Below are 72089 nucleotides of genomic sequence, written 5' to 3' on the forward strand. Positions count from 1 at the left end.
GAACGCATGTACGTATTTTTAATTGTTAGATTTGTGTCAACTTAGTTATAAAAATACTTTTTTATAGACTAGACAAATTGATTTAACTGAAAAAATGGTAAATCAAATCTTGAATTGGTCTAAATTAATATTATTTTTTTTATAAAAAATAACTACAATATCCTTATTATAGAAAATGATTAAAATACTCTTATTTTATATATATATATATATATATATATATATATATATATATATTTTTTTTTTTTTTAAAAATTCTAAATCCTAAACCTACGATAGAAAAATAAAAGACTAAAATTTAGGATTCTTAAAATTAATATATATAATAGAAGTATTTTAGTCTTTTTTATAATAAGGTATTGTAGTCATTTTTCATAAAAAAATAATATTAATTTAGATCAGTTTTGATTCACCATTTTTCAGTCAGATCAATTTGTCTAGCCTAATTTTGACAAAAATAGCACGATTTAATCGATTATATGTGTTAATTTTTAATTATTAAAAAACATCTTTATAAAAAGACGTTTTAAGCGACTTTTATGAGTGGCTCCCTTTAAATATACATATAAAATAATACAAATATTGTTTTTTGGCAAAATATTTAAAAGATCTATTTATCCCCTATCGGTTTTTTATTATGGGATTCTACGGTAAAATGGATTTTTTTTTCAAACCCAAGATAATAATAGAGGATGGAAAAGACATACTAGATTAAGATTTCACTGAGATAAAACATTTTAACTCTTAATTATAAAAACGCTTAAATCCGAGCATTGTCCATATTTAAATGGATTAATTTTTGTATATAAAAAGCAATAATAAATAAATTTTAAAATTAATATTAAATTTATTTTTGTTATTTTATTTGAAAAAGAAATGTATTTAATTAAAGTTACTTGTATATATTAATTAGAAAATTGTTAAGAAATTAATATTTTTAATTTATATTATATTTGAATCAACAGAAGTTAGTTTTTATTTTTTCAATAAAAATGTTAATTCCTAACATTCTCCTATTCATTCTCTTTGCCTTTTCTCATCTAAAATATTGTGAAAGGAAAATTTTTATAGTGATTTATAAAGATAATTATAAAATAGTATATTTATATTATATTTAAATCCTATATACAAGAGGAGAAAAAAGTCATTACATATAATATAAGTATAAATATCTTTTTAGCTCATCTGTATCGGTTAAAAAAATAATATTAACATTAAATATTTAGAGTAATCTAAAGATAAATGAATATCAACAAAAAAATAAAAATGACAAAAGAATCACAAAAGAAAAAATTATATCATTTTCAAAAAAAATAGTTGACAAAATAGAATAATGTTTAATTTAAAAAATTATCGTAAATTTATCTTAATTTTTTAATATATTATAAATATATTTAAATCTACATTAAAATGAAATGTTAACACATATCAAAATAAAATTGATAACCTTTACAATGATTAAAAATAAATATACTTATAAATACTTATAAATGCCAATGAATTATAACTTAATCACATAATCTCTCTATACTCATTTAAGAGGTCGCGGGTTCGAATCTCTCTATCTTTAATAAAAAAAAATATTTATAAATAAAAATATTATATTATATTATACTACTTATTATTTACTTTCCCGACGATATTATTTTAACTCACAATATTATTTCAAATGTGTTTAAAAAGAAAAAAGACAAACAAAGCTCTAAAAAATGAGTAATTCTCATGAACATGCAAATCATTTGAGAACCAAAATTATAATAATATTTTAAAATAAATTAGCTTACATGTATATGTTAGGAAATTATTTGATTTCCTAACTTATTTGTGGGCAATACATATATTAATTATAATCACAAATTATGCTATTTCAAATTAAATGACTTATATAATGGTGATCTCATTTATTGTTATAAATGCTAAATTGAATAAGTCATTATTACTTTTGATTTAGAATTAAATGAGAATAAAACCGGATATTATCTTTTGTTCCTTAGATAATTATCTTTTTTGGATTTTAGATATATTATCTTTTGGACTTTAGATACTATTTTATTTGGGCTTAAAGGTTTAATGGGTGCCATGCTCAAATATAAATAGACCTTCAGGGTTTCGGTCCCCAATATACCAAAGCCGCCTTTGTTACTCTTTCCCCATCAAAAGAGTTGCAGTTCAGCTTCCTAGGAATATAGAAGGCTTTGGTTGAGGAAGATCGAAAGAACCACAAGATCCAAACTCTTCCAATCGTATGATTCATGTTTATGAATTCAGGTACGCTTCCGCATTATGATATATATATTTTTGGTGATTCAATATGAATGATCTGGGATATTGAAATTAATTTATTCCAACAAATGGTATCAGAGCCATCCATAATTTAATCATCGAAAATATTCAGTTTTATTTTTTTTATTACTGAATTGATATATGGATCGATGTATATATGTTTCTCATTACGTTACGATGTTACATATATAAGAATATATGTATATATATTATATTTGTGCGACTGTGTGGGTTAGTGTATATGTATTTAGTATTGTTCCACATATACAACGTAACATATCGCCGTTTTGGTTGCTTTTGAATGTATATGTGTATATATACTATCCATCATTTATATATATATCATTATTTGGTTATACTTTGAGGATATATATGGTTACGTATATATATTTTATGAGAAGGTCTGCCTTTTATTTAGCTTGGCAGATTTTTTTTTTTTATATAATAAACAGTAAATTGATTTTTTTTTTTAATAAAAAAAAATAAAGTATTGTTAAACTTTTATATTTTTGATTAATTATACCCACTAATTTTATAAAGATTAATTTTAATCTTAATGGATCGAGAATTTTTGGCATATGAGTTATAATCATATTTTTTTTTAAGGTCTAAAAGGACACCATTAAGATTTAAATCATTTTGCGATTTAAATATTTTTTTTTATTGTTACATAAGTGAACTAGTAACAATTTGGATCAGTATACCCATCTATTTTATAAAGATTTGGTTTTGAAATAAATTGATTGAACATTATGCTGCCAAAGTAGCCTCTTTTGTGAAAATTGATTTATTTAAAACATTAAGAATATGGTGATATGTAATTCATGCGAATATTGGTCGGCCCAAAGGAAGGTCTATATTTGGCCGAATTACATACGCATATTGATAGTAAATACATGTTTGGGTATAACTAATTAAGAATAAAGTAATACTTATTATATATGCGAACAATAATCGGCCCAAAGGAAGTTTATTGTTTGGCCAAATAATAAGCATCGCACACCTCTGTTTATTTTCTATTAATTATGCGGTCAATAGTCGGCCCAAAGGAAGGTTATTGTTTGGCCAATTAATAGAAAATATATGCGGTAATAAATAGGTTGCGAAGTTTAAGTTTCCATGTGCGCATTAAGTCGGTCCAAAGAAAGGCTTAATGTGTGACAGGAATTTTGACAATATTTGATTACTGCAATGAGAGTATCACTTACAGTTAATTTTTCTATCCAAAGATTGAAAATTAATGTTGTGCTAGATATCTCAATATGGATTTTTTACCCATTAATAACTAATATTTACTGCACGTTCTTTTTATTCTGATCCAGAAACTATGGCTTTAGCTACCAATGTTTCTGCGCAAATTAGCAGTATTCCTATGCTGAATGGTTCAAACTTTAAAGTTTGGAAGGATACCATGGAGATTGTCCTCGATTGTATGGACCTAGATATAGCTCTTCGAGAGGAAAAACCCACTTCCACTCCGGAAAACCTCAATGAGGTTAAAATAGAGAAGTGGGAGAGATCCAATCGAATGAGCATTATGATCATGAAACGCTCAATTCCTGAGGCGTTTCGGGGCTCAATTACTGAGGATAAAGATGCCAAACAGTTCCTAAAGGATGTTGAAAAATTCTTTACTAAGAATGAAAAGGCGGAGGCAAGTAGCCTTTTGAGCAAACTTGTCTCCACGAGGTATAAAGGTAAAGGGAACATAAGGGAGTACATTATGGAAATGTCTCATCTTGCTTCAAAATTGAAAGCACTAAAGTTAGAGTTGTCTGAAGATTTACTCGTGCATTTCATTTTGATTTCCCTTCCTGCACACTTTGGGCAATTCAAAGTGAGTTATAACACTCTGAAGGACACTTGGTCCTTAAAGGAGCTTATATCTCACTGTGTGCAAGAAGAAGAGAGGCTGCAGCAAGATAAGATTGAAAGTGCTCACATGGCTTCATCTTCTCAGTGTAAAAGAAAGCGTGATACTACTGCGGATGTGCCTTCTCAGCAGAAAAAGGCTAAGAAACAAGATCAAGTTTCAACTTGTTTCTTTTGTAAGAAGGTGGGACACATGAAGAAAGATTGTACCAAATATGCCACATGGCGTGAAAAGAAGGGATTGCCTGTGGAGCCGACCGCCAAGTGATGCTGAAAGATACATCTATGTGGCAGACGGCAATATAGTTGCAGTCGAAGCTATAGGAATCTTTAGATTATGTTCCACGAGTGGATTTTACTTGGATTTATTAGAGACATTTTATGTACCGTCATTTAGACGGAATTTGGTTTTTGTTTCTCGTTTGGACAAATCAGGTTATTTTTGTTCGTTCGGAGAAAATAAAGTCAATCTCTTCTATAATTCGAATAATATTTGCTCTGGTCATTTGGTGGATAATCTATATAGGCTTGACTTAAATTCCTATAATAATAAAATACTGCAAATAGGTACAAAACGAAAACTAAATGAGAATTCGGCATCATTATGGCACAAACGCCTAGGTCACATCTCTAAACAGAGAATTCAGAGGCTCGTGTCGGATGGAATTCTCGGACCCCTAAATTTGGCAGACTTTGAAGTCTGCATTGAGTGCATAAAGGGGAAAAGAACAAACGAAAGGAAATTAGGTGCCGAGAGAGCTAAAGATGTCTTAGAACTGATACATACCGATATATGTGGCCCATTCCCTACTGTCTCTTGGAATGGACAACGGTACTTTATTACGTTCATAGATGATTACTCTCGTTACGGGTATCTATATTTAATTCATGAAAAGTCCCAAGCCTTGGATGTTTTCAAGTCTTTCAAAGCTGAAGTTGAACTTCAACTTGGGAAGAAAATTAAAGTTGTCAAATCTGATCATGGTGGTGAATACTACGGAAGATATGACGGTTCAGGAGAGCAACGTCCTGGGCCTTTTGCTCTTTTCCTAGAGGAGTGTGGTATTGTTCCGCAATACACTATGCCAGGCAAACCTAGCATGAATGGTGTTGCAGAGCGAAGGAACCGAACTCTTAAGGACATGGTGAGAAGTATGATTAGTCATTCTTCCTTGCCTGAATCACTCTGGGGAGAAGCCTTAAAGACCGCAGTGTACATCCTTAATAGGGTGCCAAGCAAAGCAGTTAACAAAACCCCATATGAAATTTGGACTGGGAAAATGCCTAGTATAAAGCATATGCATATTTGGGGATGTTCAGCTGAGGCGCGACCTTATAGGCCGCATGAAAGAAAAATTGGACTCAAGGACAATTAGTTGCTACTTTGTTGGTTACGCTGAGCGTTCACGGGGGTACAAGTTTTACAATCCTGCATCAAGGTCTATTTTTTGAGACGGGAAATGCGAGATTTCTTGAGGATGTTGAGTTTGGGGGGAAAGGAAATATTAGGAATGTTGCTTTTGATAAGGATTCTATAACTGACAATGATCAGGACCTTGTGCCTATTATTGTTCAAGATACAGTTATAGTACAAAAGCACAATGAGAATCCTGTTGTAAATCCAGCTACAGTACAAGAGAACAATGAGAATATTGTTGTTGCTCAAGATACTGCTACAGTACAGGAAAATAATGAGAATCCTCCTCAAACCCAACCCATACAGCAAGCTCAACAACCTCAAGAAGTGTCATTAAGGAGATCCAATAGAAAAAGGAGAAAATCCATCTATGGTCTCAAACAAGCTTCTCGTCAATGGTATCACAAGTTTCATCAAGTCATTACCTCATACAGTTTTGAGGTAAATATTATAGATGAATGTGTATACCGTAAGTTCAGTGGGAGTAAATACTTTTTTTGGTCTTGTATGTTGATGACATTCTATTTGCCAGCAACAATATAGGCTTGTTGCATGAAACTAAGAAATTTCTATCGGACAAATTCGAAATGAAAGATCTTGGTGATGCCTCTTTTGTATTAGGAATCGAGATACTAAGAGATTACTCTCAAGGTATTCTTGGATTGTCACAAAAGAACTATATCAAAAAGATTTTAAGTAGATATGTCATAGAAGGTTGTAGACCAATGGACACACCCGTAGTTAAAGGAGACAAGTTCAGTCTCAAGCAATGCCCTAAAAATGATCTTGAGAGGACATCAATGCATGATAAGCCTTATGCATAAGCACTAGGGAATTTAATGTATGCTCAAGTCTACATACATCCCGATATATCATTTATAGTGGGAGTGTTGGGTAGATACTTGAGCAATCCGGATATGGATCATTGGATAGCTGTTAAACGCGTAATGCGTTGTTTAAAGAGAACAAAGGATTACATGCTTATTTATCGGAGATCAGAAAAATTTGGAGATCATTGGGTACTCTGTTTCCGATTTCATGGCATATGGTTGCGAAACTTTGTCACTAAGCTTCATATAGTAGATGACATTGAAAGGCCATTAAAGATATTTTGTGACAATAAGTCAGCAGTACTATACTCCAATAACAATAAGAGCTTGACAAAATCGAAGCATACAGACATCAAGTTCTTAGTTGTCAAGGAGAAAGTTTAAGAAAAACAGATTTCCATAGGACATATAGGAACAGAGTATATGCTAGCAGACTCATTACCAAGGATTGACCTCTAAAGTTTTTCATGAGCACACTGCTCGGATGGGTGTCAATATTTGTGATGCCTTGGTTTAGTGGGAGTTTATGCTATATGTCCTATGACAGATAATTGAATTATTTTTCTGCAGAATTAAGTTGATGGTTTATTTCATATTATGTGAAATGTTCATTTTGCAATATTTTGTATTGTGTTTGATCTCAATAAAGTTGGACCAGCTGGAAATAGACATGCATGAGATCACTTGGCATGTAATTTCCATATTACTCATCCAAATTTGATCTATGTCGTTGAGTATATTAGGATGGTGATTGGCGTGGTTTAGTCACGGCATTTAATGTGATAAAAGCTGCGGTAGTTCCATATCTAATGTATGAGACGGACCAGATTGTTAAAGTAATGAGAGAAATAGCATTCAGATGCGCGCATAAAGTTTATAAAGATGTGATTATGTCAAGAAATAGTATATGCATAGCCCAAGTGGGAGATTGTTAGGAAATTATTTGATTTCCTAACTTATTTGTGGGCAATACATATATTAATTATAATCACAAATTATGCTATTTCAAATTAAATGACTTATATAATGGTGATCTCATTTATTGTTATAAATGCTAAATTGAATAAGTCATTATTACTTTTGATTTGGAATTAAATGAGAATAAAACCGGATATTATCTTTTGTTCCTTAGATAATTATCTTTTTTGGATTTTAGATATATTATCTTTTGGACTTTAGATACTATTTTATTTGGGCTTAAGGGTTTAATGGGTGCCATGCTCAAATATAAATAGACCTTCAGGGTTTCGGTCCCCAATATACCAAAGCCGCCTTTGTTACTCTTTCCCCATCAAAAGAGTTGCAGTTCAGCTTCCTAGGAATATAGAAGGCTTTGGTTGAGGAAGATCGAAAGAACCACAAGATCCAAACTCTTCCAATCGTATGATTCATGTTTATGAATTCAGGTACGCTTCCGCATTATGATATATATATTTTTGGTGATTCAATATGAATGATCTGGGATATTGAAATTAATTTATTCCAACAGTATATTCTAAAATAAATTTATATAAATTGAAACAATTAAATTTAATTTATTTATTTTTAATATAAATCGAATTAATTTTTGAATTTAAATAAAATATAAAAAAAACCGAATAAAAATAGAAATCTAACTTTTGTGTTTTAGTTTAAATTTCAGAAAATCTACATTTTTATAAACTTATGAATTTAAAACAAAACAATAAACAATTTCTAAAAGTTAATTAAAAATCATCATTTGATTCATTAGCATCTAAAAAATTATTACCGGAACTTTTGATGTTGAAAAAATTGATATAAAGTATGAGTTTAATTTTGATGCAATGACAACTTAAAGCGTTTTACACAGACATGCAATCACATATATTCTTTTGGATGACTATTCACGCGGTCAATGTAAAAGGTATTTATTTTTACTGATGTAGTGTTATGTAATTGGATGCATGTGTAAAATTACTTTACACTGACTATGCATCAAAATTAAATTCAAAAAGTATAATCCTCCAAGGTAGTTAAAACTTAAATTTGTTCAGAGTCAGAAGTAACAGATAGTTATACAATATAAAATAACAAACTATATTTATACAATATGTAATTTAAAAAATAATTAACATAATTAAAATACTATATCAATTAAATTATCATTTAATTTATGAAATTAAGTATAGAACTTATTGTTTTGATGACGTTACTTATAACTCAAACTTGAATTTTTCAGAGTATAACGTCATCAAAGCATAAGTTTTATACTTAATTTCACAAATTAAATGATAATTTATTTAATATAGTATTTTAATTATTTTTTAAATTACATATCGTATAAATATAGTTTGTCATTTTATATTGTATAACTATATGTTATTTCTGATTTTGGAAAAGTTTAAGTTTTAACTCCTATGCCACTTTGGAGAGCTATACTTTATATTAATTTTTTCAACATCAAAAGTCCTGATAATAATTTTTTAGATTCTAATGAGTCAAAAGATGATTTTTAATAATTTTTAGAAATTGTTTATTGTTCTATTTTTAAATTTATAAGTCTATAAAAATGTAAATTTTTTGGAATTTGAAATAAAATACAAAAATTGGATTTTTATTCTTATTCGTTTTGATTTTTTGATATTTTATTTGAATTCAAATGAAAAGTATTTTTTATTAATATAACACTCCGAGTTTCTGAAAAATTGAATAATGAATTATTCATGATTTATTATTTTATTTAAAAAAAATTATTCTCCTAATAATAATTAAATTAAATTTTATGATATTTTGAGTTTAAAATCTATTAGAATTTTTAAATTATTTTTTATTATAATGAGATATTTCAAACAAATATATATATATAAAAGAATTATTATTATTATTATTATTATTATTATTATTATTAATGGCCGAAGCCATTAAGAAAGTAAAGTTAAGAAAAGCCAACACATGGCTTATGCATGCATGTATATTATAAAACCAATGATATTCCTTCCATGACACATTTGTTTATATGTATATAAACTAACGACACCTAAGCTTCCTAATCTTCATTAATCATCATCTTCAGCATCTCATTTCTCCCTTTTAGCGTTAAGAAAGAAAAGAAAGCACTGAGAGACAAAGAAAACCGTGAGAGAGAATGAGAGAAACCATGGCACCGTAAAACTTCTAGTTTCGATTTCTTTAAATCTGTAACTCTAATAAAAAAATTTAATCTGGTAAAAGTGTTCATATCTTTCTTCTCTACACGTTGATGTTATTTTTGTTCGGTAGAAGTTGATGGTGACGTAGTTTTCCTTCTCCTTGAATCCGACCAATTAGAATTTTAGGAGGCACAGATGATTTCTGGCACTTTCCTTTTCAGCAGCTCGGTCAGAAAGGTTCTCCGGAGCTTTCGTTGATCTTGATTTCATAAGGAGGTAGGGGGTTTTATTTTAAAATTAACTGTTTTAAATTATGAATGCCACGGAAGTCTAGTGGATATTTGCAAATAATTTATGATTGCTTGGAATGACTGATTGATTTTCTGATTTTGATGAAGTTGTTAAAATTCTGATTTTGTGTGATTATGATGAATTGGTTGAGTTGTGGCTGTGAAAGGTGATTAAATTAGTGTTACTTGTTAAACTGTAATATTATGAGTTAATTATTGAAGAAATTGTCGTACTGATAATTGTTGAATGGAGTTGAATTTGGGTTTGGTTTGGAAGTTATGAATCTGAGGGAGCCCGCATGGGTGGTGAAGTTCAATTTTTAAGAGAAGATTCTGCCCAATTTTATGTAAAAGTAACCAAAAAAGTGGTTTTATTTCGAAAATCTGATTTATAAATTTATTTTGAAATATGACTTTATAGTAGAAAACATTTTATTTACATATTTACTTATATTGAGAAATGGGTTTTGTATTGAAAGTTTGTTTTATTAGTAATAAATTGAGAGTTAGAAAAGATTTTGACATTGGAACTAGTTGGATTTTCAGATTTATAAATGTTGTGGATATTGGAATTAATTTGAGTTATTAGAAATGATTGAAAAGAGGTTGAAAATGGTTCAGTTGGGACCCGAAAAGGGTGGCTAAGTCCGAGTTTTAGAGGAAGTGTTGCCAAAATTTTATAAAATCTGAGGTTTTATTTGAAAAGTTATTTTAAAAGATTTGGTTTTAGAAAATTAAATTATTTGATATTTATTTAGTTGAGAAAAGGTGTATTCTATTTTTTTTTAAACTCGATTTATTAAGAAAAACATAATGTTTCAAATCCAATTTTGTAAGGAGAGATTTTGTTTTAAGTGTTATTTTGAGCTTGATGTTTTAAGAAAAGAAATCTCTGCCACAGGAGAGTAGAGAACAAGGATTTAAAGAATATATTAACTTAAAGAGATTGTCTGCCACAGGAGAGTAGATGTGATATTATTTGGACCTTAGTGCCAAATGTAAAGTGGGGACGCCCACACACTGAGAACTGTTTTCCAGATGTACGCTTATTGATTTGGAGAGTCACACTGTATGCGGCCTATCCGTACAACTTATAAGCACACTGTATGCATCTGGAAAGCCATATCTGGGACTTGTGCCCGGGTAATGTCGGGAGCGGGTAGGCAACCGACACATGAGCTCATGTCCTGCTTAGGAGAGACATGCATCATATTGACTGCGCATTTGCATTCAGTCTTGTTTTTCTTGTTATATTTTCTCTGTGATTGTGCTGCTTGACTTGTTTGTCTTACTGCAATTTGTTTGTGGGTTGATCTGTTTCTTGTGTTATTGTTTCTCTGTGATTGGAAACTGAAGTTGTGATTGAGATTAGCTTATGTTCGGAAATTTAAAGAAGGTAATAAGGTAAAAATAAAAAGTATTTTCAACGGTTTAACAAAATGGTTTTATTGAGTAAAGTTAGTTATTTGTATTTTATTTCATTACTTTTACGGCATTCCTATTCCCTACTGAGAACTAGTGGTTTGTTCTCACCCCAAAATCTTCCACCCTTTTAGTGACACAGGTTCGGAGACTCAGTTTGAGAAGCCGCGGACGATTAAGAGTTTTATTTAAGTTAAATTTATGTGTTGAGTTGCTTTCATAGAATTCTCTCGCCCTTGTTATTTAAGATTTTATTTTATGCAGAGGGATAGGAGTTATAACTGAATTTTATTTGAATTCTTCTGCATGATATTTATTATTATTAATAACTATGTGACTAGTATTTCTTGGAAATCTTTGATACATGATTTTAATTAATAGAAACAAAAGTTTTTGGCTTTTTCCTAAAAACTGAAACGCGATATCGACGTAAAGGCTCAATAGTAAATTTATAATAAAGGAAATCAAGTCCGTAACGCCTTACTTTTGGTACGATCATGACGTGCTAAAAGTCAGGGTGTTACAATTAACATTTATGTTTTAAAGTTAATATTAACTTAAAAATAATAATCTACAATAGTAGTAATATGCTGAAGTAAATCGAATCAACTAGGTTCGATTTACATATATATGATGCAAAAGTAGTAAATTGAATCAAGTTTATTCGATTTACATAGAGTTAGTGTGAAAAACGGAAATGTATGTAAGATTTTTTGTTTTAGGATATTTGTGTAATATTACTCTCCATTTAATTTATTTGTGTGAATTACCCCTAAAAATATAGCATCTTCCTATCACAAAGTTTAATGGGTTAACTCATGATAAATGAGAATTAATAGTCAAAATCGTCTTTGAAAGATCACCTGATCTTTATTTTGGTCCCCAAAAGATAAAATCAATCAAAGTAATTCCCAAAAGTTAACTGCGTTGGCCAAGCTCATCCTTCCGTCATCTGAGTGGCTAACGTTTGCTGACTTGGAACATTAACTCACAGCGCATTTCCAAAAACAACCTAGCTTTGTTTTTTTGCCCCCGACGTCGTTTGATCTTCAGAATGGATATTCAAACGTTTCTCTCCATCACTACTTCTCGATTTCTTCCCTTGAAAGCGCGATTCAGAACTTCCTCTTCTCCGACTAGAACTGTTCCTCCCTTGCCGTTCGCCGCTTTCACTCCTTCTCCATTCTCGCTTGTTGACGTTCCACCCGTAATCGCCGACACCGTCTGCTTCCTCAGCCTCAGGTTCCATGGCTTCTACATTGCCTCCTCTACCCCGGCCGCTTCAGCTACCTCGGCGTCATTTCGCTTCTCCTCCTCCTCTTTGGCCTCATGCTCGTCATTGGTGTTGCTGATGTCGTCATGAAGTGGAGGAGTGTGGCTTTTGTTTTGGTTTCGGCTGTTGCTGTGGTGGTTGGAAGGGGAAACGACATAGCAGTTGGTTCTCGGTGGTCACAATCTGACACGTGATAGGCAGTTATCGGAGTCAGAGCCATGCTCGTGATTGAAGACAGGGCGGCGAAAGCTGTGGTGGTGGTCGTTGTTGGAGGTCGTTGCATGGTGGCTCTTGGCAGTGCTGGTACCTCCTTATTTCTAAAACGATAAAGTGAAGTTGTGAAGAGGCTAAGACTTCAATGGTGCTGTAGTCATTCACACACATTTTCTCTTCTTTGTTTCACCAATAAAAAAGAACAACAATAACAAAAGTTGGTTGAAATTTGAAACGTTATCATATAGAAGGTGAAAAAGTAAAAAATCCTAGCGCAAAAGAAAAAAATTGAATGAGGGATGATTGTAGAAGATGATGATGAATTTGAGATTAGGATTCTAACATTAGAATTGATTTGAGTTAATTTAACAAACTTATCTGTTCAGTACCAACGTGGCTAAAGTTTGGGAGTGTGCCACGCTGTTAGCTACTACTGAAATGATGGAAGGACGAACTCGATTAACACAGTTATCTTTTAGGACTACTTTGATTAATTTTATTTTTTGGGGACTAAAATAAAGATCAGATGATCTTTCAAGGACAATTTTAATTATTAAGTCTGACAAATAAAATATGATATATTATATTTATTTATATCGTTTTATTAGACAAAGATATTATTTTAAAAGAATTATTTATCTTTAATAATACTTTAATTTAATTATAATAACCAAGTAGTCATTATTTGTTTATTTATATATAATTTTATCTACTCGTATAGATCATTATCAAATTTAACAATAGAAATTATTAGATAATATTTTTCTCTTGTATTAGACTGAGTTGGAGCCACAGTGGGAGTGGTGGCCTGCAGCAACAAAAAAGTATAGTGCAAGGGAGAGTTACAGATGGTTATTAAAGAAAACATTAAATTGGAATGCCAACAGTAATTGGAACTGGTTGTGGAATACAAACATTCCAGAGAAGTTCAAATTTACTATGTGGCTTAGCTTACATGATGCTCTACCAACTGAGACCTTTCGATTCAAGCGGTATTTAGCTTCTTCAGATATGTGTAAGAGATGTAACAAGGCGCAGGAGACTATAGAGCATTGCCTTAGAGACTGTGAACGATCAAAGGCAATCTGGTATATGTTGGATCCTAGTATCCTGGACTCGACAGCTGGTACTGCTCTTGAAGAGTGGTTTCGGAAGGCCTTGGCTAACAATGAGGCGTCCTTTGGTGCAGGGCTTTGGTGGGTATGGAGACATAGGTGCAATGATATATTCAACACTGACAACCCTTGGACAGACCATAAGGTTGTTGCCTTGGCCAGAATTACCGCCAAGGACTTACAGGTTTACAGGAATCGAAGCAATGCCTTTAGGTCTCTCCGAAATTTTCTGTGTTGGGAACCACCGGTAGGCAATAGTTTTAAAGTTAATTGTGATGCAAGCTTGCATATGGATTCAAATTTAGCGGGATTTGGGTGTATTATTAGAGATTCTAAGGGAGATTGGATCTTGGGCTGCTCTGGAAGCATTCCCCCTTGGTCTATAATCAGATGTGAATTATTTGCTGCTTGGAGGGGGCTGGTTTTAGCTTGGGATTGCGGTTTGAGGATATTATATGTGAAACGGATTGCCTTGATATTCTGCCCATCATGCATGAGCTTACAAGTAGGTATTCATCTGAAGTAACATATTTGGTTCACAAGATTCAGGAGCTTCTATCTCGTCCTTGGCTTGTTCACGTTGAATGGGTGTCTCGAGAAGCAAATAGAGCTGCGGATTGGTTGGCTAAATATGGTGCCAAGAGTAACTCTAATAATGTTATTTGGTCTGAGCCTGGTGTTGATCTCCAACGAATCATCCGTTCAGATTTAGGATAGTTTTTGCTTTGTTTCTTTCCTTGTTTAGACACCAAAAAAAACTATAGTATTCGTCATTTAGTATTTTTTGTAATAATTTTTAATTTTTGTTTTTAAAATATTATTTAAAAATCATCAAAATTAAAATTTTTAATAGAATAAAAATAAAAATAATAATATTATACTTCCAAGTATTTTTTTAACCAAATTTAATTAAATGAGTACAAATCTAACAAAAAAATGCGTTCATACGTCATTACTTTTTTTTCGTGCTTTTGCAGCACATAATTTTTTTGTCAGATAACACATAAATTTATTGATATAGCATAAATTTTTTTTGTCATAACACACAAATTTTTGTACAACACAAATTTATCGATATTGTATAAAAAATTTTGCACATAACAAAGTTTTACTGCAAATGTATTTTGTTAGTTGAGTGAGTCAATATTTTGAACATATAGCTCTCCAAAAATTTATGTGCTGCATATCAAAATTTTTATGTTATGTACTAAGATTTCTATTTGTACACCAAAATTTATACGTATTTTGTTGATTATTTGTCAATATTTTGAGTATATAATACTTTAAAAATTGTGTTGTATATTAAGATTTGTGTGCTCTAATTTTCTGATCATATATAAGAGTAGAAGATAAAGACAATGAGAATAATGATAATGATAATAATAAAAGAAGATGAGAAAGACAAAAAGAAGAAAAGAAATTAAACAACAACAATAAGATCACAGTGGTAATGGCAGCAACAACGACAATAGTTGCAACAGCACGTTGAAGAAATAAGTGTGCAAAAATAAGAAGAAAAAGACGATAACGACAATAATAAAAGAAGAGAAAGAACACAAGGAAAAAGAAAAAGAAAAGTAGCTGTATTTGCGTACTCACCAAAAAAAAAATCGTGTCATGACTTGTTAAAAATTTGGTTTAAAAAAAATGCTTGGATATCTTGTTTATTGAAATAATAAAAAAAACCCGACAGATATTAAGGATCCAATAGATGTAAGAATTTACTAGGTGAAAATCTGATACACATGACCACAACTACCAAAAGTAACCTGTGTTTCCCGACCTACCAAAACAGCAATTTTCTTCCTCAACCTCAAAAACAACCACAGCAATAACAAAGATAAAAGATAAGATGCACTTAATTCTTCAAAAACTAAACCCTTCTTAACAACACATATTCAAGTAGTATTTCTTAATTATACACCACATTTCTTAATTTACAAAATACTTATCTATTATTGACAAACTACATAATTATATTTACAATAACAAAAACAACTAATCATATTTTTCACCCCATGAGTAGACAAGAAAGAAGACCCATGAAATGGCCAAAGCAATGTCTCCAACAGCATGCCTTGGCCAATCATATGCAAGATCCTCAACCTCCCTCTCAAAGCAGAACCTCCAAATAGCCATTGAAATGTGAAGGAGCACACACCCTTTTGCAAAGAAGCTTTGGAACTCACTGTCCTTCACACTAGAAACCATGAACACAAGGAACCCAATTGTGAACAGCAGCAACCCTGAGAATGAATCTGAGGTTTGAATCAGAAGCTGATCATGGGGTGTTGACCCTTGAAGCTTGCTTGCTGTTTCAATTCCATGCCCAATGATAAATATCTCTTTGGTGTAGAATACCATTAAGGCCCCACTGGTAAGTGCTATTGCAGAGTGAAGAACACAGATCAAGAAAAAACAAGAATAACAGCCCATTATTGATTCAAAAACAACAAAGGTTCTTTACCAATGATACTGTACTCAAAGTTTGAAACTTTTACTTTGTAGTAGTAGAAAAATGATGAAAAACTCATGATCAACCTTCATTCTAGTTTGAAGCATGATTAAGAGTTGAACTTTTTTATAGTATCTACAAATTAGAGTTTAGAAGCAGAAATTGATCATAAAAGTCTTACAACCCTTAGAAATTCTGGTAACTATCTTCCACCACTGATAAGTCACAGCAAATTTGTGTCCTGATTCTCACACAAAAACTAAGAGGTCAAATGATATTAACTCTGTAAAATCCTATCTCCTAATTCAAGTAAGTAGTAAAAGATAAACTATATAGTTCAACACAAGAAAATGAGTAGATAATTACTTGACATATATATACACAGAAGATGTGATTATCCAATAAGAATGAGCAAATTGAAATAGTGACATAAAAAAAAGAATGGGTAGTTCTATTTTTGCCTCAAAAGAACCTCTTGCTTATATATTGAATTATTGAATATTGCATATAATTTACTGAACAAAGGTGGATAGTGGTTATGCCATAAATAGTTTATAAATTGCTTCCATACCTGTAGCATCCATACCCTATGCAGAAGATGGCATGCCTTTTCTGGCTTCTTCCTTTCTTATTCAAGCAAGAAATTGAAGGATTTGTGGGCCATGGAAATGGATTTATGTAAAATTATTTAAAAAATTGTGAAATCATATTGTCGGCTAGATTGAATAGAAAAACTTAGAGGACCTTTATTGTTCAAAAATTACAAAAATTTGTTTGAGCAAGTTTGAAAAAAAAAGGTTTTATCAAAATATAAATAGATTAAAAAATAGTCTAGTAATTAATAATGCACGAGACTTAAAAAAAAATTCAAATTAGCTTATCAATATAAATTTAAGAGTCCTGTTAGGAAATCAATAGAATATTTGTACAATGTGTATAACGGGTTATATGAGAAGCTTAAATTGATTTTGGAGTTCACTAAGGATCGAACTCTTAATCTTTCGGATCTAGAGTTCTAATACCATATCATGATATCACTCATCCCAAAAGTTTCACCTGATAAAAAAAATAACACTAATAATTAATCTCTAATACTTTTCTAAACTTCTATTGTACACATTATACAAATATTCTATTGGCTCCGTTTGATTTAATCAGTTTCTCTCTCAGAATTTGATGAATTTAATATTCTATTTCATATGATAGGTTCAACTTTTTTTACTAAATCTGAATTTATTCTTAATTAAGAGCTACAATTTTTGGTTGAGTAAAAAGACTTATCAACACATATTTGATATTTCCCATTTGTCGTGTGAAGCGTGTGGGGCCTGATTTGGAATTTGGAGTTCCATCTTGCACTTGATTGATATTTTTTTTTCTTTTTTCATTTTTTTTATACGCTCTTTAGCAAGATTAAAAAGATCCTTTTGTGTCTCAATCAGATGATAAATTTGTGTTTATTTGACGTTTGGATAAGCATAGGAGAAAAGACATTATCCACCACCCAAATTGTTAATATCATGGATATTTGTATTTATTCATTATTGAGAAAATCAAAATCTGACTCTCTTTTCAAATTTCGGTATAGGAATTCATAGATAGCTAACCATCCACTTTGAGAAATTCCTTTGGCAGATTGGTGCGCTTCAGAGTATCATAAGTTGACATGTGTATGAAGAGAATACAGTCTCATTCAAAATATCACATGATTTTTACTATCTATCAAGACCAATAAAAACATTTATTAGAGTATATCACTATAAATATCTCCAAATTATTGAGTCGTTCATAAAAATATGCTTAAAATTTATTCGTGTTAAAAGTACACAATCATTAAAAATATTTCAAGAAGACTTTAGAAATTAAAATTTAATATTTTTTTAAATATAATTAAAAGAATAAGATTTTTATTATTAAAATTTGGTGATATTATATTAATTACATATTTTTTCTGATGTTATTAGTAAATGAGCAAAAATATTTTTAAAAATAAAAAATTTAAAAATTGAATTTTAATTTCATTTTTAATATACACTTTTTAAATAATTATTCAACTATTTCTACAAAATTTCGGATCAAATAAATAAACAATTTACCCACTATAAAAACCATTTGCCGCATAAAAAATATATTTTTTGTTATTTTAGAGTATTTTAAAATGTTATAAAAATATTTTAGTCATTAATAAATTTAAAATGTTTATATTAGCAATTTAATAATTCAAGAGCATTTTTAACAGTTTGTTCTTTGATTTATTATAAAAAAATTAACATATAATAGGGCTATATATAATCCTCACAAAAAAGAATTTATATTTTGGCATTATGGTAAACTAAAGTTGTTGTTTATTAATTTCAATTGATAATAATCAATTGTTTTTGGCATAGATTTGTCTTTGGAATCAAGCGACTTATTATAAAAATACGTTAATACACAAATATACAGTTATTAACTTAATAGCTATTTTTTTAACATAAATATATACATTATCGTTCAATCAGATCCATTCTTTTAAAAGATTATTCACACCGTCAATATAAAAAAAAATATTTTTGCTAACACGACATTATTTAATTGAATGCACATATAAAATTACTTTATACTATCAGTGTATTAAAATGAATTTTTTTTGTATATACGTAAAAGATAATCATTAGTAAAAACCTAATTACATTTTTTTTATCTAATTATAAATATTTAAATTGCAATAACCTAACTAAAAATTTAACAAAATTACGGTGCCTAGTTAAAATCCTTTTTATTAAAAATATCCATCCTAATTTATAACTAAAATAAGAAAAGGAAGCATAATTCAGTTCATCAAAGCTCTTGTGATGTATATATATTACCTTGCAAGAAAGAATGCATTTACAATTGACAAAACTTTGGTTAAGAAAAAGAAAAAAGAAAAACTGAAAAACCTCAAATTAAACCTCAAATTACGGTGCCTACTTTATGATGACGCCTTGAACCTGATTTCCTATCTCTGCCACGCCTAGGGTTCTTCTTAATCTGAGGCCTATTATTGTTGTTGTTGTTATTATTATTATTGTTATTATTATTATTGTTATTACTATTACTATTTCTAGCAATGGCAACAACGGGTGGATTTCTTCTTACAACTGGTGGAGGCATGTGCTCTAATATGTCTCTGTGGTAACCCTGATCATCACCATCATCATTGTTTGTCACACAAGAACAAGAACCAGAATCATTGTTAGTTCCACATAATTACTCAAATTCAACAACTTTCCACAAACAATATATCAAGATAGAAAGAATGTTTATGTTGTTCACACTGGTTTTTGAGTCAACAGAAAATGGAGCAAATTGTCACTAGACACATATTTTTCCTATTTTTTCTCCAAACAAATTTGTGTTTCCCAATGTCCATGTATTTTTTCTCATTCTCACATTATCTCCCAATCCGATAGGCCAACGACTAATCCATCACGGATTTGAGTTTTGTTTAAAGATTTGTTGCTGACAATAGATTGCTGCATGTACAAGACAGGATCCAAATCCCCCAACACTTGCTTAAGCAAAACGAATGACCTACCACTCAACTAACCCAACCCAAGTTGGTTTTTATTCTTTATTTTTTTGTCTTGAGCAAATTACTAAACTGAGATTTTGGGAGGCAAATATTGAATTCAAAAACTTGTAGCTCTAAGTCACTAGGATCATATTGGTTTTAAAATCTAGACACAAACATGGAAACGTGAAAATACTGACCTGTATCACAAAGTTGCGCCTTTCGCAATCCAAGAACATATTAATACTCCAGTCAACTTTTGCCATGATTTTGTCTCTGACAGTAGAAAAGCTTATCTGGTCCCTGGAAGTAAAGCGATCAACCTCATTGAACCATAAGCAGGTAAATAAATTTGTAATTGGAATGTGTTCTCTTATGATAACACAACCTTCTGGAACATCTGCAGAAAACTCAGCCACAAGAAATACTTCAAATGTTAACAAGGAATCACACGCAAACACCAAGAAAAAAAAAGGTGCGCATATAGTCGAATTTACACATGTAGGCTAAGGTATATCAACATTGTTCCTACCACTAGTTATAGGAAGCTTATCCTTCGAATAATGGGTTAGTCCGTCGTGGTATTTGTAAAATTGAACCTGATGATCAATGGAAGAATTTTCATATTTCCCAGCAGCTTTATTAGCCTCAGCTTCAACAAAGACATCAAAGCGTCTATAGTGTCTTGAAATTGCGAAAGTGGCGTTTGGGCGCCACAAGAACCTGAATGGTACAAAAGGAAATCATAGTGAATATACTACAGATATAAAGCCAAATGATTAAAACATTATATTTTATACATGCATGAAAATTGTTAAAATCAACAGAAAAACTACCCGTGAAACAAAATAAATTCACATTTCTCTAGAAAGCAGAATGTGCAAAAGCCATCATATAAAAGTGCCCTATGGCACTCCAAGGTCTTCTCGGTTAGGTAAGCAACTTTTACATGTAGTGCACCAAGTGTAAACTTGCAAGTAGGGGTGGAAATGAGCTGATCCTGTCCTATATTGTAAATATAAAGCCCAAGCCTAAGCATGTTATCTTTCCCAGGCTTTTTTCAAGATCGAGCCCGGCCTGCTTAAAAGCTTGACAAGCCCACGAACCTATCTGAAAAGCCTATTTCGTGAATTATAACTCAAAACAAAAAATTTAAAAAATCTAAATTAACGTTAAATGCATTCTATAATTTATAATTCATAATTTGTAAGTCACAATTCGTTTATATATCAATTGTTAATAACATATCATAACCATACTTACAATCCATAAGCATAAACTTTTTCTTTGAACAAAAACAAGCTAGAATCTTAGCTAGTCTTGACTACTACTTTTTTTTTTAAGTTTTGCTTTAGATTTATTACGAGTGAATAGTTGAAAGTTCAAATTAAGAATCATTTATTTTTTTAAAAATATTTTGACGAGTCAGCTTAACGATTTTTATAGGCTTTCCTAAAAGCCTATGGCCTGGCCTTTTTTACTAATAAGTTTTAGAAAAAGCCCAAGCCTGACCTGTTTAATAAAACAAGCCGAGCCGAGCTGGGTCTAAAACAAACCGAGCCATGAGCCCCGGTCGGGTAGCTCAGCCCACTTCCACCCCTACTTGCAAGTGTCATTAGATCATCATAATTTTTAGTGAAACTATAAAAAAACAAGTAAATCAATATGATGATGAAAGGCATAATACGAATACAATTTAGAAAGATAGAGCGCTTCACCTTTCAAGGACTTGGTACGGGTCCACAACAAGTTGAAGCTTTCCATCAATCCATATAGAATATCTGACATTGGGGAAGATTCTGTGCAGAAGAAGCTTAGGAACCTGCATTAAGTGTAGAACCAACATTAAAACCATAAGTATTATGGTACACACACATTAAATTGTAAATTTAGGCAGGGGGGAATGTAACTAACAATCTTAATTCAACATCAGTACAAATAAGATTATTGACATATTTAAAAACCAAATTGTTCATAAAAAAACCAATTATTAAAGGTTCTTTCTGGTGAGATTGCAATTTTAAAATACAATAAATTAGTTTCCACCAACATCTTCAGCTTCACTTGAACGATCCAAATTTTTCCCCATGTGACCAAAAAACAACCCTTCACTTGAACAAAAGCCCTTCATTGGATGATACAAACATACTAAGGTAGGTAGAAGAACCAAACTCAAGCATAATTGACCAACTATAATATATACACACACACACACACGCTAAATTATAAGTATTTTAATTGAACTGCACGTCTATTAGCTTAAAAAATGCATCTAATGGCAAAATCATTTCCCAAAACATACTCAATGGTGGAATGTCGACAAAAGAGAAAACAAACAAAATGATTGCAATGTGACATTATATATGCACAAAATGGTAAACATTATATGAAATGTAAAAGAAAGAATTAAAATTAAGGGACAAAATGTAAGGCATAAACCTTTCCGTTTCGCCGAGCATCAGTATAAGGAATATTACGGACAACAATGATTCTCCACAATCCAACCCTCCTACTAACACCTAAAATACTGGCATTCTTCATAAAGGACTCTGTTTCTTCATCAATAAACATATAGAAAGGGATATTTTTCTTTGCTTCTTCACTGATATTCCTTGGCTGCTGTATGAGATCATAGTTTCCTGAAATGGAAGAGATGGAACTCTGAGAAACATAAAATCAACAACAAAAACATGCCTAGAGCACATCAGTCATACCAAATATGGCAGATGCAACAATGACATCATGGTATTGATCCAACTCGAATAGATCTGCCTCGTCAAAGTCAAATCCTGTTTGCCGACCAGGTCTGCTTCCTTTGACAAATCTAAATATTTTAACCAGATATGAAAATTGAAGATAGGAAATCAAAATGCATTCAATAAGGAAAAAATTATTAGGGATCATTGGACACTAACATGGGGATTGAAGTATTATGAATTATTTCAAGAAAATCAATCTTCAAACATTAGGGATGAAAAAAAAAAAGATAAAACAAAAATGAACTAACCCGCAATACACTGTCATGGCCTCTTTTATATCAAAAGCAGCATCCCTTTCTTGCAGAGTAGGATATCCACCAAAATCGGAGCCACCATCTGGTTGAGTTTTAGTTGGATCATCATTTTTTTGCATAAAAGTTTGAATTGGAATTTCATCTTGCACATAAGTCAAACTGCGAAGCACAGGAGACACTGATGGGGAGCTCGGCATACTAGCTATTGCTTGTTCCACTGGTATATAACACACGGGGCATGCTGAAAACAAGGTGACCAAGAACCTGATTATCAGAATTCTACATTGATAATAATTAAACATGCACTTTCTTCACATATTTAAATGTTTAAATCAAAGGCCAGACAAAAAGAACAAAAAGCTTACGACGCGGTCCAGGTCGTCTTCTATCAGCAGGAGGGGGAGGAGGGAATGCAAAATGGTCACATTGATGGCTCAAGGTAGGAAAATATCCCTTTCTTCCTTTAGACTTGGACAAAGATGGTGGCCCAAGTGCTCGTGGTGGCTTTAACTTGCGTTGCTGCCTAGTAGTCAATGAGGTCACCCTAGAATAATTACTATCTCGTGACTTATCTCCTACTTCATCAGATTTTACAATTTCATACCTAGTAACGGTATAAGATCTTGTATCTTCAATTTCACTAGAGATATTTCCACCTAGTTCATCACAGTACCAAAAGCACGCCTTAAAACATACAGATTTTGAGCTGCATATAATAAAAAAGAAATGTATGCAGACAAATACATGCTTAAGAATCAGTGATAGTCCCAAATGAGAACACATTATTCTGAAGTATATTATTTAAACCAATACAACTCAACAGCATAACTTTGTTTTGGCAATGGGTGAGTGTGTGAGACCCTCTACAAGACGTAAATGACACCATTATTGTTTTGTCACAAACCAACTCTCCAAGAAGGCCATAACTATGATAGTGAGCTACATAAGAAAATAACTGAATTGAAGCCTAAGATTTTGGTTCGTCTCAAGACCACAACAAAGAAAGTGCATTGAATGGTTGCAACGATTAGATATTAAATGGTTAAAGCAAGCGACCAATCAAAGAAATGTAGATCCCAGACCTCCTTAAAACTCAGTAAGGAATACTATCTGCTGAAACTACATTCAAATAAACTCAATAATGAATATACATTCCTAATTGTAAACAGATTGACATTCCTCCTTAATACCTCCAATTCCAAGTAAACAGCTACCGACTTTACTTTAAACAACAATAACAACAGTTGAGTATTGTCCTAATAGATTAAACCGACTGCATTGGCATCCTCATAGTGTGTTGTTGAAACTTGAAAATCATGTCTATAGTTAATCCATTGAAATCTAAAACTTGCACATAGGTTGTGTTTGGAAAGTGTCCCAGGAGAAAAAGATACAGAGAGACCAAGATTGAAACATGACCGAAAGTTGCCACTATCATTGTCCCCAGTTTAAATTGAGCAAATTTTGGTCCAAGACACATTTTGCCTGTTTCTCTACCTATCTGGTTCTCCAAACAAGTTTGTGCCTCTCATTATCCCTGAATTTCTGTCCTGAGATACTTCCGACGAAGTTATCGAACAGGGCCATGATGTCCCATTGGAAACCATATCTAGTCTAGTCAAGTTACAAACTTCTAAAGCTTTTCTATAGTGCCATATCATAAACCAACTTCCATTTACTCAACATAAAAGAACAAAAGGGAGACTTGAAAGACTAACCACTGTAAATCATAAAGCAACCAAAAACGAAAACCAAGAATCCAAGACCAACCAAAAGCAGCATTGCCACCTTCCCTCTCCCAAGTTGCCGGCAAATCGAGAGGCACACCCTCTCCTTCTCCCTGGGCGTGTGAAGGAGCGCCTTCGAAGGCCTACGAGGGAGCGTCGCAGCCGGCGAAGCCGTCAAAACGCCACCGTTTTGCAATTGCAGCTGCTGCAGCGAGTTGAAGCTCGTGGACCGTAGACCCAATGCCAATGGCACTCCCGTCATCGCTGCAGATTCACCTTAAAACACTCGATCCTACCTCTCATAATCAAAATCCCTCCCAAAACTCCAAAATCCAAATCTAGAATTCAACAAAACACCAGAAAATTTCATAAAAAAGACTTAAGCAAAAGATTATATATATTACTACCCGCCAAATTTTCAAATCCACTTTGGATTCTCCACTACATTGGGTGACCCATTACTGGTTTTGGCGGAACCATGCTATGAGAACCGAAACCCTCGGTTCATTTGTGTTGATGAGGGTGGTGGCGACGTCAAAACGGCATCTTGATCGAAAATGTGAGAGGGGGCGTCGAACGCTGCCGTTTAGAGATTCATGCGATTGAGAAATCCTTGAAACGACAACCTCGGCGGTGGACAACGTTGTCGCGGTTGGGATTCGAATCGGAGGCCGATTTGGAAATGTGGATTTGGGATTTCGGAGACGCTGATTGATTGAGAAGTAGACCGTGAATGGAGGGAAGTGGGAATTAGCTTATTTTTTAATTATTGTTACAGCAGTTTTAATTTTAATCCTTTGTTGTTACAATAATTAATTACTAGTTAACGTAAGTAATAAGTGACCAGTGGGTCAAGAAAAGATGGATAGCAATGCTTTTTGCCCTTTTGAATCAATTAAATTCTCTGTCACATATTATCTTTTTTATTTTTTCCCTCAGTTTCTATTTATAAGTCATAAATCGTTTTAAAACTATATTATATCTATCTACTTATCTATCTATCTAATTCTAATTCTAATTATTCTAATTATTTTAATTCTAATTCTAATCTATCTACTTAATCTACTAAAACTGAATTTTTTCCCCAAACTAATGAAGGTGAGGTGCCATCTTCTCGTAAACTTTTTTCCTCCAAAATAAATGCACTATTTTCTCTTCTAACTTTATTTTATAAAAATATCGTTATTATTATTATATTATAATTAGTATTTAATAAATAATACATAATTATACTAATTTAGAAAAATATCTTTATTATAATTATATAAAATTAATATTTAATACATTATTAAATTAATTATCAATCAAGAATAATTTTAATAATTTTAATTATATTAATTTTAATTCTATTGATACAATTCTGATTCTTATTTATTATACAATAATTTTATTAGTGGCAAGTTACTACGTTAATAGTGACCCATTTATATTAAAAACATATGATGTGATATGATTATAATATGCTAATGGCATGAGTTATTCTAATCATAATAAAATTCTTTTCAATGCACAAATTATTCAATTATTCTGTATTTATAAGTCTTTTTAATGATATAATAATAATAATAATAATAATAATAATAATAATAATAATAATAATATACTTAATCTATTAAAATTAAATTTTTTTAACTAATAAAAGTGAGGTGTTATCTCCTGATAAATTTTTTTTCCAAAATAAAAATATTATTCTTTAATATATTTACATTTATTATTTATCAATTTCTTTTATTTTTATTTCTCACCTTTGTTAAAAATTTCTTTCTAATTATTGTTATTTAATTTACTTATTTTAGATATTAATTATTAATAAGTCTCCACAATTATTTTTCAACTATTAATATTATTGATATATTAGTATATTTTTAAAACTATTGAAGATGAGATGTCAATTTCTCATAAATTTTTTTCTTTCCAAAATAAAAGCACTACTTTCAATATATTTATATTTACTATCTTCTCAATCTATTTTAAGAAAATATCTTTTTTATAATTATATAAAAATTAATATTTAATACATTATTATACTAATTGTCAATCATTAAATATTTTTAATCATTCTAATTATTATATTAATTTATATAAGGAAAAGTCTAGAGGACCAGCAACTTTGTTAAATTTTGGCCAGCATGTAACCAGCAAAGAAAAGTGAGCCATTGGATAAAATCTTACACCAATCTCACACCATTAAAACCATCTTGATGGCTATTTGATGGCTACAAATCACAAAAATTATTGGCCCCTGTCATTCCTCTCAATATAATTCTAATCCTCAATCATTATGCAAGTTGATATACATGTTGATACAAGTTGATACTAATTATTATATTAATTGTATAATACTAATTGTCGATCATTAATAATTTTTAATTATTATTTTTTAATTATTATTTTTAATCAAGCATAATTAGTAGCAAATTGACACATACATTAATGGTGACAAATTGATATTAATTAATTAATTAATTAATTAATTAATTAATTAATTAATAATAATAATAATAATAATAATAATAATAATAATAATAATAAAAGGTCTAAACAGTACACGTTATATTTTGAAAAAGTAAAATATATTTTTAAAAAAATTAAGATATCGATAATTAAAAATAAAAAATAAATATAATTCTATAATTCTAATTGCCATAAATATGATACTAACGTTGATAGTGGTAAATTGATATTGATATCAATAATTAATTTTTATAATTATTTTTGTACTACTAATTGCCATAAATATGATACTAACGTTGATAGTGGTAAATTGATATTGATATCAATAATTAATTTCTATAATTATTTTTGTGCTACTAATTTAGGTTATATATAGTATTTCTTTTGCAATTCGTGAGCCTAAATCTAACAGCCAAAGCATTCTTTTTTTTTCTAATTTGTTATTCTTCTTTGATTGAGCAATTGTTTCCAAGGAGCTTTGTAGGTCAAGTTCAAGTTTCATTTCCTCCACGCTTTCTACGTTTGTCTGAAAATATTCGAAGTAGAGCATATAATGAGATTGAATTTTCTCAATTTAGATTCAGTTTTAAAAATTTTGTGTCAAATTTGAAGATACAATTTCAAAGATTGGTACTATATTTAAATTTTTTTTTTCTCTTAAGCTTTTTGTATTAAAAATAATTTTATAACATACTGTGATTTTTTCAAAAACTACCGGCCTTCAGGTGCATCAATAATGCAATGCCATTGAGAAAAATAAAGGTCAATTTAGTTTGACAATTTTAACAAGAAGATGGTCTGAATTTGTACGGATTCTAAATGTTTGATCTTATGATGTTATTTCGGTTGGTTGTCGTTACTAGAATGACTCTAATCTATACGTATCTAAGGACTAGAATAGTTTGAATATTATTTAAATAATTTAGTTCTAATATTAGTATTTGATTAAATTAGTTTTAGAGAAATTTAAATTGTTGCCTCAATTTATATATTATGACTATTCTTTTTGGATATGTTATTTTTAAATTTTTTTAATATGAAATTTCTTTTTTTTTTATTTCTAAGTTTATTTTTTTTTCTTGGATATATGTATCACCTTTTTTTATTTTTTGTATTTCAGATTAGTAATGCAATTATGAAGAAAAATGTAATTCATCAATAGATTAGAGTGATTAAAAATTTAATTATATTATGTGAACACAAGATTGATTAATTAAGATTAAAGCATGAAAAAAGAAAAAGAGTCATGATAAGTGATTTTGCTTTTCTTACCAATATATAAAATACATGAAAGAAAAGAAAAATTAAAGCATCACCATTTAAAATAAAAATAGTTAACCATCATGCGTATGAAAGGGAATTGAAAAATATGCATGGATACAAAAAATAAAAAATTATTGCATGATTATAGAATAAAAAATAATCATATATATAAGAAAATAATCATAACAAAAAATTAATATATGTGACTTAAATATTTTTATGTACAATTAATATATATGTATACATAAATAAAAAAATATTTAAAATTATTTAACAAAATTAATATATACGTATACATAAATAAAGAAATTACTATAAAAAAATTAGTATAATTTATGAAGATTACACCTACGATGACATTAATAATAAAGAATAAAAAAATTATCAAATAATTGTAGGCTAAAAAAATAATTATGATCAGAAAATAACTAATATATAACTAATATATGTGATTTAAATATATATGTATACAATTAATATATATGTATAAACTAAAAATGAAAATATTTAAAATTTTAACAAAATAAATATATTTTGAGAATAAAAAAATTATTAACTAAACAATTAATATATACATATAAATAAATAAGAAAATTATTATTATTTATGAAGATCATTATATATGCCTATGATGGTATTAATGAAATAACAAAATCATTGAATGATTGTAGGCTCAAAAAAAAATATTCATAATAAAAAAATCAAAAAATAATTAGCTTAGGTGACTTAATATACATGTATGCTTAAATAAGAAAAAATTTAAAATTATTTAAACAAAATAATAAATATATCCTACCAATAAAAAAATCATTGACAAAACGATTAATATATACCGGTAGCATAAATAAGAAAACTCTTAAATAAAAAAGAAATAGTACGTTTTTTATTTTGGAAATAAAACGTAAATAATTATAATATAATAATTTATTTAATTATTAATATTTATAATTATTATTTTAATCATAAATTTAGAAAAAAAAAAGATTAACAAAAATGATTAATAACTACATTAGAGTTGTTACACTTAACACCAGATTAAGAAAAAACGAACACATAACATATTACTTTTTTATTAATCAAATTATTACAATTCAAATTAATTTTAATAAAATAATTTAAAATTATAATTTCAACCTTATCACGTGCATGGTACAAGTTATTGAACAATTTATTATCACGTGCATGATATAAATTATTAAATAATTTTTCATATTTTTTTTTCTCCAAAATAAATACACTATTTTTACCTATAATTATTATTCTTTATCAATTCTTTTATTTAAACACTATTATTATTTATTAATTATTTTTATTTTTATTTCTCATATTTATTAAAAAATTCTTTTCAATATTTTAGGTATTAATTATTGTTATTTAATTAACTTATTTTTTGTATTTAATTATTAAAATTTTAGGTATTAATTATACTCCAATTGCGATATTAAGACTTTGAACATGAGGTCAATTCAATTGCAATACCGGAAACAAATGTCATATATATATGATATTTTAAGTATTAATTATTGTTATTTATTAACTTATTTTAGGTATTTAATTATTAAAATATTATATATTAATTATACACCGTTTACAGTGTTAAGACTTTAGAGATAATCTCAATTTAATTTTGGAAGCAAATATTTATATGATATTAAATTAGGAGAATATATTTTAATTTTACATAAAATAATATAATAAATATAGTGTATAAATAAATTTATTTGACAAATATAATTATTTATAGTGTGATATTTTACTATGATAATATATCTTTTTGTATCTGTTTCCTATATATATATATTTTTTTTTTCTGTCACATGACATATTTATAATTATTATTTTTCAAATTCAGAATTTTCTTAATCTAATATTAAGTGTAGAAATGGCAAGCAAAAAGGAATGAAAAAAAATATGGAAACATTTCAAACATAATTACTGTTAATCTTTTTTTCTTTAGTTTTTAAATATTTTATTTATTTTATTTATTTAAAGTAACAACTAAATTTATTATAACTTTAATACAATTATTTTTAAACTATTAGTATTATTAGTATGTTTTTTAAAATATTGACATATTATTAATATATATAATAAGTAATAGTGAATTTTCTCTCATATTTATCATTTATAAAATTTATAATTTTGACATAGTCTTTATTCTATTTTTTTTCTTTTTCATATCTAATGGCTACTATCTACTATCCTGTCAATAAATTATATGAAGAGAAAATATGAAAAATAAAGACCAGAATTATAAGGCTATAGAAAGTCTCATCTAAGTTTGACAAAAACAGGACGACTTACATAGAAATAGTTCTTTTACTAAATTAGTTGATTCTTTTACTAAATTTTTTCAAGTAATGCTAAGTTGAATTTATAAATAGAGTTTAATTTTGATACACTGATAGTGTAAAATCTTTTACACAGTTGTGTAATCACATCCGTTCTTTTGGATGACCATTCACGCATTCAATGTGAAAGGTAGTTATTTTTACTGATGTGTCATTATATAATTGGATGAAAACTACTTTCACTGTCAGTGTAGCAAAATTAAATTCTTAAAAATATTTTAATTCATATTTTAAGTTAATTTTATAAGTACGCCATTTCACAAGTCAAAGACAATTCTTTTTAATAGCTTTGTAGATGCTAATAGCTTTTATATTTAATTTATTTTGTAATACGATAAAATTCATGGTTCAATCAAGAAATATTTGACAAAAATTTTTGAGAATGAATTGGTATAAATGAAAGTCTATGTCTTCTCAAATTTTGAGATTGAAGAATCAAGCGGAATTTAATTTCTTATATTATTCACTCATTTGTTCTTATAATTTCTTATATTATTCACTCATTTGTTCTTAATTTGGTACTTTTAATTTAATTTTTTTGTTCAATTAGATGTTATTGGACTCTTGACTGGAAAAGAAAAACTTATATCATGGTAAAAAAATAAGGAGAAGTGACCAGTATATTGTAATTGATCTTCATGATTTGCAGTACGTATGTAAAATTTTAATATTTTAATGTGAATATTTTTTTTGGTAATAATTATGTGTTGTAGTGCAAAATCTTTTTTTTTCTTTATATATTACTACTTATTTCTCTTAATTCTCGCTTTCATTCAGAAATGAAAAAAAAAATAAGATGCACACCGTGATATTAATTTACAATCTAATTACTTGATCATCTATGTGATCACCAAATAACCGAATCCATAATTATTCTCTAATTTACAAAATTTAACAAAGACATTGGTAAGCATATTGGTTTAGCATTTATTTATATATTTTATTTATTTATGTTATATTTGTAATCATATTATATCTATTTTTATCAATATATTTTTTAAAAAAAATATCGTTAGTATTAGCACATGGTGTATTAAATAAATTGAATGATAGAAACACGTAATTATTTTCTTTTTCAGTCAAGATTCAGTAAAATATTGTAATGTAGACTTGCAATATATATCAGTATATTAATAGTAAAGTGGAGAAAAAAATGTAATATCATATCAATTTATTTTTTAAATCATAATTGTAATTTATGATTGAAATCATAATTTAAATATTTTAAATGGGATAATTTCATTTAGAGAATTCATAATTCAAACATAATTCTTATACACTTAATAGCTACATTTGAGTTAATACACTTAATATCATATTTAAAAAAGAATGAACAATACACATCATATTATTTATTTATTAATTGAATTATTATAATTTAAATTAGTTTTAATAGAATAATTTAAAATTATAATTTCAATTAAAATGGCACGGATTTTTACACTTGTTAATATACTAAAATTGGGTTTTTTTTCTAACTAATAAGAATGAAGTGTCAATTCCTCGTGAATCCATTTTCCCTCCAAAATGAATGCATTTAATAAATAATGCATAATTATACTAATTTAGAAAAATATCTTTATTATAATTATATAAAATCAATATTTGATACATTATTAAACTACTTATCAATTATCAATCGGAAATATTTTTAATAATAATAATAATAATAATAATAATAATAATAATAATAATAATAATAATAATAATAATAATATACTAAAATTGGATTTTTTCCTAACTAATAAAAATGAGGTGTCAATTTCTCATAAATTCATTTTTCTTCCAAAATGAAAGCACTATTCTCTCTTCTAAATTTATTTTAGAAAAATATCTTTATTATAATTATATTACAATTAGCATTTAATGAATAGTGCATGATTATACTAATTTAGGAAAATATATTTATTATAATTATATAAAATTAATATTTAATACATTATCAACTAATGAAAGTGGGGTGTCAATTCTTCATGAATTTATTTTCTCTCCAAAATGAGAGCACTATTTTCTCTTCTAAATTTATTTTAGAAAAATGACTTAATATACGTGGCAAATTAAAACATTTTGACATGTTAATGGAATCAAATCATATTTCTATAACATATATAAGAATGTATATTTCTATTATATAAAAATTAAATTTCTGCACTTAACGATCGACGTGTCATACTTCTGACCGTGTTTCTTAATTTATTTTTTATAACTCATTGAATATAATTTATTACCGTAAATAAATTATATCAACTAATTGATTTGTTTAGATATTTAAATATCACACGATTTATTATAATTTATATCAATTAAATAATTATAATTTATTATATCAATTATTTTAATTCATTAATTTATAAGGTACATAATAACATAGATGATTTGTTACTTATACTTTTTTTGGTGACTTGATTTGTTACTTATACTGATTAAATACAATAAATATAGATTAATTTAGTTAAAAAATCATTGTCTCCTATGTTTTTCTATTTATTTTTTTAATTCATTAAATCCAATCAATTATAATAAATTAATTATATCAACTAATTAATTCAATCAACTATTTCCTAATTTATTTTTTTGAATTCAATAAATCAAATAAAATTAATTATACTAATTATTTGTATCAATTAGTTGATTTGATTAATTCTTAAAAATTATTTTATTTAATTTTTTTGTTTATTTAAATACATGAATTATAACTAATTAATAATTTAATTTTATTAGGATAAATATATCAAATTCTATTCCAAATATAAAAATACAAAATTTTATTCCTTCTATTTTTATTTTACTACTATAAAAGACTATATATGCTAGAAGAAAATATCATTTATTTACCGATTACTCTTTCATTGGGTAGCTTTTACAACAATTCTTTTTCTTCCTATGAGGCATGGAGCAAGAAGGTAACTATTGTGGATACAAACCACCACACACTCTTCAACTCTAGTGCTCATCATTCAGAGCAATATATAATATATTATCCATGAAACATTTATAGACCATGGTGTTATCATGTATGTATAAAAAAAATTCTGTAATTAAGTTTAAGTCATTTATCTGTTTGTGTGGTATATTGTAGTGTGAAATTACTTTCAATTTGTATTGTGGAATGATATTATGATTTAATTTAAGCTTTTATTTTAGAATTGTGTTATGATTTTATCTCATCATTTTCTCTTAGATATCAAATTGATGTATTTTTATTTATTATTATTGAAACGGATGTGATATAAAATTCGTAAAAGAAAAAATTCTCACATTCAATTTATTTTATTGTAGTCTTCTATTTCTTTTATTTCTTTTTATTTTCTTCTTATTCATTTTATTTTCTTTTTAAATATTATATAATTTATTATAGTTTATACCAATTAATTAATTATAATTCATCATTATATGATTTAGTTTAATTCATTAATTTATAATATGCATGATAAAATGGATCATTTATTACTTATACGTTTATTCTTCTAAAATCTAAATCTGAATAATTATATTTTTAGTTTTTGTTATGAACAAAATATTATTAATAATGAATAATAATTAACCACTCATACTTTTAATCAAAGTGTTTGGATGATTTTTATATTTACTAATATTAATTGTTGATTATTTTTTTGTAAATAAATTGTATTATAATTTTATGTTAGTTCATAATTAATTAATGATTAATATTTATGAAGCTATGTCACTCTAAATTTTATATTTTATAAATATTTTATTTAAATGTAATTTTTTAAACATAACAATGTATTATTTTTAATAATATCATACTTTTACTTTTTTTTTTAATTATTCTAAATGAATATTCTATCAAATACTAATTAAAGCTATCCTTCCATTTGCTTTTACTAATCTATTATCTAACTATTATATAAAATTAAAATTGTATTAATAAATTTAATATAAAAGTTCATTTAGCTTTTTATTTAGAGTATTTTTTATTTTTTTTAGTTTAATCAACCAAAACTATTCAATTATGAATAGTCACTTCTATCTTATTTTATATTATTAACTAATTAAAATTACTAAAATTGAATAATATAATTCTATTTTATATTTTTATATTTAGTCCAACCCATCTAAGCTATATAATAATAATTTCAATTTTTATATTTTATAATGTAATACTACATACATTAATAGTAAAATAATATAGTAAATGATCATATTTTAATATTAAATATAAAATTAATACGTACAAAAATTTTCAAGTTTTTAAATCAATACGGATTATTGTAAACAATACTTATTTATGGCATAAACAAAGAAATATAGAATCTTAAGTTTTGCATATAAAAATTTAGGAACATGTTATATGTACAAATTTAATTGCATAGTATTAAATTTTTTTAATGGTATAGACCAACAACTCTAATTTTATTTCACGGTCAAATTAAAAAAAAAGTCGTAATTTTAAAGGTAGTAAAAAAACAACGAAATTGATCAAAAAAAATAGTTAACTTATATTATTCTATTAATTTATTCAATAAATTAAATTATTTTTATTTATATTGAGATTAATTTTAAATGTTTTAAAATAAAAAGTATAAATAATTATAATTTGCATCTTAAATTATGTTGAGTACATAATATTCTATTGTGCTACTAAAAATAAAAATGAGATAATAAATATAATTTTATCTCTTAATTCAGTATATTTATTTATATTTTATACTTTTTTATGATTAATTTTGTACCGTGTTGGTATATTGAATAAAAATACCTATTATAATTACAAAAAATAAAATTAAATTTCAATCAATAATTTTATATTCTTTACTTTTTTCAGTTTCATTTTAGATTTTAATTTATTACTCAAAGGTAGTGAAATTCTATTGATACTGAAATAAAGTTACAAAATGGTTCATAGGGTAGAATAAGTAAAATAATATGATACCCACATTGCAACATCCAAATGAAACAACCTAGGATCTAAAATGTTTATCTTTCTCTTTTTTGCCATCTATTATATTATCTATTCTATTATATAAAAATCGAATTTTTACATTTAATGATAGAGTCAACGTAGTATGCTTCTAAGAGTGTTTCCTAATTTATTTTGCTTAACTCATCAATTTCAATTCACTATGATGAATTAATTATATCAACTAATTAATTTGATTAGATATTTAAGTATCACACAATTTAAAATTGTGTATATCAATTATTTGATTTGATTTTCATGATGTATAAATTGAAGGAATAAATTAAAATAAGATCATTTATTACTTATTTAAATTGAATACAACAAATACAAATTAATTTAGTTAGAAGTTTACTATTTTCTAATCTTCTAATATAAAAATGACAAAACAAAGTTGTAAAAATAATCTTTTTATCATTTTGCTATTTTAATTTTATTTTCTTTGCTTTTTTTATGTGTAATTTTATTTTACATTAACTTTATTTATTTAATAACAAAATATACTCATATTAATTTTATCATATAATAATATATTTTTCTCCTATGTTAATCGAAGAATTTCAAATTTTCAATAGTTATCAACTACCTCTAATAGAATGACTGAGAAGTGAGAACTACGAAAAGTTAAACCCATGGTCAAAATGCTGAAATAAAGAAAAGAAAACAGTGGATATATGATTAGAGAAAAATATATAATAATGAGAAATATACTAAAACTGGATTTTCCTCCAACTAATAAAAGTGAGGTGTCAATTCCTCATGAATTCATTTTTCCTCTAAAATGAAATCACTATTTTCTCTTTTAAATTTATTTTAGACAAATATCTTTATTATAATTATATTATAATTAGCATTTAACGAATAATGCATGATTATACTAATTTAGGAAAATATCTTTATTATGAAAGGTGAGGAACAAAGAAGCTTCCTAAGACGAGTAGGAGAAGAGGCAAAGTAGGATATGAATGGAAACGCGGAAGAGATGTGGAGGGAGATGACAGAAGTTATTAGAAGAACAGCAAAAGAAAGCTTTGGTGAATCTAAAGGAATAGGACCAAGAGACAAGGAGTCCTGGTGGTGGAATGTGAGTGTACAAGAAAATATAAAGATAAAAAGGGAGTGCTTTAAAGAGTGGTCTTTATGCTGCAACGCAGATAACTAGGAAAAATATAAGGCGGCTAAGAAAGAGACAAAAGTGGCTGTAAGTGAAGCAAGAACAAGAGCATATGAGGGTTTCTACTAGTCCTTGGGTACGAAAGAAGGAGAAAAAGGTATATCTAGAATCGCAAAGAGCCGTGAAAGAAGAACGAGAGATTTGGATCAAGTTAAGTGCATAAAGGATAAGGATGGAGAGGTGTTGGCTCAAGAGGAGAAGATTAATGAAAGGTGGAAGAGCTACTTTTACGAATTATTTAATGAGGGATAGAAGACTCTTCCGAGCCTTAGTCGGTTATGCACAAGGGAAGAAGATCAAAACTTTGACTACTATCAAAGGATTCGAGACTTCGAGGTAAAAAAGGCTCTAAAGAAGATGAAAAATGGCAGGGCAGTAGGACCTGATAATATCCCGATTGAGGTTTGGAAGGGTCTTAGAGAAAAATGCATCATTTTTAATGAGATTTTAAGGTCAAAGAAGATGCCTGATGAGTGGAGAAAGAGCACCTTGGTACCTATCTACAAGAATAAGGGGGATATACAAAGTTGCGAAATTTATAGAGGGATCAAGCTTATGAGTCATACCATGAAGTTATGGAAAAGGGTGATAGAACGGAGGTTGAGAAAAGAGATACAAGTGGCAGATCTACCACTGAAGCGATATACCTATTAAGAAGGATGATGGAGAGGTATCGTAGTAATAAAAGGGATCTACATATGGTGTTCATTTATTTGGAAAAAGTATATGATAGGGTACCAAGGGAGGTCTTATGGAAGGTTTTAGAAAAGAGGAGAGTAAGGATCGCATATATTCGTGCAATTAAAGACATGTATGATGGGGCCACAACTAGAGTAAAGACTCAAGGTGGCGTGACAAAGGAATTTCCTATTGGCATAGGATTACACTAGGGATCATCCTTAAGTCTATACCTTTTCACATTAGTCTTGGAAGTACTCATAGAGCACATCCAAGAGCCTGTGCCATGGTGCATGCAATGCTTTTTGTCGATGATATCGTCCTTATGGGAGAGTCAAGGGAAGACCTAAATAAGAAGTTGGAGTTATGGAGAGAAGCTCTAGAAGTGTATGGTCTGCACATAAGCCATAGCAAGACGGAATATATAGAATGTAAGTTCAGTCTGAGAAGGGAAAACTCTAATATATAGAGGTGAAGATTGGAGAAAATATCCTACGAAAAGTTAAAAGTTTTAAGTATCTTGGGTACATCATACATGATAATGGAGAGATTGAACATGATGTAAATCATAGGATCCAAGCAAGTTGGTCAAAATGGCGGAGTGCATCTGGTTTTATATGCGACAAAAAAGTGCCTTTAAAACTTAAAGGTAAATTCTATCGCACCGCTATAAGACCGACTATGCTTTATGGTACGGAGTGTTGGGCAGTTAAAAGGGAGCACGAACATAAGCTGAGTGTGGCAGAGATGAAGGTGTTGAGATGGATGAGTGGTCATACGCGATTGGATAAAATAAGGAATGAAGATATAAGGGAGAGAGTTGGAGTAGCACCCATTGTGAAAAAGATGGTTGAATCGCATCTCAGGTGGTTTGGACATGTGAGAAGAAGACCAATAGAACATCCAGTCAGGAGGGTGGATGAGATGGAAGATGGCCAAGGGGCGAAAGGTAGAGGAAGACCTAAGAAGACCATCCATGAGGTAGTCAAACGAGATCTACATGTAAACGGTCTCTCTGTAGACATGATACATGACAGAGCACAATGGCATCATTTGATTCATGTAGTCGACCCCACTTAGTGGGACAAGGCTTTGTTGTTTTTGTTTTGTTGTATCTTTATTATAATTATATAAAATCAATATTTAATACATTATTAACTAATAAAAGTGAGGTGTCAAATTCTCATGAATTCATTTTCCCTCCAAAATGAAAGCACTAGCTATTCTCTCTATTCAGACCATTTCCTTGTTAAATAAGCTTCATCATCTGCTATCCATGCAATACGAAAATGTATAAAATTGCCACACCGAAAAACTGAACTGACTCTTATTCCCCTCAATGGCATTACATTGATGTAAAAGAAGATTGGCAATTTCTAAAAAAAATCACAATATGTTATAAAATTATTTTAATAACAAAAATCTTAAAATAAAAAATTTAAATATATTATCAATCGTTGAAATCGCATATCCGAGTTTGATACAAATTTAGCAAAACTGAACTTAAATTGAGGAAATTCAATCTCATTATGTGCTCCAATTCGAAGATCTCCAGATAGACGTAGAAAGCATGGAGGGGATAGAACTTGAACTTGGCCTACAAAGTTCCGTGAAAACAATTCCTCAATAAAAAAATCGAGCTCCTCCTAAGAAAACTAATTTTATCCACATTCCATTAGGTTGGTCATAATATGTGAATAGATACAACCATCCTTCGGTAAAATAGAGTTTACTGCCTCTTCTTTGAACGCTTACATCCATGTAGTTAGAACCCGAATCAATAAATACAACTCGATGAGGTATTTTATGGATGTGATGCATTGTAAACGATTATGGTAAAAGACAATCGCACTGAAACATTAGACGAAAAGAATAAGCTAGAGTAAGAACAATCATTAAATTATCAAAAGAATAATATAATAAAATGAGTATATAAAAAATACTATACAAAATTATAAATTGTACTTTAAAAAGATCAACTTCGATGAAAAACGAAGCATACATTCTATGAAGTAGAAAAAAAAGAATAATAACTTAAAAAAGGAGTTAACTCTCCGATCTAGGCTATATATTACAAAAAACTCTATATATGGGCTTTATTAAAAAAATAAATATGTAAATTAGTTATTATTAAAGTAATTTTTTATTATTTACGTTAGTTATACATCATATATTTGTTTTGTTAAAATTATATGATTTTATCATATCATATCATGATTAGAATCATTGTTTTTTATCATGAATAAAGTAAACGGGGCCAACTTCATATTATTATTATTATTATTATTATTATTATTATTATTATTATTATTATTATTATTATTATTATAAATGGATCACTATTAAGGTAACAATTTGCTATTAATAAAATCATTGGATAATGAATAAGAATTAGAATTGTATCAATATAATTAAAATCAATATAATTAAAATGATTAAAAATATTTTTGAGTGTGATAATTAGTTTAATAATACATTAAATATTAATTTTATATAATTATAATAAAATTATTTTCTTAAATTAGTATAATTAGACATTATTCATTAAATACTAATTATAATATTGTAATATAATTATAATAAAGATATTTTTTAAAATAAATTTATTTAGAGAAATATAAATTGGTTATTAATAACCGGTGTCAGTATCATATAATTATTATATCATATTATTATTATTATTATTATTATTATTATTATTAATATAATTAAAATGATTAAAAATATTTTCGATTGATAATTGATAAATAGTTTAATAATGCATTAAATATTGATTGTATATAACTATAATAAAGATATTTTTCTAAATTAGTATAATTATGCATTATTACTTAAATGCAAATTATAATATAATTATAATAAATATATTTTTCTAAAATAAATTTAAAAGAGAAAATAGTGCATTTATTTTGGCAGAAAAATTGGATTTATGAGGAATTGACACTTCACCTCCATTAGTTGGGGAAAAACTCAGTTTTAATATATTAAGTAGATATTTTATTTTCTATTCATATTTTTATTCATTAGTTATTTTATTTTTTATATTTACAGTAAATAACTTATTTGGTACGTAGTTAATTTGTATTATTATTATGTTAGTCATTTATTTGTCCTTAATTTCATTCTTTTAATTCGATTTTTTTCAATTAGATGTTATTGGACTTTTGACCGGAAAATGGGAGCTTATATCATGGTCAAAAGCAGAAAAAAATGGCCATTACATTGTGGTTGATCTTCATGATTTGCAGTATGTGAAGTTTTAAAATTTCGCAATAAGAAATTGTTTTGTAACAATTATCCATTCATATGCAAAATCTTTTATTTCTTTATTACATATTACTGCTTATTTCTCTTAATTTTCGCTTTTATTTAGAAATGAAAAAAAAATAAGATACATACTATGGGATCAATTTGCAAAAATAATTTAACAAAAACATTGGTAAGCATGTTGATTTAACTTTTTATAATTAACATATTTATTTATGTTATATTTGTAATTATATTATATTTATTTTTACGAATATATCTTTTTAAAAAATACTCTTAATATTAATATACGATATATTAAATAAACAGATTAAAAATAACTGTAAATATGAAAAAAATAAAAATTAACCTAAATAGTTATTACAAAAAATACATCTATAGAGCTTCTTTTCTCTTTTTTTGAGATGAGACACAATTCAAAAAAATTCCATTTAATAAAAAAACTTCCTAACTCACCGAAACCCAACCATAAATAGAGCAAAAATTCCATGACCCACTAAAATTAATCACATGGGATGAAGCTCCATTAATAAGTAAGTATTGTTACGAGACTCTAGACAAATGCTTCAAAGACATCTTGAGGTACTCAGATTTGTATAATATTCATTTGTCATTTGGAAGTAAAGTTGTTGTCTTCGGAGGAGATTTTAAACAAATTTTACCTGTGATTCCCATAGGCTCAAAGCAAGATGTAATTCAATCTTCTATTAATTTTTCATATTTGTGGCATAAATGTAAGGTTCTGAAACTTACAAAAAATATGAGATTGTCACTAGGTGAAAACAAAAACATACAAGAACTCAAGGAATTTTGCAGAATGACTACTCAAAATTGGTGATGGTTTGGCTGGTGATATAACAGATGGTAAATCAATCGTAGATATACCATCTGACATTTTAGTTAAGAACTCTGAGATAGCTTTGGATGACCTCATTGATTTTGTGTATCCAGATATGTATGTTATACAATTTATCCATTGAAAATTATTTCAAGGATAGAGCAATTCTTGCACCAACTTTGGATTGTATCACTGATGTCAACAACAAGATGATTGCAGGATTATCCGGACAAGAAAGAGCCTACTTAAGTTCTGACTCTGTGTGTGCTGAGAAAGAAAATATAGAATTTGAGTTAGATGCTTTTTCACTAGAGATTCTAAATGGAATAAATTGTCAGGTCTACCACCACACAAGTTGGTTGTGAAGGTTGGCGCTCCTGTTATGTTGCTGTGGAATATAGACCAAACTAATGGTTTGTGCAATGAAACGAGAATGCAAGTTAGAAGAATGAAAAATCATGTGATAAAAAGCAAGACTTTAACGGTAATAAAACTGGAAGTATTGTTCTTATCCCAATACTAAATCTAATTCCAAATAACAAAATATTATTGGTCAGGTTTCAAAGAAGATAATTCTCAATTATTATGTTATTTACAATGACAATAAATAAATTTTAGGAACAAACTCTATCCAAAGTTGGAATATACCTTCCAAAACCAGTTTTCACCCATGGTTAATTGTATGTTGTATTATCAAAGAAGACAATTTCCAATTATTATGTCATTTACAATGATAATAAATAAATCTCAGGGACAAACTCTATAAAAAATTGGAATATACTTTTTAATGTCAGTTTTTACTCATGGTCAATTGTATGTTGCGTTATCAATAGTAATGAGTAAAGATGGTCTACGAGTGCTGCTGCAAGATCATGAACACTTAGAAGATAACTGCACGATGAATGTGGTATATAGAGAATTTTTTGAGAGCTTATAATAAAAAGGTAATTTATAAATCTCTTAATTAAAATTATTAAAATTTATTACTATCAATTAAAAAAATTGACAAATTCTAGGTGCTAATGGGTAATACATTATTGTTGTACATTTAGAGCTTGAGAATATTAAATTTATCATAAAAATCTGTATTATTTTATTCTCTTGATAAACACTTTTAAAATTATGTTAATCATATAATTTTTTATACTAACATTAATATAATATTGTTTGATGTATATATTTTGCAGGCATCAAATGATAGTGTTGAGTTGTTATTTAGTGGGTTTAAATGATTTACTGTTTATTCGAAAACTTTTTGCATTTGAATTCTCTAATAATTTGTTGTACATTTTGAACTGATTTTGATATGTTCTTACTTTACAGTAAATCAACATATAAAATTTTGTTGGTAAATTTAAGTATTACTAAATTATTTATGGTCACATTAAGTGTATGTGTCTGATTTATTAAAGAAAGTATATTACTAAAATGGATTAATAACGATCTTAGAGTTAATACAATTAATACTAGATTAAGAAAAAATAAACAATACATAACTCATTATTTTTTTATTAGTCAAATTATTATATATATTCAAATTAATTTTAACAAAACAACTTAAAATTTTAATTTTAATTTTATCACGTGCATGGCACGAATAATTACACTTGTATTATATTATACGTATATAACTAAAATAAACTATTTGCTTGAATTAAAAAAAAAGTTGTCTAATATAAACAATAGAATTTAATTTTAATAGAGCGTTAATAATAAAAGATTTAACATGTGAGTCATTTTAAATGATACTGTCCTATGAATAAAAATGACTAATTTTTATATAATCATGTGATAATATATATATATAAAATAAAATCAGTTATCAAAATTAATTATTAATCTAAAATATATATTAAAATATAATATAATATATATATATATATATATATATATATATATATATATATTACATAATTTTAATATATACATAATATTTTTTTATATTTAATTTATAAATAATCATAAAATGAATAAATGTGATTGAATTATTGTATAAATACGGGCAACGTAAACTTTTTGCCCATTTAAGTTTTTAAAAAGATTATAAATATCTAATTTAATTTAATTTTGTCACTGATGATTTAAAATAAATTTTATTTTTGTTGATACAATTATTTTTTTAATAATTATTTTTTTTAAGAATTAGGATTTGGATTAGGGATAGATTTAGGGTTGGGAAGAATAAAATTGTAAAAAAAATGACTAATGATTAATTATTAAAAAACTGACTATAAAGACAAAATTAAAAATAATTTTAAAATTTAATGATATAATTGAATCAAATTATTTTAGGATTAAAAAATATATTCATCTTAAATATACTATGAAAATATAATCGAATTAATTTGATTTAATTTACATATAATCAAATTAATTAGATTTAATTTACATAGAATTATAAACATACATACATATAACTCAATTTAATTTAGGACATTAGTGTAATTTTGGATTGAATTTATTTTGTATGTGTAAATTATCCTTATTATCATCATATAATTAAAAACTATTACTTATTGTGATAATTTTTGGAGTCACTTTTTCGAGTATTTTTTTCAATAAATCAAATATCAAACTCAAAGAAATAAAAAAAAAATGATGCAAAGTTCATACAAAAAATATCCAAGATATACAACTACTTCAATCAGCCTGGCATGAAAATTTAACGACAACATCAAATAAAACTTAAGACTCTTGAACCAGCTATTTTCCTTTTGATTAACTCTTGCTTCCACCGTTTATTATCACCTCTAGAGTTATCTCATTGACATTATCATCTAGAACAAATGACTTACCAGCAGAATTCCACATTGTTGATGTCTAATCCAAGTGTGGCACAAATCAAAATTAGAAGCCGCCGTATTCTTTATAACAAATCTCTTCTTTTCATATATTTCATATTATAACAAAATAAACAACCACCCATATCTTCTTTTCATGACCATACAATCTTGTTTTTATCTATCCATTGACAATGAACATGATTTCTCATGTAAACAAATTTGTACATTCCATTCATTTACCATTAACATCCATAGTGCCTATCCCTACTAAAATTCAATAGGAACATTATAAAAAAATCATTTATTCAGTAACATTTTTTTAAATTATATATATTTAAAAAGATAATCTCTTCATAAAATAAATTACACTTTTTTATTTTTATAATAAAATAAAAAATATAATTATAACATCATTTAAAAAATATTTTTTTTAAATATTTAAAAAATCACTTGTAAAAGGTAGAAACTCGAGTGCAGTCAGACTTCACATGAAGTTGATAATAGAGTATTGTTAGATAATTTGACTAATTTGACTACAACTTCATGTGAAGTCGACTGCATATGAGTTTTACCTTAAAATGTTTTTTGGTGCACTTCTTTACTCATACACGCACTGCGCTATTCTGAAAGAAAGCGTTTCACGCCGTTCTCCTTCTTCTCCACTCACCTTCGTTTTCGGTCATCGCCGCCGCACTTCATCTACTTCACCTTTGTTCATTATCACCGCATCTCATCTTCATTCACCACTCACCCTTTCCGCTCACCCTCGTCGTCTGTGCGCTTACCATCTTCGGTAAAAAACACAAACACGCAAACATACCGGCCACCATCCCCAAATTCGGTGTAAGCATATGCATATAACATATTCCCACCTTACCTCCTAATAATCCTAGTTTTTATGATTTGATTGATCGTAGATTCTTAATGTAAGTAATGTTTATTTCTGTTAACTGAGTAGTTGAAGGATGCTAGCATTTATGGTGGCAAAATGAAGACTTGTTTGGCCGGTTTAAATTCTATTACAGTTTTGTCAATGAAAATGTAACGTAGAAGATGTATTGTAAAAGTTTTGATTAAAGTCATTTTACTTTGATGACTAGGGGTATTTAAATTTAAATAGATCTAAATTATGCTTAGTTTCGTAATTTTTTTATTTTTTAAAAGGAACTTATAAAAGGTAGCTTTTAAAAGAGAATTATTTAAAAAGAATAGCATTTATGTTTGGTAAATCAAATTAAAAATGACTTTTAATAAATACAAGTAACAACTATTACGTTTGGTAAAATAGTTTTTAAAATTTAAAAATATTATAAAAGATATAAATTTACGCATTAAATTTAAAAATTAGTTAATATATGAGGTTATATTAGACTTTTAAATTTTGAAAAAAATAAGTCAACTTTAAAAAACTCCACCTACCACCTTAGTTGCTTTCTAAAGTACCCGATCTTTTATAAGCTACAAGCACGAGCACATTGTCACGGTCTTGGACACACTCCAACGCTACAGTGCCGGCACTCGGACATACTCAACCTCTTAAACTAAGACCAAGTCAGCCTAACCCTCAATACTTAGCAAGAAAGCTAAGAACACAAGAGAATACAAGAGAAAAGAAGCTTGGTGGAAAGAACACTTTATTGCTCAAGTGTTTGTTACAAATGATTCACACACACACAAACTCTAACTCTCACCCCTATTTATAGCCATCCACCTCCTCAATGGATGGTTAGGATTAAATCTAATCAACGGTCTAGATTAATCATCCAGAATCTTCTTTACAAATATCTATCCTATCACAACTTTATAAATGTTTCTAGATCATTCCATACCACTCTTTATAGTTCTATATACATCTATACTCTTCTAGAATACTCTATGACCTTCCAGAGTTTTCTAGAACCTTCTAGGGTATTCCGGAAACTTCTAGGACATTCTAGAACGTTCCAAAATCATCTAGAGCATTCTCAAACGCTCTAGAAAACTATACAAACACTGTTAAATTTAACCTTCTAAAATTTACCGTGACATTCTTCCCCACTTAATTCGCAGACGTCCTCGTCGCATTCTGTTTATGATAGCGCCCTAGGTGTTCTTGGAATTGCCACAGATCTTCACGAGTTTCCAAGCTAGCTTCGGTTATCGGGAGCCCTTTCCACTTGATCAAGTATTGGATACTTGGTGGTACCCCTCTTCGTCGCACGATGCGATTAGCTAAGATCTCTTCGATTTCTTTATCAAAGGATCTAATCACCACGGGCAGAACACGACTCGAGTCACCTCTACTCAGTTTGTCTTGGTCTCCATGATATGGTTTAAGCATACTCACATGGAAGACCGGGTGGATCTTCATAGAGGGAGGGAGTTGTACTTTGTAAACGACCTCCCCAACACGTCCAATGATCTCAAATGGCCCTTCGTATTTGCGGATTAAACCCTTATGAACTTTGCGAAAGACTTTGAATTGTTATGGAAGAAGTTTGATCATTACCTTGTCTCTCATTTGATAGCTTGCATGCCTCCTCTTCTTATCTGCCCATTTCTTCATCCTCTTGGCAGCTTTGTCGAGGTAAGAACGAGTGACATCTGCTTGTTCTTCCCATGACTTAATCATATGATAAGCTCCAGAGATCTTCCCTGAGTAAGAAGAAGAAAGAGAGTGAGGTGTAAGCGGCTGTTGTCCAGTCACAATCTCGAATGGGCTCTTCCCTGTAGACTCACTCCTTTGCAGACTGTATGAGAACTGAGCAATGTCTAGGAGTTTTGTCCAATCCTTCTTATTAGCGCTTACAAAATGCCTCAAGTAACACTCAAGTAAGGTATTCACTCTCTCAGTCTGCCCATCGGTTTGAGGATGGAAGCTTGTTGAGAAATGAAGCTCCGACCTAAGGAGTTTGAACAGCTCTGTCCATAGTCGTCCTGTGAAGCGTGGATCTCGATCACTAATGATGCTCTTAGGCAATCCCCACTACCTCACCACATTCTTGAAGAATAGTCATGCTGCTTCCTTTGCAATGTAGTCAGTAGGGGCGGGTATAAAGGTAGCATACTTCGAAAATTGATCCACTACCACGAGAATAGATCCAAACCCCTCAGACTTCGGTAAGGCAGAGATGAAATCTAGAGAGACACTTTTCCACGGTCGCTCTGATGGAGGCAGAGGTTCCAACAACCCACTTGGTGTCTTGTTTTCAATCTTATCTTGTTGGCACACAAGACAAGTCTTCACATAGCTCTCCACTTCATCTCTCATTTGAGGCCAATAATAAGAAGATTCAATGAGTGCCAAGGTCTTTCGCTGACCTTGGTGACCAGCCCACTTGGTGTCGTGGCATTCCCTCACTAATTTTCTTCTTAGATTTTCCCATTTAGGGACAATATAGTCTTCTCCCTTTAGTGTAGAGAAAGTTATTTTCTAACCAAAATCTTTTGGTCTTACCTTCTCTAGCCAACTCCACCAACTTCTTGGCTAATGGATCGTGGTGCAACCCTTCCTTGATGGTATGCATAATATCTCCTTCAACCATAGAAATGGCCATCAACTCAGCCTTGCAACTTAGTGCATCTGCTACCACATTAGTCTTTCCTGACTTGTATTCAAATTCAAAATCAAACTCAGCTAAGAAATCTTGCCACCTAGCTTGTTTGGGGCTTAACTTCTTCTGAGTTTGGAAGTAGCTTGTAGCTACATTGTCTGTTTTGACGATGAAGTGTGAACCAAGCAAGTAGTGACGCCAAGTTCTTAGATAATGCACTATCGCGGTCATCTCCTTCTCTTGGACGGTGTATCGCCTCTCTGTATCATTCAACTTGCGACTTTCAAAGGCAATTGGATGTCCTTCTTGCATCAGAACCCCTCCAATAGCATAGTCAGATGCATCAGTGTGGACTTCAAATACCTTTGAGTAGTCGGGTAGTGCTAGTACTGGTCCTTCTGTGATAGCAGCCTTCAACTCATCAAAGGCCTTTTGACACTCCTTTGACCATTCCCAAGAGTCATTCTTCTTGAGAAGATTAGTTAATGGTGCAGCCTTGGCGGAGTATCCCTTGATAAACCTCCGATAGTAATTAGCCAACCCAAGGAATGACCTCAATTCAGATACCTTATTTGGCGGCTCCCACTCTTTGATAGCCTTCACCTTTCCTTGATCCATGCAGAGAGTTCCACATTTAATGATGTGTCCCAAGAAGTGGACTTCGTCCCTTGCAAAGGAACACTTTTTCTTCTTCACATATAGGTTATTCTCTCGCAAGATCTTGAACACGGTTCGTAAGTATTCTACATGTTCCTCCAAAGTATTGCTATAGACAACAATGTCATCCAAGTAGGCCACTACAAACCGATCAAGGTAAGGTCAAAAGATCTCGTTCATCAAGGTACAGAAGGTCGCAGGAGCATTGGTCAAGCCAAAAGGCATCACCAACCACTCATACGATCCATACCTCGTGACACACGTGGTCTTAGGCTTATCACCATCGGCAATTCTCACTTGGTGATATCCTGACCTCAAATCTAGCTTTGAGAACCACTTGGCTCTTCCAAGTTGATCAAACAAATCGGCTATCAAAGGAATGAGGTATTTGTTCTTGATGGTTACCTTGTTCAGTGCTCGATAGTCGATGCATAGTCTCAATGAACCATCATGTTTCTTTTGGAACAAGACCGGTGCGCCATAAGGTGCCTTCGATGGACGGATGAACCCAGCATCTAGCAAATCCTTGAGTTGCTTTTTCAACTCCTCAAGTTCTGGCGGTGCCATCCTTTAAGGTGTTGAGGCGGGCGGCTTTGCTCCTGACTCCAATTCAATCTTGTGGTCCACCTTCCTCCTAGGTGGTAGTTGTTTTGGGAACTCGGGAGGCATCACATCCTTATTTTCTTCAAGGACTTCCTTGATTTTGGGAGGAACGTCTTCTCTTTCGAATGTTGACTCCTCTTATAATAGAGCCAAATATGTAATCTCTCCCTTCTTGAATCCTTTCTTTAGTTACATAGCAGACAGTATCGGTGGTCCGCCAACTTTAGAGACTGTAGGGACCATGCATGGAGACCCTTTCTCCATGACGCATACTACGTCGTAGTATGGCATAGGTATTATATTTGCCTTCCTTTGCAAATCAAGCCCGATGACTATTTTAAAATCGTCCATGGGTGCTACTGAGAAATCTACAAGGCCCTTCCAAGAACCAAGAGTCATCTCAACCCCTTTTGCTACTCCCTTAAGGGGTTCACCCTTGGTATTCACGGGTTTGAACCAACCATTCTTTTCGGTGATCTTCAACCCAAGCCTCTTTGCTTCATCAGGCGTGATGAAGTTGTATGTAGCACCAGTGTCGATCATAGCCATGACAGGTTTTTCATTGATAAAGGCTTTGACATACATCAAGCCTTTCTTTTCTGTAGTGCTTGCCTCTTTTCCCTTCACAGCATTTATGTGTTGGATAGATCCAACACACTCAGTTACTTGAGTTTGAGCTTCTTGTTCCTCAGCGATAGATGCCAAAGTCCGTAGCTTGGGACAATCCTTCATTTGGTGTGGTCCCTTGCACACGAAGCATCCTCCTTTGGGCATGAAAGCCTTCTTCTTTTCTTCGTACTCTTTCGTTGAAGAGTATTTTCTTTCCTTCTTGGTTGAGAAACTCTTCTCCTTGTCTCCCCCACCTTTAGCAGAACTAGGCTTGGAGGAAGACTTGGGTTTAGAGTCTCCCCTATGATACTCAATGAGTGATTCGGCCACCACGATGGCCTCATCGACATCATTAACATTCCTTATTTGTAGTTCTTGCTTTGCCCAAGGTTGGAGTCCATCAATGAAGAAGAACAATGCATCATCTGATGCTAAGTTGGGGATTTGAAGCGTGAGAGTAGTGAACTCCTTTATGTAGTCGCTAATCGTACTCTTGTGCTTCAACTCCCTCAACTTCTTCCTTGCTTCATAAACCACATTCTCAGGGAAGAATTGTCTTTTCAACTTCATTTTGAAATCTTCCCATGTGGCTATGTTGCAAGTACCCTTTTCCATATCTACACACTTTTTCCTCCACCACAAAGTAGCATTATCAGAAAGGTAGAGAGATGCAGTGCGTACCTTTATTGCTTCTTCGACCACCCCTTGGCCTTCGAAGTACCTCTCCATTTTCCATAGGAAGTTCTCCACCTCGCAAGCATCCCTTACGCCCTTGAACTCCTTTGGCTTGGGGAGATCAATCTTTGTCGTCTCCCTTATAATGGTTGGTCGAGATTTTTCCTCCTCAAACCAAACTCGAACTTCCTCAAATAGCTTTAAGGAATTCTCAAGCTTCTCTTCGATTTGGAGCATGCTTTCTTTGAAAGCATCTAGTTCTCCTAACACGTGAGCCTCGAGGGTCTCCTTATCATGTTCTATCCTTTGGAAACGCTCATCCATAGAGGATAGAACATTCTCCAACACAGAAACTCTCTCTTCTAAGAAGTTAGAGTCCTTACCTCTAGGCTCACTTGAAGAACGGACATTCCTGCCTTCCCATTGAGAAGGAATAGCATTCCTTTCCCTTTGAGACTCAACATGCTCCATGGTGATACTAGAAGCCATACCCACAAGCGACTTGTGCTCCCTTTCGAACCTTGCTCTGATGCCAAATTGTCACGGCCTTGGACACACTCCAACGCTACCGTGTCGGCACTCGGACTTACTCAACCTCTTGAGCTAAGACCAAGTCAGCCTAACCCTCAATACTTAGCAAGAAAGCTAAGAACACAAGAGAACACAAGAGAAAGGAAGCTTGGTGGAAAGAACACTTTATTGCTTAAGTGTTTGTTACAAATGATTCACACACACACAAACTCTAACTCTCACCCCTATTTATAGCCATTCACCTCCTCAATAGATGGTTAGGATTAAATATAATCAACAGTCCAGATTAATCATCCAGAACCTTCTTTACAAATATCTATCCTACCACAACTTTCTAAATGTTTCAAGATTATTCTATATCACTCTTTATAGTTCTATATACATCTATACTCTTCTAGAATACTCTATGACCTTCTAGAGTCTTCTAGAACCTTCTAGGGTATTTCGGGACCTTCTAGGATATTCTAGAACGTTCCGAAACCATCTAGAGCATTCTCAAACACTCCAGAAAACTATACAAACACTGTTAAATTTAACCTTCTAAAATTTACCGTTACAACATGGTCTTTTTGATTTACCAAACACAAAATGAGGCACAAACACCTTTTCGAAAAGTTTTACCAAACCAAGTCTTAAACTGCTCATCTAATCTAAATCGAAAATCAATTAAAATTGCATTAATTTGGATTTGATTGTATTCTATATATTTTTGCAAACCATATGGATCGGATTGGGTTTCGGATCTATTTTACAAAACCTATTCAATCCAATTCTTTTTTTTTGAATAAGAGAGCTCAACACAATAAAGTGGAGCGACAAACAAGCCAACAATTCAACAAGAATAAGAAAATAAAGACAAAAATTTCCTTCATGTCATCTCCGGCATTGCCATCAACAACAGAAAGGATCTAAACTACTTCATTCTCTATAACTATTTAAGGATTTCTGAAATACCACCTCTGCAGTTGCCTCCTTGTTATTAAAAATTCGTCCGTTTCTCTCGAGCCAAACGTTCCAAATAACCGAGAAAAAGCAAATGAGCCACTTGTTGCGCTCTACCTTCCTATTAGCAGTACCTGTCCAACTCTCAAAGTGTTCTTTCAGTGAGCCCGGGACAGTCCACAATCTCCCAAATTCAGTTAGCCATTGACACCACACCTGCCAAGTAAACTCACACCCCAAGAATAAATGGTGAATATGTTCAACTTCTTTGTTACACAGGACGCACATGTTATCACCTTGGCTAATAATTCCCAATATATGGAGTCTTTCTTTAGTATTTACTCTTCCTATCAGAGTAAACCAAATAAATAACTCCACTCGTGGCGGCACCAAACCTTTTCATAGTGTTCTTGTAAAACTGTAGCTGGTTATATCCCCCGGAAGAATTTCTGACTGTACTACCTACACAAACGAGTTAGTTGAAAATATACCTTCTTTGTCGAACTTCCAAAAAATTCTGTCTGGCTTATCATGTGATAGCTTTATAGGCCTTAAGGTCTCATGCAACAGATCCACTAATTCCAGCTCCCTTTGGTATAAAGCTCACCTCCACTGAAAATTCCAAATCCACTCTAACCCATCCCATAACCCACAATCCCCTATGACAGATCTTTTTTGGTTTGAAATGGAGAAAAGCCTCGGAAAACTCAACTCTAACGGACCACTTTGTAGCCAGACATCTTTCCAGAAACGCGTCCTCATTCTGTCACCCACCTCCATAGACAACCCCGCAATCATCTTATCTTTTATAGTATTATCTTTGAGTTACAGATGGCAGATATCCTTCCATGGGCCCCCTCTAGTAGGTAATGTTTAAGCTGATAACATCACACTAGGATTCAAATCATAACAAGAACATACCACTTTCTTCTATAATGGACATTCTTCTTTCGAAAAACGCCACCACCACTTGAATAGGAGCGCAGCGTTTCTAATCACAGCATCACCTACCCCCAATCCCCCCAACTTTTTAGGGGCTTGAACCACCTCCCACTTAACTAGCGCCAGACCATTCCTACCTTCCTCTTTACTCTACAGGAATCTTCTCTGCAATGATATCAACTTTTCTGCCACTGTCTTCGGCATCTTATACAGGCTCAAGTAGTACACCGGCAAGCTATTTAACACAGACTTAATAAGGATCAGCTTACCCGCTTTATTGAGTACCTTTGCCTTCCACAGACTGAGTTTCTCCTCTACCTTGTCAATTATCGGTTTCCAAGTCTTGACCAGTCGTAGGTTTGCTCCTAAGGGGATGCCAAGGTATCTGACTGGAAGGTAAGCCTCCTTGCACCCCAGCAAGTTGCACATGTTGGATGTCCACTGCTGTTCACAGTTGATTGGGATTAGACTTGATTTATCAAAGTTAATGGATAATCCCAACATCATCTCAAAGCACCTTAGCAGCTTGGCATAGTTTCTGATGGTCTCATCCTCTGGCGGACAGAACAATATAGTGTCATCAGCAAACTGGAGATGTGACAACTCTATATTGTCCTTACCAACTAACAGCGGCATAATACGTCTGTTTCTAACTGCCTCCCCTACCATCCGATGCAGAACATCAACAACTAGAACGAACAGAAACGGAGATAAAGGATCACCTTGTCTCAAACTCCTCTCCATTTTAAAAGGTTTAGATGGTGAGCCATTTATCAGGATCGACATAGACGCTGTGCCAACACACTCCTTAACCCATTCCCTCCATTTCCAGCCAAAGCCCATCTTCTGTAGCACAATGTCCACAAAGCTCCATTTGACCCGATCATAAGCCTTCTGAAAGTCTAGTTTAATGATTGCCGCTTTCTTTCTTTTTGTCTTCAGCCATTGCACTGTTTCGCAAGCAATAAGTGCCCCATCATGTATTTTTCAACCATTGACAAAAGCGCTCTATGTCTCTCCCACTAGACCTGGCATGACAGATCTCATTCTTTTGACCATCACTTTGGAAATCACTTTGTATACGCAACCTACCATGCTTATCAGCCGGAGGTCCTTAATCTCCTTGGCTCCTGTGTACTTAGGTGCGAGAGACACCCAAGTAATATTAGAGTCAGAAGGCAACCTTGAAGATCGGAAAAAATCCATAACAGCTTTGGTGAACTCTGCACCAATCTCATCCCAACACTTCTTAATGAAATTCATGTTATACCCATCACTTCCTGGAGCCTTGGAAGATTCACAATCCCAAACTGCCTCTCTAATCTCCTCTGATGTCGGTAATCTCTCCAAAGCTATGGATTCCTCTTCATCGATCCGATTTACCAGTCCATCCCTAAATCCCACCACCAGTGATCTCTCCTGGTGATACAAATGTTTATAGAGGTCTCGGATAGCAATCTTGATCCGACATTGATTCCTTACCAACCTACCGTTAATTATCAGGGGATCAATTTTATTGTTCCTCCTTCTTGCCGACGCCAAGTTATGGAAGTATCTAGTGTTTTTATCCATATCCTTCGCATGCTTGGAGCGTGACATCTGCTTCCAGTGTATTTCTTTTCTCACATACCACTGCTTGCAACAGCTTACTAGAGCCTTCCTTCTAGCCTCCAATGCACCATCATATACTCCATTTCCTGCCAACTCATCTACCTTTCTGATCTCCTCCTCAAAGTGCTGAATTTTCTTATCCATGTCACCAAATTTATCCATATGCCATCTTCTCAAAGGCACCGTAAGAGCTTTCAGCTTATCTGTGAATTGCACCTCACGAAGGTTCCTCCATTCCTCTCTGACCATTCTTAAGAAACCTTCATAGGTAAACCAAGAATCTAAACTTCGAAATGGACGCGGACCATCTCTGCATATGGTATTCTGAACTATAATTGGACAATGATCTGACAGGCCTCTTGGTCCCCCTTTTAGCCGAATCTCTGGAAACTCCTCCGTCCATTCTAAACTCACAAGTACTCTATCAATACGACTGTAAGAGCTGCTTCTAAACCATGTATATTTGCGATCATTCAAAGGTAAATCCACTAACTGCATATCTTGAACCCAACTCTTGAAATCTTCTGTTGATGCTGTTAATCGGTCCTGACCTTTCCTCTCTTCAACATGTGTACCCTCGTTAAAGTTGCCCATGCAACATATCAAGTCTTGACATAAGCCAGCTATAAAGCTCAGTTCCTTCCACACAGCAAGTTTTCCTGCTCTAGTATGAGCACCACATACCAAACAAAAAGCACAACGATAATCATTTTTCAAAAGGACTCCTTCCACACATAACCATCTCTCTCCTTTGTAACAGTTATTCATTCTAAACAGCATGATATCCCACATCAATAGCAGACCCCCCGACATGCCTTCCGCACCTACAAACTCCCACCCCACAGCATCATTTCTCCAAATTCATACTACATCAAACTTAGTCACAACTTGCATTTTAAACTCAACCAATCCTAGCATATTCAATTTCTATTTCTTTTTTAGCTCTTTAACCATACTCAATTTTCCAACCCCTCCTAGCCCCCTAACATTCCAAGAGCTAAAAATCTTAATAAAACTTTTTTACACACCTTTTTGAACTTTTTCGGTCTACATCTCCGAGCCTTTTCTTTCTGCTTGGCCAATCTCCTCTTCTGATCTAGTGCTTCATTCTATTCTTGCAAAATTGCCATTATATCATCATCTTCATTGTACTGCACTGCTCCGGATTCAACTGCCAGTTCCCATGCCCTTTTATTTTCGAGCATTTGTTCTTCTCTGCTCAAAGCATTCCCACCACAGACCTCGTGGTTTCCAGAGTCAATATTGACCTTCCTCCCATTCGCGCCATCACCCTCAGCAACCTGTTTTTCAATTCTAAAATCACCATCCATCCCATTCTTGCCACTTCCTTCATCAAGCCTTACCAGTACCCCAGTTGCATCGGCCTCTAGTGTATGTTCACCATTTTCAAGGATCCCAGCTCGATATCCTATGGCAACCTCCCCCCTTGATGTACCCCTCTCCTTAGTACTACATTCGCACACTTCCTTCCTGGAGGGGCCAAGCCCTGCCTTCACTTTCATTGAGATATCAGATTGCATGGGATACTTTGAACAGCCGCCTGTCGTCCCTCTTTCAGACGCTCGGTTCCCCGCTATGGCTCGTGAACCGCCGCAATCAACAAAGCCGCTTCCTTGCTCACCAGCTCGGTGGTACCCTCCCAGATCAGCCCAACAATTCCCCGTCACCGGACCTGAACCGTCGCAGCCAAAGTAGCCGTGTGCTTGCTCGCCGATTCGGAGGTCAGCCTCACTGTCCGTGTCAAGGTTCTCTTCTTCGCGCAGGTCTTCAGGCGAACAGTTCCCCGTCACCGGACCTGAACCGTCGTAGGCAATGCAGCCGTGTGCTTGCTCGCCGATCCGGAGGTCAGCCGCACTGTCCGCGTCAGGGTTCTCCTCTTCGCGCAGGTCTTCAGCTGCGGCGGGTAACCCAGCAGCAACTGGGGCGTATCTAGCCAGCCCAACCTGTTCCTGATTCAATAGTAGCCCTAGCCTTCCTGCTTCAATGCTGAGTGGCCCCGAACTTGAAGATAGGCAGCCCAAACTCCCTCCTTCAGCGCCCGTGCCTTGCAGTGTGTAGTTGGGCCAGCAATTAGGCCCGACCTTGCAGATAGGAAGCCCAAACTCCCTCCTTAGACATCCTTTATTCAACCCGTCAGTAGCATAATCCCTAGTATAATCCCAAGTAACCGTTTTTTCTGATTCATCAGCGTTAACCAATGCATAATCTCCCTTTAAATTAGCAATTCCATTAGCTGCAGAATCTTCACTTTCCGTTGAATTTTGAATGCGAATTAATTTGCAATAATTCCATTCATTCAAAATGTGTTCAGGAATTACCAATCTATCCTTATCATCTTCTACCTCCCGTGTTACCGTCATCACCATCTCAACCACTGGATCTCTGTTTGCCACCGGCGCTGTGGAACTCGAACTGCTTGCACCCAATATTCACATGTTCTTGAGAGACAAGGTTTAATTCCGTCATCAAACTTGTACTGTGACCCATAACTCTCGTGACCGACCTCTTTAACTAGAACGTCGAACCCACTAGTACCGACTGTGATGTGAATCCATTCGTTAATTATGTCCATGATACAAGTGTCAATTTGTACCCGTCCCACACTAAATGAGATGCATGATTCTGTGGCTTCGTCACACCCAACAACCTCTCCCCATTGACTTCCTATAAGCTTGAACGTCTCTACTGACCACGTATGCAAAGGAACACCAAAACACTCTAACCATACTCTTCGAGTTTCACTCCGTTCCTCCTCATCCAATCTCCACACGCTATGGAAACACTTCAAGATATTGTTCAACTTGAAGGTGTAGGCTTCTTCAGCACTTAATATACTATCAAAGGTCAGGAGAGCTTTGTATGCTCCTAATTCTCGTACTTCTACAACTTGCGACAGATTCCTCCTAATCATGGTGTTTAGCGACTTATAGTCAATCGCTTTCGTCGTACCACCTATTAGACTCCTTTGGAGCTAGGCCAGGTTCTCTTTTGCCACCGGCACTTCCATCTTCTTCGTCCACTCGTTACCGTGGGGGTCTTCCTTTTTTTCCTCTTTCCTCAACTCCTTCCCATTTCTGTCTGAAGCCCTCCGGCTAGCCTCCTGTTGAGGTTGAACCTTAACAGTGTTCTGGATGTCATATGTCTCATGATGTCTCTGGACCTTCGTCACTTCTTTTGTACGTCGGTACCGAGCTTCTCCTACTAAAACTACCTTCCCTCGTAGCCGCATCTTATTCATTTCCGCGATAGCCTTCAAAGCTCCACCCTTTGTTGTATATCGGACGAACGCAAAAATGTATGCCATTCCATTTTTCATTTTCCGTGATAAATAGATGTCGTTTATGCGTCCAGTCCAATTGAACAACTGATACAGTTCCTTTTTTGATATATCCTCAGGGAGATGTTCTACAAACGAAAGTACTCTTCTTGATTCCAAACCCTAGGATCTCTATTCAACAACCTAGTGCTACCCCTCCCGGTGTTTCCCACCCCCCTCTCTCTCTCTCTCTTCCTCTCATGTTTTATTTCATTCTCACATAGAGATTTCAGGTTCAAAAAATTATACGTTATCCTATTCAATTCAATTCAAATCGCATAGTATACTATAATATTATTATTTTATTATTATATTTATAATTTTATTTATAATATATTTAATTTGTTATATATTTTTATATTATTTAAATATTATTATTATTTAATAAATATTTTATATTTAAAATGAAATTTATTTATTTATTTTAATTAATCTATATTTTTATTTTTATTGTTATCTTATTATTAATTTTTAAGATATTATTAAGACTTGTTATATCATTGTTAATTATTTAAAATTTGATATTGAGAGTTGTTATTGTATATTTAATTTTTTTAATTTACAAAATCATAAATTTAATCCAATCCAAATCTATTTAAATTTTGATCGGATCCGAAATCAGTATTTTGATCAAATGAGTTTTTGACATTCAAATCGCAGCACCGCAAATACCTCTATTGATGACGGTTGATTTATGATTTATCTTTGATTTTTTATTTTTAAATGCAGATGGATGGTTTTGTTTTACCACCTTTTGAGTTGACTAGTATTTCGAAGGATAAGGACATTATCTTTTGTTTATTATTCTTGATTTTTTCCTAACCCTTTATATTTATTTCTTTGTATTTTTTCATTACTTTGTAATATTTGTTGTTCCTTGTGTACAGAAATGCGGGAATAGAATAAAAAGTGATATTATATTTTGTGAGTCACTGTTAGCATCTTAGTTTTTTTCTTTTATTTAATTTTTTTAGGTCTTATATTTTAAAAATATAAAGTAGAAATATTTTGTTGAGTTATCATGTTGATATATTAGATATATTTCAAACACAATGTATATAATTATTTATCTGACATACGTGTCTTTTATGTTCATACATATCCTATCTTAAAAAACAAAAAAAAATACCGGACACATCCCAAAATTAAACTTTAATAGCGCAGGCTACAATAAAAGTTCAGTATCATTATAATAATAAAAAATAATTTAGTAGTATATTAACTAATTGATATACTATAGAAATAAGACTTCATGAGTTGAGGTCTCTGAGAACAAAACAAAAAAGGGCATAATTCATACTTTGCCATAAAAAAAGATATTGCTATTTTGAAGAGAACCTATCCGAATGACATTAAATATATGACTGGTTTACCTATATTGTCATCATCATTGATCAGCAGAAAGAATATACTACTCTTAAAAGATGTAACACTTTGAGAATTCCAACGAACGGTAAAATCCTAAGTCCCTAGTCCTTCCACTGTCCCATCTTCTTTGGCTCTACATCCACTCACCCTCTCTTCTTCGTTGCTCCTTGTTCACCCATGTTCGCTGCATGTTTATCGCTTCTCCAGTTGTCGTCTGCCTAATCCATGCCAAATAAGAGAAAATGTTTCTCCATGATTCAAATTTTGGTTCTGTATACTTCTCTTTGGTTCTGTGATTCTATGTTTTTCTTTATTGATAATCATAGAATTACTATATTCATAGTTTTATCTTAAATATTATTGTCATGCTTTGATTTTTCTTTTCAAATGATACCCAAACCCTTATCTCCTTATTGATTTATATATCATTTTGCTAGCGATATATATGTTAATTACTGGTTGATTATGCTTGACGGGTTGTATCAATTTGCTAGCTATATATATGTTAGTTACTAAAAAGAAAATCTAGCCTTTTTGTTCATTAATATTTTTTTATATATATAAATTTCAGTCTGATGATATATATATATATATATATATATATATATATATAGTGACAGATCCAGAAAATTTTGATAATGAGAACAAAATTTATATAACATGACAATAATTTTTATAATAAAAATAATATATGTATATAAAAAATTAAATATTAAATTCTCTAATAACTATTATGTATTTGTGTATAAATATATTATTGTTTAATTTATTTTTAATATGTATTTTATATGGGTAGTTATTTTTTATGTACATGTAGCATGATTATTGTTATGATTATATTTTATTATTGTAAAATACGATTAGCCTTCAAAATATTTAATATACCAATTAAAACACTAAAATAGTTATTTAAATTATAATATATAATTTAGAATTCTATTGTTTTAGGTTTTATATTTTTAAAAAATTAAATATTTTTTTCTTAATACTACTATTAAAATTTCTCTCTTTTTATATATATTACTAAACAATTATTTAGAAATTCACTTCCCAACACATTTAGAAAAGTTATTTTAATTAATACAATTGCTATACAAAAATTAAAGCTAATTTCAAAAGAAGATAAATAATACTTTTTTAAATTGATTTTTAAGAAATAACACTAATTTCGTTTAAATCTGAGAATTGATGATTCTAACGAATATCTAATATAAAATTCTTAAATTGACGGTTAAGTATCAAAAGTCACAACTAGAAAATTGATTAATACAGACAGATTTACAGACGGATTTAGTCTTTATTACAGACGGATTTTTGGTTACCGACGAAATTACCGACGGATTTTGTCGTTCTGTAAAAGCCCTGTCGGAAATTATTTACCGACGGATTTTTTTTCCGTCGGAAAATTACAGACGGATTTTCATCAATTACCGACGGATTTTCCCTCTGTAAATTCTGCATCCATTTTTTCGAAGGCGACGAACTTTTCGACGGATTTTCCGTCTGTAATTACAGACGGATTTTCAGACGGATTTTTCGTCTGTAATTACAGACGGATTTTCCGACAGATTTTCCGTCTGTAATTTGAACTTTAGAAAATCATCTGCACTCTGATTACAGACAAAAAATCCGTCTGTAAATCCGTCGGTAAGGTAAAATATTTTTTTTAATTTTTCTATTACAAAAATAAACCTGTTTTCATACAAAATAAATATAAATTTAATAAATACAATTTTTTTTAATCTATTTTGTATTCGAATATTTATAATATTTCAAAAAATAAACAAATTCATCATATTATCAAACTAAAAGAATAGTACTATAAACAAGCAAATTAATATAATTCAAAACATAAACAAAGTGTATTAATACATTAACTATAATATTAAGTAACAACTATACATCAAAGTGTGTTGATACATCAACTATAATTCATCACAAACAAATATTTAATTAAAAGAGTATGTAGTCAAATCTTATGGAATAAAAAATCTCTTGGCGTGTATATTTGCCATGCCAAGCCAAACCAAGCTAAACAGATCATGCTAGAATTGCATAGGTTCTTCCTCTAAATGAGACAGTTGCATCGGTGGTAGTGTTGGCATTGGTCAAGAAGCAACTTGATGATTTGTTTGAGGCATACACAGTGGCCTGAAATAATTATTTTTGAAAAGTAATTATTCATTATTGCTCTAATTCAATTAGAGGGAAAAAATAATGCAGTGTTGTAATTTTGTTTTCATGTATTTTGGTACTGTGATAGAGTTGTAGAATTTCTCCTCTAAAAGATTTCCGGAAAAACAAGAACTCGCGCTCGCCATCGGCTTTAAGCGTGACAAAAGCTAATGCAATTCTAGCTTCAGAGTCAAACCCGCACGCTAGATGTATCAATAAAGTTCTGCTTTAAAATATCACATAACATATACCCGAATTCATCCTTTCCTACCTGAAACACACAGATGGCAAGGAATTAAGCTCTGATTATCTATTCAAGAAAATCAAGGCAGCGTTTTCCTACATGAGACATTCCTAACAGAATAAGCACTTGCTCTTGCAACCTCAGATGCTTCCTGCAGTCACTTCAACGGTTACTAAAAGTTGTTGAAATTGAAGATTTTATTTGAACTTAAAAATGAATGCCACAGCATCCAAACAATTTCTATAAAACAAACCTCTAATAAAGAAGCCCCCCACTTAAATGCTCCCAGGTTCATGCAATCTTTTGCTAAACAAAGAAGCCCCAAAGCAAGCCCATATTGTGCTGGCACACATTGTGATTGAAATCTCCAAAGCTTGTCGAAATTGTTCAACTCCCTTTCATGTAGAAAAACCCAAAGACAATTTTACAGATAGTTATAGAATATAAACCATTGGATGTGGTTGAACAGCTTCCAGAAATTCATGAAAGGATTTGCAAAAAAATAGAATTCATTATTATCGAAGAGTACCTTCCTAAATGAACCAAGTGTCAACGAGATATTTCCGCTTTCAACCAAAGCAAAGACCATCTTATCATCCAACTCAATGGCATGGCCATAAGACTGATGGAGAATTCAAAAGTAAGTTGGTGGTTGAGGAATTAATCATCCAGAAGATTTAAGAGGAACCCAAACAGAAGGTACCTTTATGGTTGCAGTATACCTTCCCAGTTGCTGATAAGCAAGGCCCAAAGCCTGAAAAAGTTTTAGATACTAAAAAAATCTTGTATTTTGCAGCCAAAATATTTTTCACAATGACAAAGTTCAAATCCAGTGATGCTTTAGCATGTAGAAGACCACCCATTTCAGTCACAATCTCTTCTATCTTAAGCTAAGAAAATGGAACACACAAAAGCACCAGGGATGTAATGTCTGACAAAGAAAGCACATTAATACCAAAAGTAAGTTGAATTTTTTAAAAAAAATGTTACCTGATCTTCATCTGAATGAATGGAATCTGCTGCAGCAGAAGAAAACTCTACAACAAGCAACATAAAAAAAAAGAGTTAATTTATATATCTCAATCCATAAAGCAAGTAGATTCAAACAGCGAAAAACGAAAAGCTGAATAAACAGAGTTAAATAAGGAAAAGAAATTATCTGAATAATGAATGAAGCAGCAAATAAAACTAAAAGAAACCAAATTGCAAGGATGATGAACACGCTACAGCACAACAGATCCACACTTAACCATACCAACCATTTTTCTACTGTGTAATAAAAAAGAAAATCAAAAGGTAAATAGGTATTTCCAAACAGATATAATTGTTCCCCAGAAATAAGAGAAATGAATAAAATGCATACTACAACAACCACCAAATAGCAAGTGAAAAGGATGATGTCCAGAATCATAACTACCTGTGAATGCCCAACTATGAATAGCTTTGAATTTGTTATTGAATATATGTAATTGATCATTTCTGCCATATAATACAGGGCTAATTCCTGCCAGCTCCAATCCCAGAATTTCTATCAAGGGACCAAAGTTGAATCAATCACATGATGCAATGTACAAACTCTGGCTCTAACAATTCCAATAAAAATAATATACACTGAAAATGACAGTGAAATGAAAATATAAGTATCATGACAATTTAGAATATTTTCTCAAGATCAGTGATCATCAACAGTGCTGTGGAACTCAATTTGGTGCTGAATATAAGTAGCTTCAGCACTGAGAACAATTTAATCATTCTTACTTCAAACATATCAAAGTAAATAGAAAAGGCTTGATAGTATTCGGCACAAACCCTTTTACTATTAAATAATTGAATGATAAAACCTACTAAAGTGTGACCTTATTCATATCAATTGCAAATGTTTTCCCCAAATTCAAATTAATAAATGAACATTTGGTTCTTAGTTTTGGCTCATAATTATTTAGCACTGAACTTTATGCACTCAAAAACCAAGGATAATTTCATTAGGGACTTTGATATAAAGCCTAATGTCATATTATATCACTCCCACAAGCAGAAGCAAAAGCACAATTTGGTTATTGCACTACATGAATTAGAAAGGAAGTAAAGAGACAAGCATAAAGGTTCATGAATCCTTCTGTTCATGAATCCTTCTATTTTCAATCAAGCAAATTCATCCCAGTTCATACCCTTTGCAAGAGCTACATGAACAGCTAATATAGCAGCATCCACATCTTCTAAGTTGTATTCTATCAATTCTGCCATTTTAACACAGTGATCAGCTTCTTTCCTCAATGTGTGCACTCGATTTTCCTACACAGGGAAATGATAGATATAATTGTTTTACATGTTAGCACCATCAATGAAATCAATAATACTTGAATAGCAAGTTTTTTCACTTTTTTCTCAACTTCACATGAAAACTATGCCTGTTTATTAGATCCGAAAGAGACTTCAAATATTAGAACATAAACGTGTATTTAGTCTTATAAGAGGTTCTTCTTTTGGGTTAGAATCCAGTAACATGAGTGTGACTCTGGCATGGATACCAACCTGATCCTGGCGTATTTTATTCAGCTTCTGAGCAGCTGAGTTTTCTTTGGCTTTCTGCTGTTGTTCAGACCTTTGGCTCTCAATTTTGCTGTAGAACTCATCCAAGGAAGCATCAAATGTCTCAAATTTTGTGTAATCCCTTGACTTAAACTGGTTGAGTAAGATTGGGCAGAACTCGTCATAAATCTGCATCAACATATACAGAATACCACAAAATCATTTGAGTATGCATTTTTGTCCCTAATTCTCTCCCATACTCACTATGCCCCTATAATTATAGAGAAATAGAATAAAACCTGGCTAACACTTCCTGTTTGAGAGGAAGAATCCTTTCCCAAATTTTGTTTCTGCATCAAAATGTATCCTCCAGGAACTATTTGATAGATGAAATATCTCTAAATAATATATTTGTCTGCAGATGTCAAGAGATCACAATTCTAGATCAAATTTTTCCAGAGAAGCACTACCAAAATTCTGTGAAAGACAGCATAATAAGTAACTAAAACTCACAAATCCAGCTGTTTAGAGGCATTCCTTGAGCTGCACGGCCAGTATTTAGAACATAACCATTCATCAGAAAGCTGTCCCTAAAAAGTGGATTCTGCGTAGTTATCACTGTATGTATAATCAAATAATTTGTTTATTCATTGATCATATAGCACTATTAGTTTGCAACCAAGGAAACAATTGCAATAAACACCTTTTTTTGTATATATAAAAAGGATTTTGGAAAGCCTTTCAACTTCCCTGAAATTGGTATAAGCTGATAAACAAGGGCATTATATATGCCAATGTATAAGCTGATAAGGGAGGCAGAGAAACACAAATTAACACTTAAATAAAGCAAATTATAGAGGTATAGAAGATCAAACTAAGTCACAAGAGTAACAAAATAGATAAATGCATCTAAGATGGCCCCAGGCTTGTTTTGCTTGATTGGCCCAAGTCCAAAGGCTTGGCAAAGGTGAAGGAACAAAACCTGCAACTTTTTAACTATGTAGCCATTGCTTCCTCAGAGGCTAGCTTGCAATCCCGGAAAGATGAATCTCCATATGCCTAAGACAGAGAAGAACAAACTAAGATATTTTATCAACTATCATAAGCATGTGCCTGTTAAGTTTCTAACTTTTCCAAACACATTTATGAGAACTCAATAATAACAAGAGTGGCCAAATAAATATAATTAATTACCATATTAGCATCTAGAAGTTCTCTAACAGCATCATCAACATTTTCAGCAGTTTGTTTTACCTGATTAACACAGATACATACCAACAATTATCCAATGTAAAATAAAGAGAATTGCAAGAATTAGTTAATGATTAGAAATTTAGATTAGCTGGATTCCTTCTTCCTCCTTAGAATTAGTTAACACAGATACACAGATATCACACATCATGCAATGCTAGTCTATTCATTTAGATTAGCTGGATTCCTTCTTCCTCCTTAGATTTTCACTTACTATGTGTGTGTTGTGACAAAAGAAGACAAGAAATTGGATGTTTACTATTGTTCTGTTTGGTGAGTTTTCTTTTTCTTTAGGGTGTACTTTTTCCCGTTTACAGTTTACAAATTGTTGAATGAGAATAATGGTTTTCCCGGCATGGCTTATTTTTACCATCGTTGTCTGATTCTCTGATTACTTGCTACTTTCATCTTCGTTCTATGGTAGACATGGTTATCACATTAAAGAAGAAAAGAATAATGCTTTCTATTTTTCCATGGTTCGGAGTGGTCATTGGTTCAATTACAAAATATATACAAAGATGGTGTTAAGTGGAAAAATAACTGGTTAAACTTGATGCTTAAATATGTTTGATGCTAGTGGATTAGATGTCAATGATCTGCTTTTTGGTGCATTCTTCAGCCGTCATTCTAACAAGCTAAATCTATTTCTGAAAATTTAGTACTTTATGTTTCAGACTCAGAGAATTAGAAACTATCAAGTAAAGAAATATTAACCTGAGTATTTTGACCCCACCAACTTGATCTCGTCTAACAGATCCATCGCCAGTTCTAGCAGATCCTGAGTATTCCTTCTGTATCAATCGAATCGAATCGATATAACAGACGTAGTCAAGTCACCAAGAGAACCCCACTGCTCAGCCACCCTTTTATATATTATATTTGAAGTCTGAACCCTCTCCAACATACATATTATGCACTGTCATGCTCTGCAACATTCACAATCTCAATTACTATCAACATAATCTCATAATTAGCATATAATTAGAGACATGAAACCCTAACCTTGAGTAGAGACGTTACAGATCCATCGTTAAGAGTGAAGATATCAGAAATTTAGAAGCAAATTTAGAAGCATAGTGTCAACAAGATCTTGAGCTGTAACACTGAATAACAAGCAAATGATTATCAAACAATGAAAGTTGTAAATAATTATCAAACAAATAGCTCAAATTGAATTACAAATTACTTGAACAAAGCAGAACAGAACAGATTCAACATTCGTCCAAGCAAATGATTCAAACGAAAGCTTCGATTGCAGAAAAAATTCATCAAAATCAGAGTAAATCCGTAGATTCAAACGAAGCACAAAAGTAGAGTATGATAAACCTAAAACTGGCACAGAAAAATTGAGCCCTAAGGTTTATCACAAAGAACAGAATCACAAAATCAGGATTTATATACCTGAAATTTGAGATGGTTACAAGAAGAACTAAGAGAGCGAGTTGAGATTAGATGGAAGAGGTGCCAGAGGGAGCAGATGCGATGAGAGCATCGGTAGAGAGAGCTCTGCGATGAGAGCGGCGGCGGGGGGATCTCGTAGGACGCAAGGGATGACAGAGAGATTGTGCGATGCAAGCAGCGGCGGCAGCGGCAACGGCCACGGCGGAAGAAGCAGAAGTAGCAGCCACGGAGAGAAAAGTAACTCGTGCCAGGGAGAGAGGAAGAAGCTCGTGTTTGATCTATGAATGGAGCTCGAAACACAGTTTGAACGGGGGCTGCCACGGAGAGAGAAGAGGGTATAGGTTAGGTCTAAATTAAAATTTTCAGACAGAAAATTTTAAATTACAGACGGATTTTCCGTCTGTAATAATTTAATAAAACGCGTGCTTTATCTACTTAATTACAGACGAAAAATCCGTCTGTAACCATTCCACGGAAAAAAAATTAATTTTTCCAACGGAATTATAGACGGATTCTCTTTTCCGTCTGTAATTTATGCTAATCTATTTTTTTTGTTTTCCGACAAAAAAATCCCTCTGAAATTCCGTCTGTATTTCAGTGGGATAAAATCCGTCGGAAATATCCGTCTGTAATAACTAATTTTCTAGTAGTGAGTTGAATAAAAAATTATTGTGGGGTCAAATTTAATAATTTAATAGGAACAAATAAATATTATTATTATATACTACTCAAAAAAATTTCAAATTATAGACCCTCACAATACTACACTTGAACCGTCCGTGTGTATATATATATATATATATATATATATATTAGTTCTGTTTTGAATAAAAGGAATATTATATAAGGAATTATATTGCTGCTGATGATATATATGGTTCTGTAGGTTAGTATTAATATTATTCTTATATATTATGTTATAGCAGATAGAGCAGTGCATGCATGCATTTGGAAATAACATAATAGAATACGTAATCCATGTATATTGAATGAATAATAATTAGTATTGCTATTTAGCAGAAATGCATGCTTGAGTGCAGAGAGAAAGAGACAGAAATAGTGAATACGGAGTCGGGAATTAACCCGCCATAGTTTAAGTGAGTTTGCTGAATGCTGACCCTGGGCCCTAGCTATTGCTATATCTATATGACTATATATATTTGTTTACTCCCTTTTCATGTAAATCTAATACTACTTCATCGCCTTCTTAAGCTGCTGCGTGACATTTTCATATTACTTCTTGTTTAATTTGTACTATTATATATATGTCATGTCTACTTCATTGTTTAATACTAATGCACATTTTCATCAACTAATCTAAGTAAGATGAAACTAGCTACTTATAGGTGTCTAATTTCAAAAGTTGTATTGATATTAATCATTGCGACTCAACAGCTTTTAGAAATTATTTTTTACACAAGGGAAAATAATATTATTGCTAATAACATTTTTTACTCAAAAGTTGTATACAAAGAGTTATATTGCTTCTCATCATTCAATTGGTTCTGTTTTGTATAAAAAGAATTAGATTGTGCAAAATTAACTTTTGTTCTTAAATTATTGTAGAATTGTGAGAGATGAGTTTAAAAAATATTGATTCTAAAAAAAGTGTTAATAAGCCTTTATAGCAAAGAACAACACTCACTTTTCATTCTCTTCACTTTATGAACATGTGTAGCTCCAACTTACATGTTTTCTTATTTTTGAAGTTACAATTTAACTTAATTTAAGAGGAAAAAAACAATTGTTGGCATGAAAAACGGAAATTACAAAATTCTGATTGTGAATAATTAGCTGCAAAGGTTAAAGAACTGTATTATTGGATTCAAGTTGGATAGTCTTTAAAAGCTTAATGATACTCATGCTTCTAACAATAAGATGATACTGATGTACTATCTTTGCAAGGTATAATAACAATAATAAAGCTCTACATCTAAGTTATCTAACCAAGTAAGTCCAATAAGTTGCTATAACTTAATTCAGCTTTACGCGTCACTATCTCTAACAATCTTTTGACTTAACGTGCGATTATATATAACTGTCTTTTTTATGCAGATTTCATTATTTTTTTCAAATTTTCTCAGCGTTTTCTGCATTCTCTTCCTTCTCTGTGTTCTCTGCATTCTCTTTGTTCTCTGTGTTATCTTCGTTCACAATCAATACTCTTTGATCTGATTTAAAGATTTGGATCAAATTTTTTTGAAATCAACTTGTGAAATCAGGTTTGAACAGATATGAAAAATTACTGAAGGTTCTCAGAAATTAACCCTCCTTGTTTTTTTTCACTTTTCTCTTTCACATTTCAGATCGCGAAACACTAAATAGTCATATTTTTGTTTATTTAGTAGATTTATTTGGTGTTCTCGCGATAAAGTAGATATTACTGTTCTCATTATACTGTTTATTTTGTGGTAACTGTGTTAGGCCAGTTTAAGAACGTTGTTTTAGTACTTCTCGTATCATTTAACCTATATTAATCACTTTTTCTGATCCAAAATTTATTTGCATGTGTTTGAGAATTTTGAATATATTTTTGTAAATGTTTGAGTGATTCACATATTTTGAACTGAGTTCGTTTGTAGTAATTATAAAAAATTTCGGTAAAAATTTTTTCGGTAGCCATCAACTGCAAATTTGTTTTGCAATTTGTGACCTCTGATGCTTTTGACGAGGAAGTTGAGCACATGAGCAGCCCAATTTCACTTGTATTATGTTCCCATGAAGAATGGGGGCATGGGAGGGGGCATGGGAACTGCAAAAAAAATTTGTTTATTGTTATTGGCAACAAGAAACACTTCTTGATAAAGAGGATGAATGTTCTTTTAAATTTCAACTGATTTTCTGGCCCATCAACACTTGTGTCAATTAAAGACTTTGTTAAAAGTGATAAAGAATCGCCTTTAAAGCTTTCAATAAACATACTTCTGCTCTTCATTAATTTCTTTATATACAACTTTGTTTGGAAAGAAAATTCCTACAACAACAGCAAAAATATTTCAATAATACAAAAGTAATGTAAAAAAAAAATACCGAAATTTGATTTTCAGAATAAATTACAAAATAGACTTCTACTAGATGTATTCAAGCCAAGGGCATTCACTATCTTGTCAGGGGTGAACTTGATTACATTGTACCGCGTGTCTAGTATGCTATGGTATAAATCAAATGAATATGTCAATTCTTTCAGGAGCTTATGCGAGACATTCAAGGCTAGGATATGCCTCATAATAGCAAATTCCAATTCTTCGACAATAGCTTTCTTGTTGTTGCCCATCTTGCTGAATATATCAGAAATAAATCTTGTATAGCACCTCAAATCATGAGTTTTCTATAAATAAATAAAAATTATGTTACATAACTATATTTATGAAACAAAAATGAATTGTTCTAACATATATATGCTTACTTTATATTTGGTCCTTTCTTCTTTGTGGTGCTCCTCTCAAAAACATATACAAAAACACATTCAAATATGAAATGCACCTCAATTTAAACAAAAAACACCGAAAGTAATTATTGATTACTATACAAAAACCGAGTTCAAAATATGCAAATCGGTCAAACATAAACAAAAATACATGCAAATTATTCAAATATGCACAAAATGATACCAGAAGCACTGCAACAACATTTTATGGCCTTGTTACACCTAATCCAGGACAACACTAATTACGTTGTAATTCAGCCAAAATGCACTGAAATTTTTTTATGATTACTACAAGTATCATTTCATGGACTTGAGGTAAAAAGGGAAAAAATCAACAATTTTAAGTTGATTATTATTAAGAAGTATAGTGATTTTATTTAATTTTGACCTTACTTAGCTTGATTATTGGTCTATATTGAGTAATCAATCAATGAATTAGTTAATTAATTAATTCAAGTATAATGATGATGACCATGGATATATATGTTAGGATTTGAGGTTTTCTCTGAACCTAGCTAGCGAAATTTGTTTGAAATATAGATAAAGTTTTGTGAAAAATATATTTATGTTATAAAGTAGTTTTGTTATATATGGATTAATTATCATCGTGCTTGCTTACATATATATCATTATAATTATTTTTTATATAATTATTAGGATAATTTTGGAGATATTAATGAAGATATAAATGTTTATCATGATGGTTTATTGATAAAGATAGAGTGTTGGAAATTGAAAGATGATTGATTAATGACTTTTATTAAAAGATATTTATGTAGGATACAATATTTTAGTTTTTCCTAGTTTATTAGTAGTAAACTCTAAGTAGTCTCATGTATATTTTGATACAATTATGCTTAATTTAATGTGAGATGTATGAATATTTAAAATTATGATCATCCTAGTATTTTGGGTTTATTATATATATATATTTGTCTAAGATAGGAAGTTTTATTAAAATAAGGAAAGGTCCAAATTCGGACAACAGGCGAAAAAAAATTGGAATAGTTCCACCAGAAGCTAACTAAGAATAATGGCTATTACAAATTGGGGAAAAAGCAAATGGGAAAATATCAGGTCGTCCTCTTCCTCTCATTTACTATTGTCTGCGCTAGCTCCAAGCTGAGAGATGGTGATCGTCGAATTCCTTCAAATACCAGTTCATTTCTTACCTTCCAAAGCTGCCAGCAGAGTAAATTGGCCACCAGTTCGAGCTTCTCATTTGGCTCTGCATTGCTCTTAACCTTCTCCATGGTGCTGACCCACCATCGCCAGCTCTCATTCAACGCTTCTAGAACATGAATTTGGGCTTTTTGTCAGGCTTCCAGGGAATTGGGACAAGTCAGTAGACAGTGGGTCACCGATTCATCTTCTTCCTCACACCTTGGGCATTTTAGATTTATGTCTAGAATCCTGGTGTGAAGCTTGCTCTGAACAGATAACCCTTCATGCATGAATTTCTATGAAGGTTTTGACTTTTGGCTGATTTTTAAACTTTCATATACTTGACCAAAGAGATTTGTTTCTACAAACTTCAGGAAGAAATTCGATTGGAGGATGAAAAAATTGAAAGGCCAATCGGTATCCAGATTCCACTGAATATCCACCATTTTTCTCCTTCATCCAGGTAACTAAATCCTCTCCTTCATGGATTGTGGTGTTGAGAATTGATTTTGCAATGTCTATGTTGAAAAACTGTCTGATTTTTGTTTGGTTCCACTGTCTAGTTGGTAGAATTAACTCTAAGACCCGAACTGGTGTATAACTTGAATCTGTATTAGTAATTGGAGAAATTACTAGGAAGTCCTTAACCCATAAATCTTCTTTTATCCGTATCAGTTGACCGCCTTCTACTCTCCAGAGAATACCTTTTTTCAGTACTTTCCTACCTTCCAACACACTTCTCCAACTCCAGGATGGGTTATGGCTTGCCTGCGTTTCTAGGAATGTTGAGAATCTGTGATATT

The 72089-nt window shown here is 31.1% G+C and overlaps 3 protein-coding genes and 1 pseudogene across 6 annotated transcripts; all 4 read right to left on the reverse strand.

Annotated features, from left to right (window-relative positions):
- Positions 1–12286: 12286 nt before the first annotated feature.
- LOC148547491 (uncharacterized) lies at positions 12287–12871 on the reverse strand (annotated as a pseudogene).
- A 2650-nt stretch (positions 12872–15521) lies between these two features.
- On the reverse strand, positions 15522–17064 carry LOC107613943 (uncharacterized). 3 transcript variants are annotated; one of them, XM_016316142.3, is made up of 3 exons: positions 16852–17064; positions 16465–16521; positions 15522–16209 (listed from the first exon to the last, which is right to left on the reverse strand). In XM_016316142.3, exons 1-3 carry the CDS (start codon positions 16862–16864, stop codon positions 15824–15826), a joined length of 456 nt encoding a protein of 151 aa, XP_016171628.1. In that variant the 5' UTR covers positions 16865–17064; the 3' UTR covers positions 15522–15823. The 3 variants fall into 3 exon arrangements, with proteins under 3 accessions (XP_016171628.1, XP_016171627.1, XP_016171629.1); XM_016316141.3 differs by having other exon boundaries at positions 16462–16521; XM_016316143.3 differs by lacking the exon at positions 16465–16521 and having other exon boundaries at positions 16852–17062.
- A 2027-nt stretch (positions 17065–19091) lies between these two features.
- Positions 19092–25312, reverse strand: LOC107613861 (putative hexosyltransferase MUCI70). 2 transcript variants are annotated; one of them, XM_016316036.3, is made up of 10 exons: positions 24547–25286; positions 23433–23484; positions 23194–23351; positions 22823–23069; positions 22530–22639; positions 22255–22454; positions 21534–21637; positions 20348–20538; positions 20016–20215; positions 19092–19442 (listed from the first exon to the last, which is right to left on the reverse strand). In XM_016316036.3, the coding sequence occupies exons 1-10, from the start codon at positions 24815–24817 to the stop codon at positions 19215–19217; spliced, it is 1761 nt and encodes a 586-aa protein (XP_016171522.1). In that variant the 5' UTR covers positions 24818–25286; the 3' UTR covers positions 19092–19214. The 2 variants fall into 2 exon arrangements, with proteins under 2 accessions (XP_016171522.1, XP_016171521.1); XM_016316035.3 differs by having other exon boundaries at positions 23194–23484; positions 24547–25312.
- Positions 25313–63656: 38344 nt separating this feature from the next.
- On the reverse strand, positions 63657–64406 carry LOC107610760 (uncharacterized). Its single transcript, XM_016312762.3, has 3 exons — positions 64343–64406; positions 64047–64232; positions 63657–63806 (listed from the first exon to the last, which is right to left on the reverse strand). The coding sequence occupies exons 1-3, from the start codon at positions 64397–64399 to the stop codon at positions 63657–63659; spliced, it is 393 nt and encodes a 130-aa protein (XP_016168248.2). The 5' UTR covers positions 64400–64406.
- Between the last annotated feature and the right edge of the window lie 7683 nt (positions 64407–72089).

The sequence above is a fragment of the Arachis ipaensis genome, chromosome B8 (assembly GCF_059453495.1).
Source record: "Arachis ipaensis isolate K30076 ecotype BB chromosome B8, ASM5945349v1, whole genome shotgun sequence".
Taxonomy (NCBI): domain Eukaryota; kingdom Viridiplantae; phylum Streptophyta; class Magnoliopsida; order Fabales; family Fabaceae; genus Arachis; species Arachis ipaensis.

Coding starts and splice junctions, on each gene's coding strand:
- LOC107613943 (XM_016316141.3), bottom strand. Junction 16,210..16,461: donor TACCAGAATTTCTAAGGGTT/GTAAGACTTTTA, acceptor ACTCTGCAATAG/CACTTACCAGTGGGGCCTTA.
- LOC107613861 (XM_016316035.3), bottom strand. CDS start 24,817: ATGACGGGAGTGCCATTGGCATTGGGTCTACGGTCCACGAGCTTCAAC. Junction 22,455..22,529: donor TGTTGCATCTGCCATATTTG/GTATGACTGATG, acceptor CTTCCATTTCAG/GAAACTATGATCTCATACAG. Junction 20,216..20,347: donor TAAGCTTCCTATAACTAGTG/GTAGGAACAATG, acceptor AGTTTTCTGCAG/ATGTTCCAGAAGGTTGTGTT.
- LOC107610760 (XM_016312762.3), bottom strand. CDS start 64,399: ATGCAGAAACAAAATTTGGGAAAGGATTCTTCCTCTCAAACAGGAAGT. Junction 64,233..64,342: donor AAACAGGAAGTGTTAGCCAG/GTTTTATTCTAT, acceptor ATGTTGATGCAG/ATTTATGACGAGTTCTGCCC. Junction 63,807..64,046: donor ATAAAATACGCCAGGATCAG/GTTGGTATCCAT, acceptor TTCCCTGTGTAG/GAAAATCGAGTGCACACATT.